This window comes from Mizuhopecten yessoensis, unplaced genomic scaffold, assembly GCF_002113885.1.
Source record: "Mizuhopecten yessoensis strain PY_sf001 unplaced genomic scaffold, ASM211388v2 scaffold716311, whole genome shotgun sequence".
Taxonomy (NCBI): Eukaryota; Metazoa; Mollusca; class Bivalvia; order Pectinida; family Pectinidae; genus Mizuhopecten; species Mizuhopecten yessoensis.
In genome coordinates, this window is record NW_018480053.1 from 120,771 (window position 1) to 192,166 (window position 71,396).

The window sequence follows — 71,396 nt, forward strand, 5'->3', positions numbered from 1 at the left end:
CTAACCCTGTAAAAACTGGACAACTGTATAAACCAGCCCTTATGTGTGATCACTGTTTAAGTCTGTAAACTAACCCTGTATAATCTGGACACCTGTATAAACCAGACCTTAAGTGTGACCACTGTTTAAGTCTGTAAACTGATCCCTGTATAAACTGGACAACTGTATAAACCAGACCTTATGTGTGATGATCCACTGTTAAACAGTCTGTAAACTAACCCTGTATAATCTGGACACCTGTAAAAACCAGCCATTATTTGTGATCACTGTTTAACAGTCTGTAAACTGAACCCTGTACATCCTGAGCACCTGTATAAACTGGGCCTTCAACAACATGCATACAACATACTATATAAACTGAACCCTGTATAATTTGAAACCTGTATAATCTGTACAGAAACATTGGTCCCTGTGGTGTTTTTCTCGACAAGTTTTACATATATATGTTTATTCATCATTTTTATGTGTATTTTTGTACTTATTCAAAAGTTCAGTGATGTTGACCATCTTATGCTTAAACGTTCCTATGGCTGTGTTTCAGTAAACGGTTATGTTTCAAAAAGCAACCTTTAAAATATGTATTTAGTGTCAATAAACTTGCCTAATGCTCAATTCACATACAGACAACACGAAAATTAACTGTGTTTACTGATTTATACAGGTTTGTATCAGATTTTACATGCATTTTGCACCTTACGATGATCCTGGTTTCAGACAGAATGGCATACTACCTCAAGTCATTCTTGTTACAAAATATTCCTTGATCCATTTCTCAACATGTGTTCATATTTATCTAATGGTATGACCTTGACCCCTAGCTCCAAAATAGATAATACTTAACACTAATTAAGCTGTGTGATGATGGTAGTCGTTAGTATAGTTCCTCCATCAGCAGTTTGTCAATACTGAATATGTGTCTAAAGTGCCACACAAATTATCACCAACATTAAATGACTGTTTGTTTCCACTTGACGAGCCAACGTCATAAAGCCAGGGGTACGGTAGGTTAGTGACTTGTGGTACTTTTTAAGACATGTATCAAAGATATCAATCCTTGAAGAATTGATTTCATAATCCTCTTAGTTCATATAATCTTTGGCCCTCAATACAAATTAAATTCCAATGGAATCTTTTGAACATTTAAGTATTGAAAATTCTGTTACGACTTAGCTATATTCTGGTACAGCCAGTCAAATAAGGATCTATCACTTACCATCATGTGTGGTAGGAAACATTTAATAACAGTGTAATTAGCCATGTAATAGAAATACGACTTCTCTCAAAATCTTCAAAAGAAAAGCTGATCTTTAAAAGCTATCAAGATCACAGATCATGATCCAGTAATTATATATATAAGGACCTTGTTCACCCAGCTGTTCAAGGCTCGGTTAGATTTACAAATTAACCTCCTAGATATTTAAACAGTTTCATTCTTATCTTACTTTCCTTTATTAAATATGAAGTTTTCTTGGACTTTTGTATGAAAATCAAAATCTTATCACTAGGCAAAATTCACTGTAGAGAAAAAGAAATACAACAGGAAAATTGTGCTTTTTATATATGATATAGTATAGCTAACAGTGCTTCAATAAGCTGACCACTGCTATGAACAAGACAGTAACTGTAATGAGCTCCTGACTCACACCTGTCGGTGGGGCAATATGTCTACAGAAGTATCCTCTGTGCCTTGATAGGTGACCCTTGACCAACCAGTTTAGTACCTCGAATCTTATCTTAACCACTCATTCAACGCACCGTTTCAGCCTATTGTCAAATTACTTTAATTATGCTCAACAGGTAAATAATAGCAAAGTATCGTTTTTGAAATTCCATCCCTGTACAGTAAGTAGGTCTGCGGAGATAAAATTTCTCCTCCTTTTAGTTTGAGCTGAACTTACCTTACCCTTCAATGATGAGGCCTAGCTGGCCCATTGTATAACAATATTCAAGTATCCGTGCTTTCATCTCAAGATGAAATTTAACAATATGGTAGTACATTGTATGTGGAATGTATTGCAGATAAGTACAAATATAATCCTACAAAATACCTACGCTGACCTGCCTAAGTCTGAGTGGCTCTCTACAATGCAAAAATAAAATCCTTCATTAATTTTAATCTGGCATTTCAAATCAGGCGATCTGGGACTGTATACATGTGTAACTAGAATACTTGTACTACACTTTGTAGAAGTACTGATGTTACTGACCTTGAGGTTATAATTAAAGCATTAATGTTAAGTCAAATTTTTCTAATACAAACTTTAAAAATGCGAAACTAGTTAAGATTGCAAAATCATTCATGTGGTGTTGAGTATTCTTTGTTCACTTTATTATATACAAACTTTGTGGAAAATGTTTACAAAAAAATAAATATGTTTTGGGATTAAAAATTCTCGTCTTAAGATACAGTCACAAATATATAATGCAAACATCTGAGACAATTTCAAAAAAGAGTTAATTTAAAAACATGATGTAAAGTGAAATTAAAGACGCTTACCGTTAATTAACAACAGGAATGTTAGACAATATAATTTCTATTACTGTCTAAACATTCTGTAAAATTGATATAATAAAATTTGATATTAATCCTGGCAAGTTATCAAATCTGGCTAGGTTATACCTGTGTCAATAATGTGGAAGGAAAATAACCTTTTTTTTTTTCGATTTCTACACAGTAATTAAAATGCAAGTTAAAGTCATCTTCCGACTTTTTGATACCGACTTAAGTACCTTCCTGAAAATAGTTATCAGTATCTCTTGTTAGTAACTACATATAGATGATCTGATCCCTCTCAATTAAACTATTTAAGCGGACAAGCGTCTTTTAGAAAATTTAAACAAACATCCCTGTACCTATTCATTGTACACACAGTTCCTTTGAATAAAACTGTTATAATATATGGGCGGATTGATCGAGTGGTTAACACTCGGGCCTTCCATGCAGGCGGCCGGGGTTCGATCCCCAAAGTCGTCGTATGCATGGATAATCAGAGAAACTGCTTTTCTCCTACCCACATAACTCCAACAACCCAGGTGGAGTATAAATTGGTCTGGGGTGGATGTTGCGGTATCTGTGCTGTAGCATTCAAGTGAGGTGGCACTGTAAATGATGCAGTTGGAAGCACGGTCCCACTACAAACAGAACACTTTACATCTCCAGCACACACGCAGGCATATACACATAGGGAGATATTAGCCAGGTGGCATAGGACTAGTAGTTAGTACCTGATAAGGCAGCTCCTGTGAATTCCGTAAAAATTGTATTGATTAATGAATATGCTACAAATGTATAATTGTATTAATTGTATATCTATGTACTGTTAAGCGCTTTAGACTGGCTTTTGTTAGCTAGATAGGGCTCTATATCAAATGTTGTATATTAAATCAAATTAAATAATGCACTTGATTATATAGAAGTAATTTTAAGTCAAATGATGGATCATCAGGCCCAAATATCACAAACACTAATGAAACTACCTAAAGCTGAGATCGTGTGTTAAGCCTTTACACTATAACGTTTTCTGAAGGATCCCTGTCCCACTGCACCGTGGTTTTTCGTATATACAGTAACAATCCGAAGTCTTGGGTTTGAATCCCAGTCGAGCCCAACTGAATATTGCACAAAAAAGAGTGACAGAAAGTACATTCACAGGAGTTGTGTAACGAATACATCTAAAACAACTGTTAACTATAAATATGAAAATCTTAATTTCTTCAATAATAGTTAGATGTCTCATAACTTCCTGCTAATGGTTTAATTTATTGACAATATCGCAATGTTTAATAGCATCATGTGACAAGATGCAACATTCTTTATTAGTGTTCTAGGTTCTGGATGTCTGGTTAAGGTTGTGCATCCTGACAACCGTGCAATATAGCTATGGTGTCCACAGATGATCGATGGGAGCCTTCTATAAACTAAAAGTGCCATCTTACTGAAATTTCCTACTCTGTATGCGGTCGCAATTGACACCCAACTGATCACATATTCAAGGGTTATTAAAGGAGAAAAAAGTATACCAACAATATCACTGGTCATGAGCTTCATTCTTTTCTTTTTTTTAATGATTCGCACTGAGGCTCTATCATATCAGACTTGATAATTAATTTTCTCTAAAGAATACAAATCAAGAGTAATCATCACACATTAGATATCCTATATGTGCACAGTCAAATACAAAAATGTTTGTTACACAGCAACGTACAAGAAGTGATTGCAAACAGGTGCAATAATTAAATTTCTTTGTTGATTTAACTGAAGTTTTTCCATACAAGTGTATGTCCTACTTCAGTAACTATATTTATCAAGCTTTCAAAAATCAAAGAGTTATAAAATATGAGTTACCTGATATGAACATTACCTGAATGACATACATGTATGAGCTGGTAGACACAAATACATTGTACAATTACGAAATAGATTTACACAAGTAACTAGTGAGTAACACTATATTCACCTTGACCTGAATATATCTGAAGAACTCATTAAAATCAATGTATTTGCATATCAAAATTACTGCTTCACTTAAGATGTGATTTAGCTTTGATATTTATGAATATTAATTGACCTATAACCTTTGAATAAAAATCTCTTCCTCCCATACCTTTTGATTTGTTTTAATCATTAAGTGTGCCAAGTAGAAAATGTCAACTACCGGTAGACAAAATCTACCAGGGCAGTAACATCGCAAGTTCAGGGCATGTTTTCAACAAAACGGTCAAGATGTTTTTTCACACAATTATGATACAAATGTCAGGAATTTACAACCAAATTTTCCAAATATTTCTGGATTAATGCACTGACAAGTTGGAATCTACAATAATTGAAAAACTTTCTGAGTGTATCTCATGAAACGAACTCATCTGTATCATTGAATAATCGCCTGTGATCTTAAGTGGAAAATACTGTGAAACTTGAAATACCTGTAAAATTAGCGAGCATTACCTTGTAATCTACCTTAACGCCTGCATACATCAGTAAGTCTCTCCGGGATAGACAGACTAAGATACACATATTTCATAATAACCTTTACATAACTCATTCAATACCGTAGGAATTTTTGCTGAGAGGTAGATCAGCTGTTATCATTGTTAACTTTGCCAGGTAATCTCAATATTTCAAGTATACCTGTAAAATTACCTTTCAACATATTGAAGGTCTAAACAGGTTATCAGACAGAATGTATACAAGTACACAAGCTCTATCTTCAGAGAATTACTTACTTAACATGGTCGCACTGTCAGCTTGAGGAAACGAAGTTCAAAAACTTTCATCAAATGTGATTTTTTTTACTTATTCTTAAATTGTGTTGTAGGAAAATATTCTATGTCAAGTTTCTACATCAACTTATGCGATGTCCTTAAAATCATTGGAATAAGTTCAAACTTTTTTTTCAAGTGTGAAATTTGTGAAAGGGTAGGTTTGTCAAAACATGGAAGTATGAAAAGTGTAATTATGAGGTAGAGTTTTCACTTATACCACCACAAAGAATGTCAAACCAACTGCCACAGGAAACTCAGATTTTATAAACATCGGAAGCTTAAGAAAGTGCAATGAGAGTGTTAAGGAAGCCAACTGACAAAGATGACACTCCTCTGTGTAGATTTATGAGATGTTTTGGAGACAGATTTTATTTACACTGATGTACTAGCTACCTGTACACAACGAGTGATGTTTTTTGTCATCATCAAGCATAACAACAGTCTTCCCATGCATTTAACCGTTAACTTCATAATTTTGAGGTGGTTAAAATTCTTCATTAGACATATTGTAATAAATTCATTATACAATACTATGTACCCACATACTTGCATACATTTCCTTACCTGACAAATATGTAACCCATATTTGCATAAAAAAGTTAGACAGATGAAATACACAACGTCTAAAAACAACCAAATATCAGCAGAAATATTCTATTTTAGAAGTATACCACATACCAACACATTTTCTTACATGGATCTGACGGAAAAAATCTCATGTCATTGCATTACGCGGAGACGTATAGTGTATTATACGTCTCTGCATTACGGAAATATTTTCATAAGTAACCAATGCCGGCATACAACAACATCTTTCCTGACAGTCAAAATATCAAAAACATTCTAAAATATGTGAAGTATGCCTACATATTTCTTTCTTGACACATGACAGACTCATTGATAGAAATGCAATTCCAAAAATGATGCACAAGAAAAAAATCTCATATGCAAAATTGCCAGAAAATTGTGCATAAAAATAGAATGTCCTACCTGATGATGAACAGATTTCCTACACTGCTCCGTGTGTATACTTTCTTACCTGTGTTTATGTACAGGTATATAGGTGTCCGTCTATACTTAACAGGTACATTGTCTCCACGGGAGTCCTGACAGGACAACTTATGACCGGTGTCAGACTCAAACAAATTTACCTATCATTAGATTACAGGTGTATCATTTGTCTGGGGTAAAAAAACTAGTGTCCACTTTGGAATACCTAGACTGCCCGTCCATACATCATCATAACAATATAAAAAGAATGCGTATTTAAATCATACAGTAACCTGAGATATGTGGGACAACTCCAAACACTTTCCTTACCACGTATATTAAATATGTCTTCTGTCATACACTTAAAACCTAGCCAACAGACTCATGTCTCTGATCATAGACAGCCAGGGCTTTAAAACTGTTACATGTAATTAAGTGGACAACAAAAAGGCAACTGGCCAGACCAAGATTCCAACCTGGGACCTCTTAACACTGTGGACAGATACTACAACATCACAAACATTCAATCCACAGACTAGATCTATCGAAAGGGAATTTATCACACTAAATCACCTCAAATGGAATTTTGTTGAAATACAAAGCATTGACCTGAACCAATTGCTTTAACAGTTTTGTCGGTATGATAGAAAACGGTCAAACTGTACGATGGATCATTACATGTATATATAATATAGGTAATTTGGTAACATGACGTGTGTGGTTCACCTCCCAGGTATAGACACCAGTAATACTTCATCCAGGTAGCAAACATTTCATGATATTACCCTATAAAACAAGGAACCAAATCAACAAGCCTGTTCATGCGTGGCAGTAAGAATGTGCTTATATCATGTGTGAATTTTTTATGGCATCAAGTTCACTTGAATGATGGGTCTATATCAGTCACACTAAGGGCTACGTACCAACTGAAGTATGCTGCTTAATTAGATATAGATTAATACAATAAAAACCTGTCTAATTCGACCCCAATTAATTCTCAAACAGGTGTGGCAGCTCTTATGTCATTCTGATTATTCTGAACACCTGTTTATTCTGAACAAACTCAGTGTTACATTATAAAACTCAGAGCATCTGAGGGGAATTAATGGACCACTTGTTCAATTAAAAAGACTTGTTTGCCCTTTTTTATAAACCAAACTTATTTAGGCTACATAGGTTGGAGTAAGTGAAATATAATACTCTATCTTGCTTTCAGAATAATTTTAGAATTGATAACCATTATTGTGCCTGCATAAAATGTTCTTAACTAGTTTTTTAGTTTTGTATTGCTAGGTTGAATTACTAGATAGATATAATATTAATATTTACTCTTTTTTGTTACTATGTATCGGGAGAAAGAGAAATGCATGGCCAGACAAGGATTCAAACTAAGGACCCTCCAAATTCTAGACGGATGCTCCCACCAACTGAGCTACCTGGTTGCCGACAATTGACCCTGTCCAGTTCATTTATAACTACGGCATACATGCTTCTTTAACAGCTACAGCTATATAAAAGCAATTTGCGTTGGAAATATTGCAAGTAACAACAAGAACATTTTAAAAGATCTATAATGCATTTAAGCATGATTTTTGGGGTGAACTTGGGGCCTTATAATGGTCCCCGCCCCTACAAAATTTCTGCTGTATTGTCCCAAATTCAATGAAAAATATATTTATTTTCCTAAAATCATGCTTTTTATGTGTGATATTTTTCCAAAGGTCTCTGCCAAACAGCTTTTGGATAACATTTTAGGCAAAAACATTCTTCCATGCCCACCAAGTGAAAGTTGCTAGACCTAGGTTCTAACTCCCTGTTGCCACAGGAAGGACACAGACACCATTTGTTACAGGAAAGAGACGAGTGTGCTTCCAACGGGGATTGAGCCCCAAATCCCAGACTTCCTATAGCTAGTCAGACGCTCTACCACTGCACTAAAGGGAAATTCCCTCTAGCACGAAGCTTGAAAGCGACCTAGTAATCCTATGAAAAATGAACTTTGCCACATAAGTAAAGAAAATTTCATTAAATATTAAGGAAGTTAAGTCTGTTCGACATTTAAGAAGACCAAACCATAATAATCGGAAAGGGTCAGACCAGGACCCAAACCATGGACCCTGCTGGAACTCCAGAATGACACTTTATCAACTGAGCAACCTATGGGGAGGCATTGGCCGAGTGGTTAAGGCATCTGACTGTCTACTATCACTAGCTCCCTCCACTGGGTCAAGGGTAGACTGGTACCAGCCCCCAAGTTTTTATGAAGAATTTCTCAGCTGCCTTTTACTACTAGCTTATCTCCCCCTAGTTTAGAACTTAGGAATCAGACATCCAAGTGATACAATAAATTTTGAGTTATTTTTTTTCTTAATAATTCAATATTCTACAGACGGGGGCCAGCCTTATATAGGTCAAGGATTCGAGGCCTACGTGGGGCAGTCACTATGCACTGGCTGATGGTTGGCTGTTTTTCTCTAGGTTTTCCAGTTTCCTCCACCACAAAAACATGTCCTTAAATGACCATGGTTGTTAATAGGACTTAAAACACTAAAAAACAAAACCAAATCAAACTGAGTAGCCTTGTCACTGACAATTGACCAAGCAGTTCAAAATACTAGGGTAGATTTGGTACACATCCCCCTACTCTCATTATCAAATTGCTGACAGTCATATCTTAGCATGTGATACGACGACATTTCAGGTGAGTTTGATTCAATTTACTGGTACCTGACATTGTGATCATCTACCTCGCTACAAGTGCATGTGTACAAGATAGCAGGTAGTTATATCATGTGTGTTACTTTATGAAGCTGAGGGCGTGGCTGGCCAGCTTGTATCTCTCGAAATAACACAAGGTGTACTTTTTCACAGGTGATATAATTTGTGTACAAACATCGTTTCAGCCATTTGAGAATGTGATGCTCCAAACTTTGCAGACGCCATATGTCATAAAAATAATCAGACAGCCAATTAAAGTTATTATCCTCAGGCATGGTTTGAAGAAGTTAAAATTAAAAAAATATTACTAACAACTGCATAGTGTCTGTTTTGGAAATGTGTGTTAATTCAATGTAGACGAAAACAAATTATCTCATCACTTTTACCTGTCAAACACAAATTGTATCCCTTTTGATCTTCAATGCAGTGTCCTAACCACCAGATAATAAAACGTTTGTATATTTTCACTGACAATAAAGACAGGATGTTATTAATGTAGTATAGTCATCTCCAGCTACTGTCAGTATACAGAGGGTTGGTGTCTGATACAAGGACAGTAACCTCTGGTTACAGTCAATAAAACGAGGGTTGCTGTCTGATACAAGGACAGTCATCTGTCTACTGTCAATATACAGAGGGGTGGTGTCTGATACAAGTACAGTCACCACTGGTTACAGTCAATAAAACGAGGGTGGGTGTCTGATACAAGGACAGTCATCTGTCTACTGTCAGTACACAGAGGGTTGGTGTCTGATACAAGGACAGTCACCACTGGTTACAGTCAATAAAACGAGTGTTGGTGTCTGATACAAGGACAGTCATCTGTCTACTGTCAATATACAGAGGGTTGGTGTCTGATACAAGGACAGTAACCTCTGCTTACAGTCAATAAAACGAGGGTTGGTGTCTGATACAAGGACAGTCATCTGTCTACTGTCAATATACAGAGGGTTGGTGTCTGATACAAGTACAGTCACCACTGGTTACAGTCAATAAAATGAGGGTGCAGTGTCTGATATCAGTGGGTTTTTCATTTATTTGAGATGGGGCCTTTTTGCTTAGAAAATATACCAATTAGGAACGAAATTTTCAACTCCAAAAGGCCCTAGAAAAAACACTGGATACCAATAGTATAAACATCTATACAAGGCATACAGAAGGTAATTAGTTACCTGATACAAGGACAGTCACTTGTCTTCTGTCAATATACAAAGGATTGGTATCTTGTACAAGGACAGTAACCTCTGCTTACAGTCAATAAACAGAGGGTGCAGTGTCTGGTATATATATACACCAGCACAAGGCATACAGATGTTAAGATATCCGATACAAGAGCAGTCACTTGCCTATTGTCAATATACAGTGGGTTAATTGGTTTCTGATAAATGGAGAGTCACCTATTTACTGTCAATATACAGTGGGTTGTTTTTTGATAAAAGTCAGTCACATGTTTACTGTCAATATACAGTGGGCTGTTTTCTGATAAAAGTCAGTCACATGTTTACTGTCAATATATAGTGGGCTGTTTTCTGATAAAAGACAGTCACCAGTGTACTGTCAATATACAGAAGGTTGTTTTCTGATAACAGTGGGTGAGCTTTTTGTGCCTGATAAGGCCAGTTACCTGTTTACTGTCAATATACAGAGGGCGAGCTATCTGATACAAGGCCAGTTACCTGTTAACTGTCAATATACAGAGGGTGAGATATCTGATACAAGGCCAGTTACCTGTTTACTGTCAATATACAGAGGGTGAGCTATCTGATACCAGGCCAGTTACCTGTTTTCTGTCAATATACAGAGGGTGAGCTATCTGATACGTGGCCAGTTACCTGTTTTCTGTCAATATACAGAGGGCGAGCTATCTGATACAAGGCCAGTTACCTGTTTTCTGTCAATATACAGAGGGTGAGCTATCTGATACAAGGCCAGTTACCTGTTTACTGTCAATACACATATGGTTGGTGTCTGATACAAGGTAAGTCACTTGTCTAGGGTCAATAAACAGAGGGTGAGATATCTGATACAAAAACAGTCACCTGTTTACTGTCAATAAACAGAGGGTGAGCTATCTGATACAAGGACAGTCACCTGTTTACTGTCAATATACAGAGGGTGAGCTATCTGATACCAGGCCAGTTACCTGTTTTCTGTCAATATACAGAAGGTGAGCTATCTGATACAAAGACAGGCGCCTGTTTACTGTCAATACACAGAGGGTTGGTGTCTGGTACAAGTACAGTTACCTGTTAATTGTCAATGTGCAGAGAGAGAGAATACTGATATAAGGATAGTCACCTGTTTGCTGTCAACAAGCTTAAGGACAGTCATCTGTTTGCTGTCAATATACAGAGGGTGAGATATCTGATGCATTGACAGTCACCTGTTTAGGGTGAGATATCTGATACACTGACAGTCACCTGTTTAGGGTGAGATATCTGATACATTGAGTCACCTGTTTAGGGCGAGATATCTGATACATTGACAGTCACATGTTTAGGGTGAGATATTTGATACATTGAATCATCTGTATAGGGTGAGATATCTGATACATTGATAGTCACCTGTTTAGGGTGAGATCTGATACATTGAGTCTCCTGTTTAGGGTGAGATATCTGATACATTGATAGTCACATGTTAACTGTCAATAAACAAGGGTGAGCTAGTTGATACATTGAGTCACCTGTTTAGGGTGATATCTGTTACATTGAGTCACCTGTTTAGGGTGAGATCTGATACTTTGAGTCAACTGTTTAGGGTGAGATATCTGATACATTGTTAGTCACATGTTAACTGTCAATAAACAAGGGTGAGATATTTGATACATTGAGTCACCTGTTTAGAGTGAGATATCTGATACATTGATAGTCACCTGCTTAGGGTGAGATATCAGATACATTGACAGTCACATGTTAACTGTCAATAAACAAGGGTGAGCTAGTTGATACATTGAGTCACCTGTTTAGGGTGAGATCTGATACATTGAGTCACGTGTTTAGGGGGAGATCTGATACATTGAGTCACCTGTTTAGGGTGAGATATGATACATTGATAGTCACATGTTTAGGGTGCGATATCTGATACATTGAGTCACCTGTTTAGGGTTAGATCTGATACATTGAGTCACCTGTTTAGGGCGAGATATCTGATACATTGACAGTCACATTTTTAGGGTGAGATATTTGATACATTGAATCATCGGTTTAGGGTGAGATATCTGATACATTGAGAGTCACCTGTTTAGGGTGAGATCTGATACATTGATAGTCACATGTTTAGGGTTAGATATCTGATACATTGATAGTCACCTGTTTAGGGTGAGATCTGATACATTGAGTCACCTGTTTAGGGTGAGATCTGATACATTGATAGTCACATGTTTAGGGTGAGATATCTGATACATTGAGTCACCTGTTTAGGGGGATATATCTGATTCACTGTTTAGGGTGAGATATCTGATGCATCTAGTAGCCTGTTTAGGGTGAGATATCTGATACACTGATAGTCACCTGTTTAGGGTGAGATCTGATACTTTGAGTCAACTGTTTAGGGTGAGATATCTGATACATTGAGTCACCTGTTTAGGGGGATATATCTGATTCACTGTTTAGGGTGAGATATCTAATACATTGACAGTCACATGTTAACTGTTAATAAACAAGGGTGAGATATTTGATACATTGACAGTCACATGTTAACTGTCAATAAACAAGGGTGAGATATTTGATACATTGAGTCACCTGTTTAGAGTGAGATATCTGATACATTGATAGTCACCTGTTTAGGGTGAGCTATCAGATACATTGACAGTCACATGTTAACTGTCAATAAACAAGGGCGAGATATTTGATACATTGACAGTCACCTGTTTAGGGGGAGATATTTGATACATTGATAGTCACCTGTTTAGGGGGAGATATCTGATGCATCTAGTAGCCTGTTTAGGGTGAGGTATCTGATACACTGATAGTCACCTGTTTAGGGTGAGATCTGATACATTGAGTCACCTGTTTAGGGGGATATATCTCATTCACTGTTTAGGGTGTGATATCTGATACATTGAGTCACTTGTTTAGGGTGATATATCTCATTCACTGTTTAGGGCGTGATATCTGATACATTGATAGTCACCTGTTCAGGGTGAGATATCAGATACATTGACAGTCACATGTTAACTGTTAATAAACAAGGGTGAGATATTCCATACATTGACAGTCGCCTGTTTAGGGTGAGATATTTGATACATTGACAGTCGCCTGTTTAGGGTGAGATATTTGATACATTGATAGTCACCTGATTAGGGTGAGATATCTGATACATTGACAGTCACATGTTAACTGTTAATAAACAAGGGTGAGATATTTGATACATTGAAAGTCACCTGTTTAGGGTGAGATATTTGATACATTGATAGTCACCTGTTTAGGGTGAGATATTGGATACATGGAGTCACCTGTTTAGGGTGAGATGTCTGATACATTAGCAGTCACCTGTTTAGGGTGAGATATCTGATACATTTACAGTCACATGTTAACTGTCAATAAACAAGGGGGAGATATTTGATACATTGAGTCACCTGTTTAGAGTGAGATATCTGATACATTGATAGTCACCTGTTTAGGGTGAGATATCTGATACATTGAGTCACCTGTTTAGGGTGATATATCTCATTCACTGTTTAGGGTGTGATATCTGATACATTGATAGTCACCTGTTTAGGGTGAGATATCTGATACATTGAGTCACCAGTTTAGGGTGAGATATCTGATACATTGATAGTCACCTGTTTAGGGTGAGATATTGGATACATGGAGTCACCTGTTTAGGGTGAGATGTCTGATACATTAGCAGTCACCTGTTTAGGGTGAGATATCTGATACATTGAGTCACCTGTTTAGGGTGAGATCTGATACATTGAGTCACCTGTTTAGGGTGAGATCTGATACATTGAGTCACCTGTTTCGGGTGAGACATCTGATGCACTGACAGTGATCTGTCTTCTGTCAACATCAGGGGTTGCTGTCAGATACTGTCAATATCAGGGGTTGCTGTCAGATACTGTCAATATCAGGGGTTGCTGTCAGATACTGTCAATATCTGCATGGGGTTGCTGTCAGATACTGTCAATATCTGGGGTTGCAGCTGTCAGATAGAGGAGTCTCCTGTCAGTAAGAGGATGTTACTGATACAATGACAGAGTCTGTTTACAGTATCACTACACAACGTTACAACTACCGGGTCATCACTGAAGCCAAACCCAATATTTGCCAAAACAAACAACGCGTTTGAAAATTTACACGTGTTATAAACGTTTCCAATCGACGTGTTAATGAAAACTTTTTTTTTGACTAGTTTAAAGCAAAAATTCACATGCTTTCAATTCAGCAACATTCCTGTCTGGTAAAATACCGTAATGTACAGTAGTATTTAGGAGGGGTTTGAAGAAGTTACCGGGGCAGAGCGAACAGAACCTATTTACGATGTGTCGGCTGCTACCTGTAGTAGGTCGCGATGCACTTACCTGCAGATTTCTTCGGGATAAACGCCCATCAATGATTGTCATCGTTATAAATATTGTTGACATTTATGAATTTAAGTGCAGTGCTAATTAATTAGGGTTGATACTTACCGTGTACAGGTGATGAGGCCGCGGGCTACAGTGACTGCCTTGAGTCTCTGTATGATCCCCGAGATCAGTTTAAGTGAGGCGGGGCGATACATAGCACGTGACCCCCACCTCGGCTAACTTTAATTGGATGTGTCAGGTGAACCATTTAATGATAAACGTACGAGATTCCTATCATTCTTACAACGTTTCATTCACAAAACGAATAACCGAGTTTTGATATCGTTTTATCAAAATTACCCAATGTAGATTGTCTAATTGTGACATTTACTGTGCGCGTACAATTGATTACCAACATATGCTAGTTTATCTCTTGAAAAGTAATGTTCATGTATAATTTTTACAACCATCAACTAAATTAATATCCTTTATTCAGCTGTATCATGCCTAGCATACGTCACAAGCTGGTATAGATAGTTGTGAAAGAGGAGTGAGTAGTAAATGGCTGGTAACCCATTCAATGTGGAGGTACCAAGTTTCGGAGACGACGCATTTAAACGAAATATCTCCTTTTAAATTTGTTTTTTTTTACGAAAGCCTATCAGTGTCACTTATAAAGAGGGGGGGGGGGGGGGGGGGGGGGATACTGGAAGGTCATAATAACGATGATAGAACACGTTATTGCGCGAAAAAAAAGGTTATAATGCAAACAAGCGCGAAAGTAAAAGTACTGTACAACGTGGAAGTGTCACATATAAACGCGTTATTACGACTTTCCAGGATATTTTCCCCCTCGTATAGATCTGATTAAAATACAACTCCTCTCTACCATAGAACGCTAGTATAATGAGGATCAGATTGCCCTCCAAGTGACCCTAATAGGCATACACAAACTAAAAGGAAATACTCATTAGTTCGGAATAGGCTAGACCGGGATTCGAACCTGGAGCCTCCAAACTATACACGATTGTGCTGTTATCACTGACAAGCAACATGTTTTTAGATAAAATAATGACATCGATTATCGTCTTCTGTAAATAGCCTTTCGAAAAGTGGTCGGTCCTTGGATTAAAAATAATAATAACGGGTCCAGAGGCGTATGTAAAATCATAAAATAACCGCGATACGTCTCTTTTGAGTGATCCTAACTTCTTATCAAAAGGAATTATTGGGATGCGTTTTACTAATAATATCTTTTATTCAAATCATTTAGAGCACAGGGACCTGAGAATTCGTTAAAACTATACAAATGTACTTGGACCTAAACTGAGGTGTTCAGACTTAAATTAACATGTTTTAGGGGTTTAGACCAGGTGTCTGTGATTTATATCATAAATGGGATTAAAAAATAAAACGACATTCCATAATAGTGTAACCTTAACACCAATTTACCATATCAAAATAGTATTCAAACTACAATTTTGTATAAGATAAATAAGACACCACAATACTTTTGTTTGGATCGCAGAACTTGTAATGAAGCATAGGGCATCATAAATTTTGGAATAAGACCAGCAGTCTATATACGTAGTTCTCATCTGTTCCGGAGCCCAGACGAAAATACATGGGGCCTGGTCGTTTATGCGGAAAAACCGATTTGCTCTTTTTTAAATGTAACATTTTCGGGTATAAATCCGGGCGGATCTGAAAAACTGTATGCAGGCCTTGCCCTGACACAGCCTTGCAAGGCTGGCCAGAGTTTCCTCTGGCCCTGACACCAGACTTACACATTTTGACAGATCGATGTTTGGTGTCTGGTGTAAGGGCCAGAGGAAACTCGGGCTAGCCTTGCAAGGCTGTGTCAAGGCTCGCCTGAGAGCAGCATCAGATTACTGGGTCCGACCTTACAACCCTGGTATAATCGGTCCAACCGTTTGGATCGCGATAAACGAAAGCGACCTGATTTATAAGGGCTACATTCGCGTATCCCGGTTGAAACGGTACGTGTGGCGGAGAAATTTTCCACGATAAACGTACACACTTGGACCGTTCTATAAGCAGAGCTAAAAATCCACAGTTTCGGAGAATAAAAAACAGTGTTTCAAGAATATTATGACCTTCTTTAATCCGTCCACTGAATTACATAACGTAACTTAAAAACTACATGTGACTTGACATTGTTTTAGAAAGAAATAACGCAACTTGGCGATTGTCAGCATTTTAGTTTCGGTCAGGCACGTCTGGACCCCTCAATCTAAACGTGCCAAATTTTCCTGAGGTCAGCCTCGGTCCAGATCTGTACCTGACGTTTTCTTTACAGGTTGAACCGGTTCAACCGTTTCAACCGGTAACGCGAATGTACCCAAGGTGTAAGATCCACAAGAGGATGTTGCCATTTCCAGATTATGACTTTTAAACAATGAGACAGCATTTTAGAAAGGCCTAGGGTGCCATCAACAACAAAAATGCAGATCATTGCCATTTTACGATGTATTATTTATAGTATGCCAAGTAGAATTAAGAAACGTGTGTGGACTGATGAGAAAAGCAGTTTGAACGAATATACTTATGTCTTCAATAAGATTCGCCAGTTTGGAAATTGTGTACAGCATACAAAAAAAAGACAAATCAAAGAAGCTATCAAAATCAGGAAAACTCAAAACAGGAACAGAGACGAGGGGGACACCAGCTGACAAAACGGGGGAGGGGGTTAGATCTACACACTACCTGTTACCTATTAGGTACAGTGTGTATAAGTTCACTATCGATAGGAGAAACGTCCCGGGTCGAGTGACATAAATAACATACAATTTCGTTTTTGTACAGGTATCACTCAATCATAGCTTGACAAAGGGACCAGACAGCCTTGAAACGTTGCGTCACGTTTATTACGTACATTGTTTGTGTATAAAGTAAAACTTTCATAAAACTATATTTGTGTATCGGCACTCGACTGGGTCGATCGTCGGCGACCAGGCAGTTCAATTGATAATGCAACCGTCTAAAGTTAGAAGTGTTCCGGGTTCGAATCTCGGTCTGACCGTGCATTTTCCCGCTCTTGTTACTAAAAGTAGCGAGCTTGTCAAGCATTGTTTCCAGTATTGGGTGAATGCTTGGCAAAGGGATACCCTGACATGGGTTAAAGAAAGTTCTGTCTTATGAGTCGAAGACTTTGAAAGCCTTTGAACAAGGAGGATGAATGTAGACCTAGTAGAACTGGTGAATTGGCCGAACGTCGGCGACCAACTAGGTAGCTCAATCGATAGAGCGTCCGTCTAGAGTTCAGTGGGTCTCGGTTTCGAATCCCGGTATTATAGCCGTGCATTTCTCCTATTCAACAAAACCTCAAACACGTTTTGTGCAACTTTTAAATATGTCCCCATCCCACCCCTTCCAAATTCATGGATGCGTCCATGCTCTTTAGACAGTTGCCTACATATAGAACTGAGCCATAAAAAGCTAATTTGAAAATTAAGAATAATTAGGTGAATAAAAAAAAGGCAGTTCCTTTTTTATATATATATTCGTAATCTTGTACCACTAAGTCAATTTATGACTCATATAATGACAAGTGCTTGTGGAACTCCGCACGCCTAAAATCGATAAAAACAAAATACTATCGGTTCACTCTTGAAAAAAAAGTTGAAATGGCGGGAATGTTATAATACTAAACAAAAACAAAATCTATAAGGGGTCGTAACTTCAGTGCAGGAAGGATGTGAGAATCTGAGAGTAAATTTTCGGGTTTATGAGTTAGGGCCTAGTGCATGTGTGGTCCTGACGCTGTGATGAACAGAATAGTGAATTAACTCTAAAATGTAATTTCAAATTGGCCAACTCCTCTGTATATGCTTGGATCTAGAACTTAAACAATTTTTGTTTTTATTAAATTAATTCTATTTTATCTTTTGTGTATTTCATTTGGCACCAATGGACTTCCGTGCTATTGGAACATTTGTTCAGTCCTACTGAAAAATACTTTCAATATCTTCCAAATACGAAACGAGTACTTTAACAGTACGATTAAAGGGAGATAACTCCGAAAGATTTTGCATAAATCCAAGATGGCGATGACCAAGAACTTCCGGATTTTCCACAAGCTCGAACCGCCTTACAGTGTTATCGTGGAAAATAGAAACATTGATGACACTTTGATGTTCGAATCGAACGCACTGGCCATATTGTGTAAGTCAGTCAAAATTAGGAGGGTTAGCATAATTTATGGTGCCGCTGTTCTACTTTGTAATTGTCTTCGAGATTCCGATTGACAGTTGACTTCAGAAAGGTTTTTCTCTGATATTTTCTTCTAGGCCTATAGAATGCTATCTACATTGTTCGAAACAGATTCACACTAATCATGCATTATATAATATATAGTCACTATGAGGATTGGGAATTGAGAGGCGATGATATCGTTGTATTCACATATCTTGTTTAGACAACTTTGCCCTCCAACGAGTGTGGTGATAAACTATTGATCAATAAACAGCAAGCGTATTCTAAGCTATTGTAAACCGTGTGGCCATTTAAATTTTGCCATGATAAATACTTTGTGTAGCATTACTGTTCCTGTCAATGAAAGTTCTGAGAAACATCCAAATATATCATTTTTTTTCTTAATGACTTCACGTTGGCTTGCAGGTGGTTGTTTACAATCATACTAAGGTAAATAATATTAGCATTAATTATACCCCAAGGTTATACCCCATGGTTACTTAGGTTTGGGACAACCATTTGATTCTAAAATAAATGAGCGGATGAGTGGGGTGACTGTGGGAGGGTAGGTCTCATTTGAAGTATTAACATTATAATTAGTTTTTCACATTTTCCAATAATAGTCCTACCCCCTTCGCATCCATTCATCATAATCAATTGATTCTACGTATACTTTATTTGAGCCAGAGTTTCATCTTTCCCTGACACCATAGTTAGACGTTTTTTAGACAGATGTCTGGTGTGGGACCAGATATATATCTATCTGTCAAAATGTCTAAATCTCGAGTTTGAAGGCCAGAGGAAACTCCGGTTAATTATACCTTCAGTATTATTTATGGAAAATTTAAATTCACAGGATAAACTTGAAATGACATCACACTAAATCCATACATAAACCAATGAAGTTATGAATTTATGTAATAGAAGTCATTATTTTTGTCTTGCCGCCACGAAGTAATAAGCAGAAGGGAGACTTATTATTTTAAATTGGGTGTTGCTTTTCCGGCGGTGGCATCAACATTATGTTTTTGGTTTTAAGTTAGTTTGACTGACAGTATAAGTGCTAGACCAACCAAACTTGGACCATGGATGCATCTTAGGTAAAGTACATCTCAACCCATGCATCTAATGCTGGATACCGCCTACCTTTCATGGTCCATTGACTTTGTCAGCATCTTCATCAACATTTAGTTTTTGTGTTTAAGTTAGTTTCTCGGAAACTATAAGTGCTACCCCAACCAAATTTGACATGTGCATTGATGGTCAAAGCTGGGCACAGCCAGGCATATCAATCTGAGTGGCTAAGTTTTTAGCTCACCTGGCCCGAAGGGCCAAGTGAGCTTATGGCATGGTACGTCGTCTGGCAACCGTCCGGCGTCAATATTTTACTTTAAACAACTTCTCGATAACCAAAAGGCCCAGGGTACTGATTATTGGGCCTATAGCATGCTGGGATGAAGGGCTACCAAGTTTGTTCAAATGAATGACCTTGACCAACTTTCAAGGTCACAGGGGTCAAATGTCTTAAAATCTTCAAACAACTTCTTCTCAATAACCAAATTGCCCAGGGTACTGATATTGGGCGTGTAGCATGCTTGGATGAAGGGCTACCAAGTTTGTTCAAATGAATGACCTTGACCCACTTTCAATGTTACAGGTGTCAAAGGTCATAACATCTTCAAACGACTTCTTCTCAATAACCAAAAGGCCCAGGGTACTGAAATCGGGCCTGTAGCATGCTGGAATGAAGGGCTACCAAGTTTATTCGAATGAATGACCTTGACCCACTTTCAAGCTCACAGGGGTCAAAGATGTTAAAATCTTCAAATGACTTCTTATCAATAACCAAAAGGCCCAGGGTACTGATATTGGGCAAGTAGCATGCTGGGATGAAGGGCTACCATGTTTGTTCAAATGAATAAACTTGACCCACTTTCAACATAATGTCCTTGATCGACATTCAAGGTCACAGGCGTCATATGGTTAAATCTTTTAATAGATTCTTATGAATCAAACACTGATAATATGCCTGTAGCTGTATTTTAGTCTACTTTTAAAATTACAAGTGTGAGATTAATACATCTGTACTAGGTGAGCGATGCAGGCCCATTGACCTCTTGTTTGTTTCAGTATTGCCTTTGCTACGGGTTAGCCCGGACCTCTGGTTTACTAGTCTTATAACTACTGAGTGAGCTAAAGAGAAATTCTCCCGAACTTATTCGGTAGGAAGCAACTAGTGTTTTACCAGGGTGACATTTATACATGTATATGGATTAAGAAATATACTGATGAAATGAAATTTATTATCATAGCATGAAATAACAAGTGATACATAATGAACTGTTAAGAAGCAGGGTTTAATATGCACATGCTCTCTAAATAGACTGTCGTGATCACAAGGGGATCAACTCATATCCTGTTTGATGTCTTGTTTGTCAGCCAGAAATTACAAAATGATAAATAATGTATATAAGAATTGCAAGTAGTACATCACAAAAATGAACATTTCTAGTAAGAAAACACCACCTTCAGTACCCGACAATGTTAACATTCAAATAGAGCCCTGTGAAACATGTATACTTTCATGTAAACGTGACAATTACATTCGCAACAAACAGAGCTGCATACAGTTAATGATAGAAACAAAGAACGCAGGCAGTATAAAAACTGAAACATTTCAACCGATCAGAAATCTTGTTGGATATCTCTAAATGTATTTTTGCTTGTTTATACAGCTGCTGCTGAAACTGAGACCATAAAAAGACAGTACGTCAAGATCGTTGATGCCTACGGCTGTTTGGGTGTACTCAACCTTAACATTGGTAGGGAGTTTTGTTTGTTTGGGTTTGTGTCGTCACAATGCGGTCAAACTTAATAAGTCTGGAAGTTTGAATTCAAGATCCAGGAGAGTGTCTTGGGAACAGATGTTTACGTTTCTTTATAAAAGGAATTTCAAGTCTGGAAATCTTATCCAACCGTTAAACACAGATAACAAAGTTGTTGCTCAAATTCACAAGACATCAATTGATTCATTGGCCACATTGCCACTTAAAATTATACAGGGGCATTTAAACTCACCTTTAGAGTACTAGTTTGCTAATGAAATTGTTAACAGGTATGTGTTTCCTTTAAGGTCATTTTGCAAAGGTTGCATTCTCATAATTATATATTTTTTTAAATTATCTGCAAAAATCAAGCTTTGTTTTGTTTTATGTCAAATGACATTCGTCAGAACAAAATGTGATATTTGAAAAAACATGACTTAAATTGACATTTATAATTGTGTATACCCCAGTACTGTGGTGCTATGAATTTTACATGTATTTTAAATTCCTTGCAATCTGTTTCAAAACAAGATGCTGCATGTTGTTTAGCTAATAAGATATTAGAACATTTCCTTAAAACTAATAAACTTTCATTAATGTCAAATGCAAATATGTCTACATTAAGCAGAAATAATCCACCCTTGTCTGTCCACTTTTCTAGGTGAGGAAAACATACTGTACCTGGTTTTGGTAACTGGATGTTTGTCTGTCGGAAAGTTACTTGACTCTGAAATATTCCGCATCACAACCACACAGTGTATATCTTTACGGAATGGACAAGGAGATGAAGACCGGGTGGCCGAAGTCAGAAAACTTCTCAACTCGGGAACATTTTACTTTGCCTGGTCATCAGCCGGAGTTCCCTGGGACCTGACCTTGTGTGCTCAAAGGAAGCTACAGGACCACACTACAGATCACAGGTTCTTCTGGTAGGTCTTAGTCACGCAGAGGTGTGTCATTAAATACTGGAAACATATTTGAACTATGCCTCATACAAAATAATGCTAAAGGAACAACATCAAATGTAGTGTTTATTTAATATGTTTCAATCACAACAATGCCAACATGCTGAAGTGTCACCAGAAAAATGAATTATTTTTATTGTCAGACTATTTTCAGCTCTAAGTTTGAGGCTGGAACAATAGCAATTATTACCATGAAGTTCTATTTTGGAAGCGAAAAAAACTATGCAGGACTGTACATACTATTGAGACTCATCATAATATTTTATAAAAGATATTGTTGTCATTAAATCTATTCAATGGGTATCAGTCAGATTCAGTCTGATTATGGGAGACAATCTCACAGCTTCCCTTTAATGCCACTTTACATAGTAATCTTCCTTTGTTGCCATGTTCTTTAACTTTACACTTGCCCATGGCTGTATGTTTTGTTTCAGGAACCGCAGGCTGCATGTCCACTTTCAAAGGTTTGGTGTGGCCTGTGACCAGTGGCTGCTTAAGGCTATTTGTGGAGGTGTAGAAATACGGACAATTTATGCCTCGCACCGTCAAGCCAAAGCGTGCCTCATATCTCGGCTCAGCTGTGAGAGGGCTGGCACACGATTTAATGTCCGTGGAGCAAACGATGATGGACATGTTGCAAATTTTGTGGAAACAGAGCAGGTGAGGTCATTTTGCTGTCAGTCATACCGGTAATCCGATGGTCCAGTGCTAGTGTCTAAACCATGATTGATACATGTTGAAGCAGATACGGATTGAGTTCCTTGAACCCAATTTCATTTTCCTCTAAACAAGCAGCTTAGATATAAGAGTCCTAAAATTAGATAATTGATATAAACCAATATACAACCAAACCTGTATATAGAGATCATCCATGGGAAGTCCAAGAAGTCTTAACACAGGTTGTGTCTTAATAAAGATTCATTTTACAATAACATTACTAATATACAAAAGAAAAGTTAATACAGGTGGTCTTTTAATATAGGTGGTCAAATAAGCAGGTTGGACTGTACATCATTTGTCAATCTAAGTAAAATAAAATCCTTCACTCTCCTTACAATACACAGTGGTATAGGATCAGACAACACACTGTGTAAGAGCTCAAGGTCATGTTCTAAATATAGATGTTTACACAAGCATCCAGATATTGATTGGAAGCCAAAGGTCATCAGATTTAAAACATGACATCATATCCTGTCTTGACTGAACTTACACTAGCATACAGGAACGAGGAAAAGGTTTTGAGTTCAATTGGATTAAAATTTTGAAAAACAGTTCCATCACATTATGAAAAAAAATGGAAATAAAAGAAACTTCAAACTTTCAATTTCTTCTCAAACAAAAATGAACATTCTTTTCATCAAATTAAAAATAACAAACTAACAAAAATAAATTTTCACTTAAAATAATGTTACATCTTACAGATCACAGGGAACTTGAAATGGTACAAATGCTATGTAATAGTGTCAAATTGGCACAAAAGGTGTTAAGGTATTGGTAGCTGTTGTTGAATTATAATTATAATTAACATAAATTTGATCACTTTTCTGAGATTCCTGATATAATACACCTTGATATGTTTTTTTTTACAGGTGATATTTCTAGATGAACATATCTCCTCCTACATACAGACTCGTGGCTCAGTCCCACTCTTCTGGGAACAACCAGGTATACAGGTAGGTTAGCAGAATACCTATTACAAGTAATTGACTTGAAGCCCAGTCCTGTTCTTCTGGGAACAACCAGGTATCCATGTAGGTTAGCATAATACCTCCTACAAGTAACAGACTTGAAGCCTAGTCCCACTCTTCTGGGAACAACCAGGTATACAGTTACTGTAGGTGTATATGTAAAATGCCTTTATATATAGACTTGTGGTTTAGTCCCACTCTTCTGGGAACAACCAGGTATACAGGTAGGTCTGCAGAATAACTGACTTGAAGTCCAGTCCCACTCTTCTGGGAACAATCAGTTTTATAGTTACTGCAGGTGTATATGTAAAGTACCCTTCTACATATGGAGGTATGGTTTAGTCTAACACTTCTGGGAACAACCAGGAATACAGGTAGGGGTATAAAATAACTTTCCTGCTACAGGCTTACAACTAATTTGCCACTTTTGAAACATATTTAAGTGTTTTCTTTATTTTTCACTGTCTTAGGTTGGATCTCACAGAGTCAAAATGTCACGTGGGCACGAGGCCTCAGCTCCAGCATTTGAGCGCCACCTGGCGATGTTAAAGAAGCTGTATGGCGACCAAGTAATTGTGAATCTGCTGGGACAGAAGGAAGGGGAACATATGTTGAGTCAGGCGTTTTATGCACATCACAAAGCCTCCAGCTTTAGTCAAATGATGACGCTTATCATGTTCGATTACCACAGCGAATGCAGGGGAGGCAACTTCAAAAACCTTGAGAGACTCAAATATAACATTGGAAAACATTCAGTCAACTTTGACTTTTTCTATAGTCAGGGATCAGATGTGCAAAAGTAAGTTTATATCAGAAAAATATATTCTGTAATCAGAGATTAAAGGTACAAAATGAAAAATGACGTCAGAAAACTGATCAGTTGTACAAGTGAAAGTTATGGTTAGAAAATATCTAGCTAATTGTTCTTTAAATACTTTAAATATGTTTAATTGCCAATAACAAAATGGAATTATACTCTATGTTGAAAATTTGATCAGTATTGTTAATCTCTTTCTGTTATTTGTGTGTCAATATTTATATAATAACCATGTTTATGTTTTATAGACATGCAAACTGTAACTAGCACTTATTAATTATAAAATTAAATACACTCAAATAACATTGATATTGTCCTTAAACTGCTGTAAGGTCTGAAATGCTTAAACTCTTTTGTGCTGTAAGGTGCAGAATTGTGTCAGACACCAAACAGGGTTTTGAAATAATTATAACATATTGTTTAATTTTAGGCAGCCCTCAATAAAAAAAATGTGATTATTCATATTGGCTTGTTTAAATATCATAGTTTCCAATTTTGCTCAAATAAATCAGCACATTCCAAGTAATCATATATTCACTTCGGTTTAATATGAAATGCCTCAAGCATAAATGTATAGTGACACTAGTCTCTTAGATCTAGTGAATGCTTGTGTTTCAGGTTTCAGAGTGGGACAGTGAGGACCAATCTAGTGAATGCTTGTGTTTCAGGTTTCAGAGTGGGACAGTGAGGACCAATCTAGTGAATGCTTGTGTTTCAGGTTTCAGAGTGGGACAGTGAGGACCAATCTAGTGAATGCTTGTGTTTCAGGTTTCAGAGTGGGACAGTGAGGACCAATCTAGTGAATGCTTGTGTTTCAGGTTTCAGAGTGGGACAGTGAGGACCAATCTAGTGAATGCTTGTGTTTCAGGTTTCAGAGTGGGACAGTGAGGACCAATCTAGTGAATGCTTGTGTTTCAGGTTTCAGAGTGGGACAGTGAGGACCAATCTAGTGAATGCTTGTGTTTCAGGTTTCAGAGTGGGACAGTGAGGACCAATCTAGTGAATGCTTGTGTTTCAGGTTTCAGAGTGGGACAGTGAGGACCAATCTAGTGAATGCTTGTGTTTCAGGTTTCAGAGTGGGACAGTGAGGACCAATCTAGTGAATGCTTGTGTTTCAGGTTTCAGAGTGGGACAGTGAGGACCAATCTAGTGAATGCTTGTGTTTCAGGTTTCAGAGTGGGACAGTGAGGACCAATCTAGTGAATGCTTGTGTTTCAGGTTTCAGAGTGGGACAGTGAGGACCAATCTAGTGAATGCTTGTGTTTCAGGTTTCAGAGTGGGACAGTGAGGACCAATCTAGTGAATGCTTGTGTTTCAGGTTTCAGAGTGGGACAGTGAGGACCAATCTAGTGAATGCTTGTGTTTCAGGTTTCAGAGTGGGACAGTGAGGACCAATCTAGTGAATGCTTGTGTTTCAGGTTTCAGAGTGGGACAGTGAGGACCAATTGTTTAGACTGCCTGGACAGAACCAATGCTGTACAAACCATGCTGGCTCTGGAGGTAGGAATTTCTCCTATAATATTCAATTATAGCCTTTGGCTGAGGTCGATACCTGGATTTATCGACCCGTGAAAAGATATCTTGACCGAGGACGCAGCCCGAGGTCAATATTTATTTTCTCGGGTCGATAAATCCAGGTATTGACCGAAGTTAAAGGCTACAATTGTTTTATTATTTTACAAAACAGTAATGTAAGCAATCTGAAAAAAAACACAACAAAAAAGCTTCGGAAGTGGGAAGGTGTATTGTTTGGAGACACGTCATAATTTTATTTTTAGAAACACCCACTCCTTCAACAAAAATCACGCACTCCAAGTCAATATCGTTTTTTATCGGTGGACACGTGATGCACTCCTGGCCAATCACTTGTCGGGAATAATATGAAAAAATAATAATCTTATTTATTTTTCTCAGAGGTATGATTTAAATGCAACTTTGGTATTTTGTATACATGAAGCAAGTAAAATAAGTCTTCATAAATTATTTTGAAAGCACACGCTACTTGTAACTAGGGTTTGTCACAGTAACGGTCGCCTTAAAAGTCACATAGTACTTGTTACTAGGGTTGGTCATAGAATTTGGGGCCTTGTCAAGAATACACCGTACTTGTTATTAGGGTTGGTCATAGAATTTTTGGGCCTTGTCAAGAATACACCGTACTTGTTACTAGGGTTGGTCATAGAATTTGAAGCCTTGTCAAGCATACACCGGACTTGGAACTAGGGTTGGTCATAGAATTTGGGGCCTTGTCAAGCATACACCATACTTGGAACTAGGGTTGGTCATAGAATTTGAGGCCTTGTCAGGCATACACCGTAATTGGAACTAGGGTTGGTCATAGAATTTGGGGCCTTGTCAAGCATACACCATACTTGGAACTAGGGTTGGTCATAGAATTTGGGTCCTTGTCAAGCACACATAGTACTTGTAGCGAGGGTTGGTCACTGAAACTAATTTGTAACAATCTGGAAAAGGGTGCAGTCAACAAGCATTGGAACTATAGACAGATGCTCTATTAGATAATCTACCCTGTTCACAAATGATCAGCCTAGTCAAAATGATTATGGAATTCTATGTAGTTATGCTAAAAGTATACTTGCAAACCCTCTTCTCTTTAAAACCCTGCAAAACAGAAGACTGTTTATTACTCTGAAGAATGTATTCTGACATTATTTACAGACATATCAATAAAGCATTTTTGTTTACAGATGTTACCAAAGCAACTGGACAGCCTTGGTCTGGCAAACAAACCTCAGATGGTGTCGCGGTTCATAGAGATCTACAAACAGATTTGGCATGTTAGTGGGGACCACATAAGTAGAATCTATGCTGGTACAGGTGCACTCGGTGGAGGCAGGTCAAAGGTAGGTATTCATATATCTGGTTCTCATTGTAAGCTACATACAAGCTAAATTGTATGATTAAACCAATTTTCAGATGAAGAAGCACTCACAGTATTTTTGTGCATATTTCATTTTCTGAACTAATGCTCTAGGTTATATTCATGAATACGTCTTGAATTACTGTTGACAGGTAATATCAAGTGGTTTGAAACCAGTAAAATATGTTTGCTCTTGACACAGTATTCAGACGCTGCTCGGTCAGCCACTCGCACCATACAGAATAATTTTCTGGACAGTAGCAAGCAGGAAGCCATGGATATGCTGCTGATTGGTAGTTCTCTGAGAGGGGAGCTTGCTGATAAAGTACGAGCCCTCCTTACCACCAGGAGTCTGCATGGTATGTAAAATGAATGTGCCAGTGATCGAAGGCAAAGGCAAAGTTTTCTAGGGGAATTACATGTATAACTGACATATGTCAAATATATACTAAATGTTGTACTAATAAAGCCTCAAGAAACACAAAATATTAAAATGGTCATAGTACAAGTTTTAAATGCAAATATTTCAGAGGTTTCTACTGCATTAATTGTTAAGTGAGTTCTCGGTAAGAAAACAATAAAATGTCGCTCTAGAAATCATGATGTTATGTACTAATGAGTGTAAGCCAGATTCAGGAGTATGTGAGTTGAGGAATATAAAAGATCTTTAGTACGGAAAATAATTACAGGGAAAGGTAAATTGTGCAGTATAAGGATACATGTAATTTATTTGGCACTATTGACTGATATCTGTCAATTCAGGTTAATATTTGTAAGAAGAGGATGGTTATTATATACATATATAATATAATATATAACATTATATTTATACAAAACATATGAAATGCTTTTACTTCGTCTGGCAATAGAGTCATGGAAATGATGTTGGTATCTGAGACAATAAAACCTGCTTATCTCAGACTCGGAGCAAATACCACTTTCTCCTAAATACCTTTGATTACCCCATAATGAGGATTATTGAGTGAGGAAAGTGCCCGCAAGTCCATGTTTTGATATTTCAGTGAGAATGCACTTCAAATCTGCCCTTGACTGACTCCAACATCTGGGGACGCTGCCTTCATATTACCTTAGCTGTTAAAAGATGATTAGCCTTGAACATATTCAAACTCTAACAAATAATTTAAGCATGACCTACAATATTGTATTCCTTACAAAACATACCGGGGGGTAAAACACTTTGGTAACTAATCAGTTATGATTTAGAGTTGAGAATCAAATAGCTTTTACTGCATTTTAATGGAGACATAGACTTGACCTTTATTGACCTTTATTGACCTTTATTGACCTTTCCAGGCCCAGCTATGGTACTACAGTCCATGGTAGATCGTCACAAGGAGTTTACTAGTGTCAACAGTCTGCGCATATTTATTGGAACCTGGAACGTGAATGGAGGCAAACATTTCCGTAGCATTGCCTTCAAACACCAGTCTATATCTGACTGGTTACTTGATGCTCCTAAGATTGCTGCTGAGAATCACCCAGGTAGGAATATAGTGATACCTCTCTACTAACACTATTAAAACTACAATATGTAAAGACTTTCTGTCTATAAAGAACACCTGTCTATAAAGATTGCAAGTATGTAAAGACTTCCAGTCTGTAAAGCCTTCTTGTGTATAAAGCCAGACCTCTAAATATGTTCCTGTCTCTAAACTACTACATGTTCTAGTATATAACAACTTATTATTGAACAACCTTGGTATGAAGACCACCTCTCTATAAAGAGCTCTTGTCTGTTAAGACAACCAGTCTATAAAGACCATCTATCTATAAAGATCACATTTCTACTATGGCAATCTACCTATTAGTACAGTCTTAAGAATACTTTTAATGGGGTTTTCAATTTACATGCAGTAACAACCTCTGTCTATTAACATCCCTCTGTAAATAATATCAGGTTACTGCATATTTGTGTAATACGATAGCAGCTTCCTAGCAATAAGTTGATATGTTTTAAATCTTTGATATAGAAAATATGTTTTAGAAGTTTTATGTGGTAAAAATATGTCTCAGAAGCTTGGAATAAGATTTTCTGTTTATTTTTCTGGGTTTTCTTAGAAAAAATGGTGATTTTATGAGATTTATAAAGAAGTTATAAATCTCAAAAACTTTGGAAACAATTTTATATAATGATAAATTGTAAATAAGGGGATGAGGTATTAGCTATGTGATTGCTTAATCTAATGGTTTATAATAAGTGACAACTGACAAAGTCAACATGGATATTTATGAACTGGTGATACGTGTACTTCTCTTATTAAATTCAAATAGAAAATTTACGTTTAGAGCATGTGAAAATTGACGTTAAATCTTAAAAAGTTTCAAAAGTTAATTTAAAATATGAACTTATTTTGAGACAATTTGTTCTTTTCATGTTTTTTTGCAAATCAGAATTGCTGACAGAAGGTGCAGACCTCAGTAAACCTGTGGATATATTTGCTATTGGCTTTGAGGAAATGGTGGATCTAAATGCCAGTAATATAGTAAAAGTGAGGTAAGTTACAGAGTTTTAAAAGTTAAATTTCTTAAACAGGTATTGAACTACTTTATTGGAGTACCGAACATCTCAGTATCAAAATGTCTGTACCCTCTAAGTTTAGTAGACCTTTTACACTCTGGAGTTGGGTGGTTGGTTATGAACATGTTTTCCTATACATTGCTTTGGAATTGATTTCAAACATATTAGTATCTTCTTATGTTATTGTAAACACACAATTGTTTATTAGGACTAGGTCAAATATAGACGATATGGTGATTAAAATAAAATCTATAATAAAAATTATTGTTTTTTTATTTCAGTACTACAAATGCAAGAGAATGGCAGAAAGAACTACAGAAGGTCATTTCACGGGACAACAAATATGTCATACTGACCAGTGTCCAGTTAGTGGGAGTGGTGTTGTACGTCTTCATTAGGCCACATCTGGCACCATGTATCAGGTATGTTATGTTGACCAGCGTCCAGTTAGTGGAAATAGTGTTGTTCATCTGTGTAGACTCCTGTCATTATTTGTCAGAATGAGTTGCTACAGTTCAAGTGCAGTTGTGGTATAGTTGTGACTAGTCATGTGTAGTTGTGGTATAGTCGTGACTAGTCATGTGTAGTTGTGGTATAGTTGTGACTAGTCATGTGTAGTTGTGGTATAGTTGTGACTAGTCATGTGTAGTTGTGGTATAGTTGTGACTAGTCATGTGTAGTTGTGGTATAGTTGTGACTAGTCATGTGTAGTTGTGGTATAGTTGTGACTAGTCATGTGTAGTTGTGGTATAGTTGTGACTAGTCATGTGTAGTTGTGGTATAGTTGTGACTAGTCATGTGTAGTTGTGGTATAGTTGTGACTAGTCATGTGTAGTTACCAGGGGTGTACAATTTTATGTATAAGAGTTTTAGTCTGTAGACATGTTTTAAAAAATTATACTAAAATGTAACTTAATCTACACTTTTATAGAAATATTGAGAATTATCACTCGCACTGACATCTATAAAATTTACCTATCCAGGAATTGGCTAACACAATTGTATACCCCTGGTTACTTATTATCAGACCTCAGTCAAGGGCAAAGAAATTTTCATGTAAGTAGAAATCTATGAATTACTGCAGAACCCAATAACATGGAAAACATTATGTGACATACAAACAAGATATGGGATTATTCCTATCACTGTTACAATACAGACCTGTACAAAATTCTTCGTAACTGTTTATCATTCAGGGATGTGGCAGTGGACCAGGTCAAGACTGGTATGGGGGGTGCGGCCGGTAACAAAGGGGGTGTGGCCATTCGCTTCCTCTATAACAGCACGTCCATGTGTTTTATATGTGCCCATCTGGCTGCTGGTCAGTCACAGATCAACGACCGTAACAACGACTTCCACGAGATCGCCAGGAAGGCTGCGTTCCCTATGGTATGTCAGACTTTGAGATAAAAAAAAGTATGTGACTACCAGCTTATTTAAGTCTAAACTCATTTCTAGGCTTTATTTTTTAAATCACGTTAAAGTAGCAACCGTTGAGGGAAATCGCAAGGGGGTAATATTATTATACAAAGAAATATTTCTTTTGAAGCTTAATTTAGAAGTTTTCTTTAATGCGATTTCTTATTTGTGTATCTCTGAAATTTCTAATTTCATCTTCAAACACATCTTTTAAAAATATTAAGTATTTTATAAGCATTTCAACATTTGTCTCTGTTGTTGATGTATTTGTTATCAAACGTGTAACTGTCGCTTCATTAACACATCAACCATAACTCATTATGGATCAAGCTTTGTTAGCCTAACAAACAGGAGAAGTCAAATTATCTAATTAAAATTTGTGGAATTTACTAACAAAAATCTGATTATTGTTTTTGGGTCCGATATATAATTACTTTGGCTTTAATAATTACAAGCTTAACAAATGATTTTAAAAATCCTAAACAAGCTTGATACATCTGAGTCTAAAGCTGTAAGATTTCCTCAACTTTGAAAACTATTCACTCAACTTTTCATATCTTTTGTAAATACTGGTTACTTTTATCTTGTTAGTATGTAAATATGTCTGTTCATACAATTCATGAATATGCTTCAATACATGAATATTTAACAACTGATGATTCATATAAAAATTCATGCATATGTAATAACAACTAATGGATATATAACACATTCCTAACAAGTGACTTTTCTTCCACATCACCAGGAGCAGTGCATGGTATGGTTTTTACCTCTAAGCACGTTACCATAGAAACAAGCATTTTGATGAATCAGATGATAGAATCAATGTTGTTGACATTCTTGTATGTAACTGAAATGTCCGACTCGTGCTTGCTGCCCCCTTCTAACATGGCCAGTGTATTGTACTAAGGCATCCCTCCATAAATACAATATGAATGTTGAAAATGGACATACAGTGTATTTTATTTTTATTCTTTTCCTTGATATTTTCTTATGGCATTTAAACAGTAATCACAGAAACTGTTTTATTGTATTATTGTGTGTGCTGGAAAATATTTGCAGCCTTCTAGAATGTGAAAAAAATACAATATTGTCCAATATACAGTACTTTGTTTTATTTCTGTAATTTTTTGTTTGTTTCGTAATTGGAATGTTTATTTTCAAATGTATTTATTTATACAGTCTTCAGTATCGTAGCATATTAATTCTATATTTTCCAATACCTGTGTGAGTATGTTGTCAATACAGCTGTATCCCATATACATGTAACTCTATATAATATTGGATGGTTCTAGCCAAATCTGTGATACTAAGGCTGAGACAGCTGTAAGACATTGACGACCACATTACTGTACAGTAATGATGCTACTGTTTACTACTCAGAGGATGTCTTTCAAAATGAGCACCAAAAGAATTCTGCATTTTTTGATATAAATAAGATTATTAAAGTCTATTAAATTAATAATAAAAACAACCCTTTAAGGATATGTTATTTATCGGGATATTAAAGAATAAAGAAGAATTACCCCTTCTGTATGTATGCTTAGTCTTCATGTGACCTCAGAAGGAGATCAATTCATCAACATCACATTTCATAATCAGATTATAAGGATTGATCTTTATAACCTTATGTGACCATTTCCTGTCATGGTCAATCATCCTGCATACCTTTGAATATCCAGACAACGGCCCATGTACCTGAATCAAGAAACAATGGCATTACCTCTACTTCATTGCAATCAAAGAAACAATGGCATTACCTCTACTCCCCTGTCATCAAAGAAACAATGGCATTACCTCTACTCCCCTGTCATCAAAGAAACAATGGCATTACCTCTACTCCCCTGTCATCAAAGAAACAATGGCATTACCTCTACTCCCCTGCCATCAAAGAAACAATGGCATTACCTCAACTCCCCTGCCATCAAAGAAACAATGGCAGTACCTCTACTCCCCTGTCATAAAAGAACCAATGGCATTACCTCTACTCCCTGCTCATAAAAGAAACAATGGCATTACATCTACTTCCCTGTCATCAAAGAAACAATAGTGTTACCTCTATTTCCCTGCCATCAAAGAAACAATGGTGTTACCTCTATTTCCCTGCCATCAGATAAACAATGGTGTTACCTCTACTTCATTGCAATCAAAGAAACAATGGCATTACCTCTACTTCATTGCAATCAAAGAAACAATGGCATTACATCTACTCCCCTGCCACCAAAGAAACAATGGCATTACAATTACCTCCCTGTCATCAAAGAAACAATGGCATTACCTCAACTCTTCTGTCATCAAAGAAACAATTGCATTACCTCTACTCCCCTGCCATCAAAGAAACAATGGCATTACTTTTACTCCCCTGCCATAAAAGAAACAATGGCATTACCTCAACTCCCCTGTCATAAAAGAAACAATGGCATTACCTCTATTTCCCTGTCATAAAAGAAACAATGGCATTACCTCTATTTCCCTGTCATAAAAGAAACAATGGCATTACTTCTACTCCCCTGCCATTAAAGAAACAATGGCATTACCTTAACTCCCCTGTCATAAAAGAAACAATGGCATTACCTCTATTTCCCTGTCATAAAAGAAACAATGGCATTACCTCTATTTCCCTGTCATCAAAGAAAGAATGGCATTACCTCAACTTCCCTGTCATAAAAGAAACAATGGCATTACCTCAACTCCCCTGTTATCAAAGAAACAATGGAATTACCTCAGCTTCCCTGTCATCATAGAAACAATGGCATTACCGCTACTCCCCTGTCCTCAAAGAAACAATGGCATTACATCTAATCCCCTGCCATCAAAGGAAGGTGTGCACATCATTAAGGTTCATGGTTACTACTTTAACCCTAAAACTGCCCGTCTTCTATAGATAGTAATTATCATATATTTTACATATATGTTCAGCTATTTCTATTATATCCTGAATCTTGCATCACTGACCCAGGAAATCATCCAGGCTTTACTTAGGACAGATATTCATTTTCATCTGCAATAAAATGTATCTAGTTTGATATCATAGTATGCTGTCCAAGCTGACACAGGTGTTCAGAGGTGTCATGACATCAGTACACTGTCCACGCTGACACAAGTGTTCAGTGGTGTCATGACATCAGTACACTGTTCATGCTGACACAGGTGTTCAGTGGTATCATGACATCAGTTCACTGTCCACGCTGACACAGGTGTTCAGTGGTGTCATGACATCAGTTCACTGTCCACGCTGACACAGGTGTTCAGTGGTGTCATGACGTCGGTTCACTGTCCACGCTGACACAAGTGTTCAGTGGTGTCATGACATCAGTACACTGTCCACGCTGACACAGGTGTTCAGTGGTGTCATGACATCAGTACACTGTCCACACTGACACAGGTGTTCAGTGGTGTCATGACATCAGTACACTGTCCACACTGACACAGGTGTTCAGTGGTGTCATGACATCAGTACACTGTCCACACTGACACAGGTGTTCAGTGGTGTCATGACATCAGTACACTGTCCACACTGACACAGGTGTTCAGTGGTGTCATGACATCAGTACACTGTCCACACTGACACAGGTGTTCAGTGGTGTCATGACATCAGTACACTGTCCACACTGACACAGGTGTTCAGTGGTGTCATGACATCAGTACACTGTCCACACTGACACAGGTGTTCAGTGGTGTCATGACATCAGTACACTGTCCACACTGACACAGGTGTTCAGTGGTGTCATGACATCAGTACACTGTCCACACTGACACAGGTGTTCAGTGGTGTCATGACATCAGTACACTGTCCACACTGACACAGGTGTTCAGTGGTGTCATGACATCAGTACACTGTCCACACTGACACAGGTGTTCAGTGGTGTCATGACATCAGTACACTGACCACACTGACACAGGTATGCAGTTGTGTTAACATTGTTATACCCCCTGCAAAGAAGTTATTACATTTCTTTTATCATTCTTGCATTCTTATTACCTTTAATAATATCACCTGCAAGCATTAGCATTTCAATGCTGAAGTAACATCTTTTAGGTTTTGAGTTAATAGCATATTTATTGTGTATTTTAAAATATGCATTTCATTAAATTCAGTCAGGCAACCACCATACAAAGGTAAAAGAGTTTCAAATTAACCTGCTTTCCTACAAAAGTAACTACAGTGAGTGCGTCGAATGCCTTTCCCATTCCTGCCCATCTTTTTCTAGCATCAGTGCTTATTTGATAAAGACAGATTCACATACAATACATGTACCTGGGTATAGAGAAATGATGTTTTAGGAAAACATTATATGATGATAATATCATATTGATCAACAGTAGATTCCTGTAGAATCCAATGTACTTACCATATTTGACCAAAAGAACACCCCATCCTTCATAAACTCACCTTTCCTTTTTGAATTTCATGTGCAGGCATCCCATCCCTTAATCACTATTTACCAAATTACTTCAGAAAGGTGTTTCCATGAATGTTTTTTGAGAATTATGGAAGAGGAGTCTGCAATCTTTTCGATTTTCTCAAATTCCTTTATGCACAGGGCAGTTATTTTGTGAAATTTGGTATAAGGAATTGTGATACCAGTAGCAATACCTGTCACCAGTCCCTGGATGTTTCAAAATGTTTTCAATCACTTCAACTGATTGTTATCATTATGAGGCAAAAACTGCTTCATCACCTCATCGCTCTTGACTTTTCCACCACAGCCATTTTGACAGGGTTGCTGCCTGTCAGTATACCCTGCCCGCCATGCATCTTCCTCATCTCCAATGCCAATCAGTCCAAACAGTCGGTATACCCTGCCCTCCATCTTCATCATCCCCAATGCCAATCAGTCCAAACAGTCAGTATACACTGCCCTCCATCTTCCTCATCTCCAATGCCAATCAGTCCAAACAGTCAGTATACCCTGCCCACCATCTTCCTCATCTCCATTGACAATCAGTCCAAACAGTCAGTATACCCTGCCCACCATCGTCCTCATCCCCAATGCCAGTGTCATTGACCTCAGCTGACATCCTCAGCAGATCACTTTAACAAACCTGCGAATACCCTGCTGACCACTTCCTCAAACAAGCACCACATATTCTGTTTATGTGTATTTCATTTCAACAAATTTTTGACAAAGTTGATACAAGTCAATTGGATGGAATAACAGGCAAAGCCTATATAAATTCTCTCCAGCGGTGGCTAAATTAATGGATTCTATTATTTTTATTTGATTAAGTTAATACATCAATTTTGAAATGAAAATTATAAAAAAATAAAAAAATAAAGGGATGTTACTCCTTCTTAATTAACATAACTGAAATACAAATACATTCACACTTCTCACATCACACACAAAACACTTCCACAGGTATTATTTATTTTTATAACATTTTACAATTGTATATAAGCTATATAGCTATCAAATCACACAGATATTGGCAGACATTGACCAAAAGTCCATGTGCAAATATATGCACAGGTCACAGTCGCCAAAACTGTTAAGGTATTGTAGTTTAATATGAAAATAGATAGCTAGTCTATGTGTAATTCAATGTATAAGATGGAAACTGTAAAACAAGACAGATTGAACAAATCTTACAACAAACAACAACAAACAAACATGCTCAACTTAAAACTCCTATGTCCGTAGAAGAATAACATTTATAGAAAAGTAGGTAAAGTTACTTATTTGTGGAGTATAATTGGAATAGGAATAGTAAAGTATAAAAGTATAAAGTATAAGGTCATGGCTGGTTAGATCATATAGAGATTAAAACGCCTAGATTTACCAATAAATAACTGTACATCATTAAGTAACTGTCTGTTTGTTAGTCCATCACAATCAGGACAGCCTTGTAGAAAAATGTTTGTATCAATATGGTTATGATTTCCATAATTATCAACAGAAGTAAATAAAGTAAGTCTGAGATCATTATACAATGGACATTCAAGAAAGTAATGGAAAACTGTTTCATATTCAAAAGAGCAAGCACAAGAGGGACAGTCAGTTAAATGGTCATTGAATAAATCAAAATTTAAATTGCTACATAAGTTTCTAAGTTGACAAAGAATAATGTTGGCCCGTCTATCACCTTCAGTTTTAAAAATTAAGGTTGATTCATTATCGATAATAATATCTTTATTTAGTTTGTGTTTAAAGGTTGCAAGAGTTGGGGAGTTTAAGAGATCATTATCAGTAGTGTTAGTTGTGCGGCACATTAGAGGGAGGAAACTGTCAAAATAATTGTTAGTTCTGCATATTGGTGGATTAAACAGTCTTGTTTGTCTGAGGAAATAGGGATTATTGTTTTGATTGTTAATGAAAGGATTTAAGACATCTTGTAAGTATTGAGGTGACAGCCCATGCATTATTTTATACATCATTATGTGTTTGTGTTTATTTCTTCTTGTTGACAGAGTTTCCCAACCAAGTTCATTATAAAGTTTATTATGAGATGTTCCAGATCGAAGTCCAGTAATGATTCTGGCTGCTTCTAATTGAATAGATTCTAGAAGTTCTTTAGATTGTTGAGTGCAATTATCCCATACTATGTCTGCATATTCCAAAATTGGCCTGATAAATGCTATATAAATTTTAATTAATGATTTACGATTGACTTTAGTTTTAATGTAACGAAGAATATTTAATCTACTATAAGCTTTTTCATATATATTCAGAATGTGTTGATTCCAAGATGCATCATCTTTTAAAGTCAGTCCTAAGTGTGTATGTGCTGTTGAGTCAGTGATTTGGCTGTTTTGGAAAGTTATTGGAGGGTGATGTTTGTTATGTTTTCTAGAAAATATTACAGATTTAGTTTTGGTAGGGTTGAACTTGATGTCCCATATACCTGCCCATTCACCAATGTTAGAGAGATCATTTGTCAGAACTTGTGCTGCATGTGCTGGGTTTTCATCTATAATTACATATAAGGAGGTGTCATCTGCAAAAAGCTTAATATTAGTTGAAACATTGTCAGTGATGTCATTAATATAAAGGAGAAATAGTAAAGGTCCCAGAACAGATCCCTGAGGTACCCCTGCATTTATACCCTTAAACTGTGAGTGATAACCTTCAGTGGTGACTCTTTGCAATCTATCAGAGAGATAATTTTCAAACCATAAAAGTAAATTTCCATCAATTCCATACGTTTTAAGTTTATGTAAGAGACCTTTATGCCACACCCTATCAAAAGCTTTGCTAATATCACAAAAAATAAATCTGAGCTCCTTCCCCTGGTCCATATTGCTAACAATTTCATTATAAATAAATAGTAGTTGATTAACAGTAGAATCACCTGGTATAAAGCCAGACTGGTGCTTAGTTAAGATAGAATTTTCTATTAGATAGTTGTAAAGATTTTTGAAGACAATTTTTTCCATTATTTTACTGAAACATGAGGTTATTGAGATTGGTCTATAATTTAAAACATCATTTGATGAACCCTTCCCTTTATATATAGCATTTATATTTGCTTGTTTCCATCTATTTGGTAATATTCCTGATTCAAGTGTTTTATTAAATAAAAGACAGAGGGGTAATGCAAGAGAGTTACTCAATTTTTTTACAACTTTAGGGATTACACCATCAGGGCCAGGGGGTTTATTTACATTAAGAATATTAATTTGGTCAGATACATCTTGTTCAGTGATATGAATGTTAGTTAGTGAGTATGGAGTATAGGGCTGTGCTGTCTGAGGTAATTCAAGGTCAGGGGATGACGAAGAGATATTAGTAAAGTGATTGTTAAGGATTTCTGCTTTGTCAAGAGGATGGTGAATGAATTGGTCATCATGTTCAAGAGGAGGAATAGAAGAGGATTTATTGGAGAAATTAGTAATAGATTTTGCAATTTTCCACCATTTGTCTGGGGAGACCATGTTTTCATTAAGACAATTTTCAAGTTTTTGGATATAATTTGCTTTTGCCTCACGAATCAAGTCAATAGTTTCATTCCTGAGTATACGAAATCTTTCCCAGTAGTGCGGATTATTTGTTACTTTGGCCTTTCTATGAATTCTATTACGTTGTCTCATTTTCAGCCTAATAATGTTATTCATCCATGGCTTATCATTTGGGCGTACAGTAATAACTTTGGTAGGGATGAAACTATTGACTTGTTCTATGATTGAATTAATTATGAATGAGTTAAATGCATCAGAGTCCAGATTTAATGACAAATTCAACCAATCAATATTAAGAAGAGCATTATTCATACTTTCAAAATCAGCTTCATCATATTTCAAGATAGTTTTCTTATAATTCACTTGTTTAAATACAGTAAAAGAGATTTGGGCATGAACTGATGAATGGTCACTACAGAATGGTGGTGATACATAAGTATTTTTAATTAAGTTTAGGTTGTTAGTAAAGATGACATCAATAGAAGTGGCACTAGCAGGTGTTATTCGTGTAGGTTCCTTAATAAGACTAGTTAAGTTGTGCTTTATAAGGAGTCTTGATAAATGATCATTAAGCGGTACATTAAGCATATTAATATTAATATCACCTGTAAGTATAATATCCAATGAAGTATCAGAAGCTCTTGTTAAGGTATCATCAAGTTTATCCCAGTATTCAATATTACTATCTGGTCTATATATACACCCGAGAAGAAATTTATGAGTATTAATTAAAACTTCTAACCAGAGTAATTCAACATCATCCCTTTCCAAGTCCAGCCTTCTTTTTGTTACAACAGTATTTTTATGATACACTATAACCCCACCCCCCGGACCAGTAGTTCTATCTTTTCTATGAGGAATTGGATTAAAGGGTTGTACTTGAATGTCAAAATCAGATATCAGGGGATTTAGGTGAGATTCAGTTATACATAAAATATCATTATTTTCAAACTCGGCTTCAATAAGTGGGGTTTTATTTCTGAGAGATCGCACATTGAGATGAACCAGATTCAGATTATGTTTAGGTCCAGGATTACTTTCGATGTCACAACAACAGGATAACACTATAAAATGCGAAACAAGAAAGTAAGACATATTGATAAAATAGGTAAACATGTCAATTAAGTGTAAATAAGAGTAATGAAAGCCATGACATAACTCCATACAAATATGTATGCGCTTAGAAAACTGCCAGTGATCAACCGTTACCATAGTCCAGAAAACCTGGAAATCTAATATATTACCCATTGTCAATGTAGAAAAAGCGGGCAGAGTGGGCTCGGTCGATCATCCAGCTGTTAAAAATTTCTTCAGGCGGGACATATGAACAGTAGTTGAGCAAGAATGTGAGATAACAATAAAACAGACAGGACAATACAACTTCCATACACACACTCACAACAATAACACACAAACACATGTTTATGTGTATCTACTCTTAATGCCACATGTAATAATGATAATAATAATTGGAGGTTCTTATATACCGCTTTATCACAACCTAGTTTGTAGGTCATCTCAAAGCGGTTCACAAATTATGTTTAACATGTTTAGGATGCTATTGTTTTAAGATAATTTTGTAGACGTTATATAGGGAATTATAAAGATGAATTTCAAAGGGAGTAAATCATTTACCATTAAATGATATGGAATCATGTTTCATTTTTCATTTTTTGTGAAACTCATAATAAAAATTTTGAAGCCAACCGAACTGGTGCATGTTGCAGAAAATTGGTTATGGTAAATAAGGCATGTTTCCTGAATGTGTGCAGAGTTGATAGCCAGATAGTCAGGTATTAATGTTGTGATAGTGATACTAACCCTGATGTATACATATCTGTGGTAGAATTTAACATTTACAAATATTTTTTCAAATTCTTATTTTGGGTAATGTTCATCATGTATTTTCCCCTGTGACAAACAAGACTTTGAAAACAGTTAGATGATGGTGCAGGTCAATTGAAATCTACATTGATTAAAAGATATACATTTTTCAATGTTATATAAAATTTCAAAGTTTTATTTATCTATAAAAAATACCCATTGCAATAAAACCTGTGTAATTAAACAGTCTGTGAAAGGCAACATATCTGTCAGATTATTCAGGATTTTAGAATATACAGGTTTCTTTTGAAATGTTTTATAAGGAATGGGATTACAGTATATTGAAATTGGTTTGGATAAGACAGGATATCAGAATATGTGTATTCATATTTTGACAAACTAAGTAAAAAAAAGATCTGAATCACTTAAACTCTTTAAGTACCTGATATTGTTCGTTGTCTGAAACTGAGGAATTATAAAATACACTGTTTCATTGATGTCATATAGTATTCTAAGGACCAGAGGCTGGTTTTGTTGACGCCATATTTACTCATTTACCTCCTATATATACTATTTACTAAAGTTGTCATTAATTTTGATTTTAATAAACAGGAAAGCGTTTTGTGATTAGACTTTAATTAGTGTAGACATTTCTTGAAAAACACAAGTTAGATATTGTAAACAGCCTCATAAGAATACTAATAGCTAGATCATTATTCCAGGTTTTGTATTGGAAACAAAAAGATTGTTCAGGCTATCCAGTTATATTGTGTGATGTTATTGTAACTGTCTGAATCTGATTACTGTTGTTTGCAGGGTAAGACCATTTCCTCACATGACTATCTGTTTTGGTGTGGGGACTTCAACTACAGAATAGACCTGGCCAACGAAGAGGTGAAAAAACTTATAGTGGATCACAACTGGGGTGCCCTCGTGGAGTTTGATCAGCTCAACATACAGAGGAAGGAGGGAAAGGTAAGCTAGGGAGGTGATTGTTGGTGCCCTAATGAGGTATGATCAATCAATAGAGCAAGGAGGGCAAGGTAAGCTAGGGAGGTGATTGTGGGTGTACTCATGGAGTTTGATCAATCAATAGAGCAAGGAGGGCAAGGAAAGCTAGGGAGGTGATTGTGGGTGTCCTCATGGAGTTTGATCAATCAATAGAGGAAGGAGGGCAAGGTAAGCTAGGGAGGTGATTGTTGGTGTCCTCATGGAGTTTGATCAATCAATAGAGCAAGGAGGGCAAGGTAAGCAGGGGAGGTGATTGTGGGTGCCCTCATGGAGTTTGATCAATCAATAGAGCAAGGAGGGCAAGGTCAGCTAGGGAGGTGATTGTGGGTGTCCTCATGGAGATTGATCAATCAATAGAGCAAGGAGGGCAAGGTAAGCTAGTGAGGTGATTGTGGGTGTCCTCATGGAGTTTGGTCAATCAATAGAGCAAGGAGGGCAAGGTAAGCTAGTGAGGTGATTGTGGGTGTCCTCATGGAGTTCGATCAATCAATAGAGCAAGGTGGGCAAGGTAAGCTAGGGAGGTGATTGTTGGTGTCCTCATGGAGTTTGATCAATCAATAGAGGAAGGAGGGCAAGGGAAGCTAGGGAGGAGATTGTGGGTGCCCTCATGGAGTTTGATCAATCAATAGAGGAAGGAGGGCAAGGTAAGCTAGGGAGGGGATTGTGGGTGTCCTCATGGAGTTTGATCAATCAATAGAGCAAGGAGGGCAAGGTAAGCAGGGGAGGTGATTGTGGGTGCCCTCATGGAGTTTGATCAATCAATAGAGCAAGGACGGCAAGGTAAGCTAGTGAGGCGATTGTGGGTGTCCTCATGGAGTTTGATCAATCAATAGAGGAAGGAGGGCAAGGTAAGCTAGGGAGGTGATTGTGGGTGTCCTCATGGAGATTGATCAATCAATAGAGCAAGGAGGGCAAGGTAAGCTAGTGAGGTGATTGTGGGTGTCCTCATGGAGTTTGGTCAATCAATAGAGCAAGGAGGGCAAGGTAAGCTAGTGAGGTGATTGTGGGTGTCCTCATGGAGTTCGATCAATCAATAGAGCAAGGTGGGCAAGGTAAGCTAGGGAGGTGATTGTTGGTGCCCTCATGGAGATTGATCAATCAATAGAGCAAGGAGGGCAAGGTAAGCTAGGGAGGGGATTGTGGGTGTCCTCATGGAGTTTGATCAATCAATAGAGCAAGGACGGCAAGGTAAGCTAGTGAGGCGATTGTGGGTGTCCTCATGGAGTTTGATCAATCAATAGAGGAAGGAGGGCAAGGGAAGCTAGGGAGGAGATTGTGGGTGCCCTCATGGAGTTTGATCAATCAATAGAGGAAGGAGGGCAAGGGAAGCTAGGGAGGAGATTGTGGGTGCCCTCATGGAGTTTGATCAATCAATAGAGCAAGGAGGGCAAGGTCAGCTAGTGAGGTGATTGTGGGTGTCCTCATGGAGTTCGATCAATCAATAGAGCAAGGTGGGCAAGGTAAGCTAGGGAGGTGATTGTGGGTGCCCTCATGGAGATTGATCAATCAATAGAGCAAGGAGGGCAAGGTAAGCAGGGGAGGTGATTGTGGGTGCCCTCATGGAGTTTGATCAATCAATAGAGCAAGGAGGGCAAGGTCAGCTATGGAGGTGATTGTGGGTGTCCTCATGGAGTTGGATCAATCGATAGAGCAAGGAGGGCAAGGTAAGCTAGGGAGGTGATTGTGGGTGTCCTCATGGAGATTGATCAATCAATAGAGCAAGGAGGGCAAGGTAAGCAGGGGAGGTGATTTTGGGTGCCCTCATGGAGTTTTATCAATCAACAGAGTAAGGAGGGCAAGGTAAGCTATGGATGTGATTGTGGGTGCCTTCAAGGAATTTGATCAGTTCAACATACAGAGCAAGGAGGGCAAGGTAAGCATGGAAGGTGCTTCTGGGTACCTTCAAGGAGTCTTATCAATCATTAGAGGAGGGCAAGGTAAGCTATGGAGGTAATTGTGGTTGCCCTCATGAGGTTTGATCAGTACAACATACAGAGGAAAGAGGGCAAGGTATGAAGAGAAGGTGACAGTGGACTATATTTCAGTGAAGCTTAAAGTAAGTCCTAACTTGATATAACAGGGAATGGATGTCCTATAAGATATAAGTTTTTGGAAGGGAGATGTGATCCATAAGTTGTGGAGGAGGTTGAAGGACAAGAAAGGACACATACTTCGATGGAAAAGTTATAACAAACATTTTGTGTACATAAAACCTGCATTAATTTTGTTGCAGGCATTTGCAGGTTTCCATGAGGGTCGAACAGATTTTGCACCTACATACAAGTATGACCTGTTTTGTGACGACTATGACACAAGTGATAAGCACAGGACACCTGCATGGACTGACCGCGTCTTGTGGCGTCGCAAACCCCTCATCCGACACAATGCCCAGTGTAAGTTAGATTATATTGTGTCACAAACCCCTCATACAACACAATGTCCAGTGTAAGTTAGAAAATATTGTGTCACAAAACCTTTATACAACACAATTTGTCACAAAGTCCTCATACAACACAATGCCCAGTGTAAGTTAGATTATATTGTGTCACAAACCCCTCATACAACACAATGTCCAGTGTAAGTTAGATAATATTGTGTCACAAAACCTTTATACAACACAATTTGTCACAAATTCCTCATACAACACAATGCCCAGTGTAAGTAAGATTGTGTTGTGTCACAAATCCCTCATCCGACACAATGCCCAGTGTAAGTTAGATTTTATTGTGTCACAAACCCCTCATACAACACAATGTCCAGTGTAAGTTAGATTATATTGTGTCACAAAACCTTTATACAACACAATTTGTCACAAATTCCTCATACGACACAATGCCCAGTGTAAGTTAGATTATATTGTGTCACAAATCCTTTATCCAACACAATTTTGTCACAAACCCCTCATGACATGATGTCCAGTGTAAGTTAGATTGTGTTGTGTCACAAATCCTTTATACAACACAATGTCTAGTGTAAGTTAGATTGTGTTGTGTCACAAAACCTTTATACAAAACAAAGTGTCACGAACCCATCAAATGACACAATGTCTATTGTAAGTTGGATAACGTTGTGTCACAAATCCTTTAAACAACACAATGTCTAGTGTAAGATAGATTGTGTTGTGCCACAAATCCTTTATACAACACAATGTCTAGTGTAAGTTAGATTATGTTGTGTCACAAATCCTTTAAACAACACAACGTCTAGTGTAAGATAGATTGTGTTGTGTCACAAATCCTTTATACAACACATTGTGTCACAAACCCCTCATATGACACAATGTCTATTGTAAGTTAGATTGTGTTGTGTCACACACCCCTCATATGACACAATGTCTATTGTAAGTTGGATAACGTTGTGTCACAAATCCTTTAAACAACACAATGTCTAGTGTAAGTTAGATTGTGTTGTGTCACAAAACCTTTATACAACACAATGTGTCACAAACCCATCATATGACACAATGTCTAGTGTAAGTTAGATTGTGTTGTGTCACAAATCCTTTATACAACACAATATCTAGTGTAAGTTAGATAGTGTTGTGTCACAAATCCTTTATACAACACAATGTCTAGTGTAAGTTAGATTATGTTGTGTCACAAATCCTTTAAACAACACAATGTGTCACAAACCCCTCATATGACACAATGTCTATTGTAAGTTGGATAACGTTGTGTCACAAATCCTTTGAACAACACAATGTCTAGTGTAAGATAGATTGTGTTGTGTCACAAATCCTTTATACAACACAATGTGTCACAAACCCCTCATATGACACAATGTCTATTGTAAGTTGGATAACGTTGTGTCAAAAAATCCTTTAAACAACACAATGTCTAGTGTAAGATAGATTGTGTTGTGTCACAAACCCCTCATACGACACAATGTCTAGTGTAAGTTAGATTGTGTTTTGTCACAAACCCCTCAAATGACACAATGTCTAGTGGAGGTTAGATTGTGTTGTGTCACAAATCCTTATACAACACAATGTCTAGTGGAAGTTAGATTGTGTTTTGTAACAAACCCCTCAAATGACACAATGTCTAGTGGAAGTTAGATTGTGTTGTGTTACAACACAATGTCCAGTGTAAGTTAGATAATATTGTGTCTCAAACCCCTCATACAACACAATGTCTAGTGGAGGGTAGATTGTGTTGTGTCACAAAGCCTTATACAACACAATGTCGAGTGTAAGTTAGATTGTGCTGTGTCACAAATCCTTATACAACACAATGTCTAGTGTAAGTTAGATTGTGTTGTGTCACAAACCCCTCATACGATATAATGTCCAGTGTAGATTGTGTGCAAGTCCCTATTATGACACAATGCATAGTGTAAGCTAGATCAGGAGGCATCGCAAAAATCTAATATGACACAAGGCCTTGTGTCAGTTAGAAGTCTTGGGGTTATCACCTGAGGTTTTGACATTTTGACAGGCCTGCACAGATGCAATTTTGATAATGCTGAATATTAATGCCTTGGTGAGAACTCCAGGCCCCAGAAGAAGTGTTTATTTGGTCCACATTTGGAAATTTGGAATGAAGTCTGTAAACCTGAGGTCAGACTTATCATAAACACAAAGTAATGGGTTATATTATGCATAATTGGCATTATACTGCCACAATTTATCCAACCATTTTTTGGCAGTATAAAGGGATTTGGTAATGGACCAGGAGACCATTGAAATCAAATATGTTCGCCGTTTGTGAGGCAGCAGATCAGATAAGGAGTATCTTATTGAAATAATACTGTCATATATTTTTGATTGTTTCTTGTTTCTGATTGGTTATGTATTTATATAACAGTGTTGGAGTCAGAGGAAAGCTGGAATCAGGGGAGATTACTCTTGTACGACAGGGCAGAACTACGCACCTCAGACCACAGGTGAGGGGTCATTATTATTCTTTAGTCATTCGCAAAACCTCTTGCAGGTTCAGGGAAATAATAGGCTTCCTGTAACCACTCCATGTTGTAACAGGTGTCTGATGTGGGATCCCCTGCAGAATCAGGGGTTTCTTACTGTGTCTTCTACCTCTACCTATAGGTATTGTAGAAATTTTCATTTTATAAATGTCTGAATTGTCATTTAAGTTTTTGTCTAAGGTAGTAATTTGATAGATTCACAAAGCAATTTTGAAAGAAAATTTGATGTCACGACATGATTTTCCCCCAATAAGTCTGATAATATGATGAAAAGACCAGAACAGTTTCTTATTGGAAAACTAATATTTGTTGGAGTTCTTGGTGTTAAATGCTTTAATAGTAACATTTTAAGTTGTTAGATGTATTTGAGAGGCTGTACAACAGAAAGGTAAATTATTTACATCTATGGAGCAGATTCAATTCAGTGAAATGTTGGTTCAGAGAAGCATGTACTAAATTCCTTTGTTGTTCCTCAGACCAGTGTTGGCACTGCTGGATATAGACGTCCTGGAGGTCAAAGAAGAGAAGAAGGCCGAGACATTCCGAGAGGTCATCAGTCAACAGGGACCATCAGACGGTACAGTCATTGTGTCGACTGCGGACGGCGAGTTTGACGATGACATGGTAGACGCAATTGTGGAGACATTTACTGAACTAGGGGACATAATTCTGGTGCGGTTTGTGGAAGAAGACATGTGGCTTATCTTCAGACACGGACAGAGTGCTTTAGCTGCCCTCGGTTATAACCAGCAACAGGTACTTCTCATATCTCTTAAATGTGATTTCATAGGATGGTGACTGTAGCATAAAAAAGATACTTTTCTACAACTGTATCAAACATTCTCTGTAGATAACACTACCCTATATAGCTGTAAATATTGTACATTTTATCATACATTGTATCTTGACCATATGTAAGATGAGCTTCATGCTCAATATGTTATCAAGAATAAATAAAGCCTTTATTATAGTTAAATGATAACCAAAAGAAACACTTGGTGCACCTAGCTGATGTCCTTAAGTATAATTAAAATAAAGTTCAGCTTTCATTAACATGATAACCAACCATCACTCTTTAACCTGTTTTTTTCTATACTTAACAGATAGGGGGGAAACCAGTCACATGTAGACTGAAAACTACAGACTGGAAATCCCAGATAGAACAGGAAATGGCTCTTTGTTCGTCCAACAGTGAAGCCCTCTTTAACACCACAACCAACAGTCTTCTTGGTGAAGACTTCTGTCTACCTGCAATGGACTTTGACTCAGAGGGTATGTTTCACTCAAAGTTTGTAATTTGTTTTTGAGTGATTCCTGAGTTGATATCAGTTGATGATAACTTGGGTGTAAATTTGATTCATGTATAAATTTTAATTGTGGTTAAATTTGACTCATTATCATGATTATACTTTGATATTTTTAGCATTGAATTTTGTTTTTGTTAGGTCTTCAGATTGGTAATGTTTTTAAAAGTTTCAAACTAACACTCTCAATAAAAGCACAATAAAAACACACTGATAGCTACCTTGAGCCTTTTGTACACCTTATTATGTGGCCAGCTCATGGCTCATGCTGCCTCAAACTACAATCTTTCACTGTTTTGTATAGTTCTTAACATAAGGTAAAGAAAGAGCTGTTTTCTGAAAACTAACATGTGTACTGGCGAAGAAGAGTTCCTAACTTGAAACTGTTTTTTCAAACATTTCTGTTGTATGCAGCTTTAAATCATCTTTTTTTGTGACATTCTTTAACTATTCTACTCTAAATTTTAATCTGAATAATATATAAAGGATATACATGTATAATCATAGACAATATAAAAAAAATGTCATTTAATGTGTTACTGAGCACAGAGTGAATATATTTTAGATGAATAGAATCTAGACTAATGATATTGGATATGTTACCAAGTTGTCTTATGATATCATTGAATGGCTCAATTAACAGTATTATTGTATATTCTCACTGTTCGAATATCTGTAAATATCCTTATTTTCATAAAATGTAGTTAGATGTTTGTAAGAAATTGGAACATTCTTTTAACTTTTTTTCTTCCATAGTCGAGTATACTGAACAAGATTTCAGAGATTCCCTTCCCCAATGTCTTGTATTATGGTCAAGATTTTAGGTACTCCCTTCAATGTTGTCTTGTACACTGGACAAGTTTTCAGAGTCTAGTGTTCCCCCAAGTTTAATAAATTGACAAGTAATCAGTAAACAAACAGATGCTCTAATTTTTCAGGAAAACAGAAATACATTGAAGTAATTTAATGTTAAATATTAAAGGAAATGACCTATTGTATTGAAAAAAAAGGTTAAATATTCAGATTTTCACATAAAAAAAGAATTTTCAGATTCTATGGAGTTTTCTGAAAATGGCATGGAAAAAAAGAGCTCATAAAAGAACAACATTGTCTATCTTCAATCTTAAAAAGTATTTGATGTGGTTTCTTTATTTAATTTAACTCGCATTAAAATCAATAAATTTCATTTTAACCCAGGAATATTTAGTGTATTTATTTTATTGTTGGAACTGTATTACTGCTTTCCTGCTGTATTCTACATATGTGCTGTTATTTCTTGATTGTCTCTGCATGGACAGATGATGACGATGATGAGGATCCGACCAAGGAAGTGCCCCTCGCTGTCCCAATCATACCCACTCTGTCGGGAGCTATCACTCCCTCAGGATCTGGTAAGGAAGTCCCCCTCGCTGTCCCAATCATACTCACACTGTCGGGAGCTAACACTCCCACAGGATCTGGTAAGGAAGTGCCCCTCACTGTCCCAATCATACCCACACTGTCGGGAGCTATCACTCCCACAGGATCTGGTAAGGAAGTCCCCCTCGCTGTCCCAATCATACTCACACTGTCGGGAGCTAACACTCCCACAGGATCTGGTAAGGAAGTGCCCCTCACTGTCCCAATCATACCCACACTGTCCGGAGCTAACACTCCAACAGGATCTGGTAAGGAAGTGTCCCTCGCTGTCCCAATCATACCCACAGGATCTGGTAAGGAAGTGGCCCTAGCTGTCCCAATCATACCCACAGGATCTGGTAAGGAAGTGCCCCGCGCTGTCCCAATCATACCCACAGGATCTGGGAAGGAAGTGCCCCTAGCTGTCCCAATCATACCCACAGGATCTGGTAAGGAAGTGCCCCTCGCTGTCCCAATCATACCCACACTGTCGGGAGCTATCACTCCCACAGGATCTGGTAATATTCTCCCTTCTACTTTGAGTCATGTAGATTTCTTTACAATTGAAAAAAGGAATAATATCAACTCAAGAAATTGTATGCATGATACCTTTTATCCTCTGAGCCTTTGTCATGTTATAAGCCACTCTAACTAACATGTACCTTTACTTGTACAGTTGAACTGACCAGGAAGTGTTTGAGGAACTGTGAGCATGGTTTCATGAATCCAACCTCATTCTCAGATTTGAGATTTGTTGTTTTTTGCTAGGTATAATATCTGGATACAAATGTTTACCTTTTTTCCATTTGAATTTTCAAATTTAATTATTTTTTTACATCATTACAGCTTTGTAGCAGTAAATTGTCTATAGTTAACACAGGGGCCGGGTAGTTCTGAGCTGATTAGGGTAGCTTGAATATTCAAAATGAGGATTTCAGAAAATATCTGAAAATTTACAAACATTTTGTCTGTAAATCATTGTTCTGAACCTCTATGGATGTATCTTTAGTTACTTATTTCTATGTTTTTGAATATTTACTAGACTGGGTTAGAAATGTGTGTGAAGTTGCTGTTGAGTTAATAATGTCTAAAATTGTATTACAGAAATTTCATCTTTAATATGTTCAAAAACATTGAAATTCAAAAGGAAAAGATGTCTGGAGATTCAAAATGACAATTTGATGATGAAATAGATATTTGTAAGTTTCATGATACATGTACATATGTATTCACAAAAAAAATCATTTTGTGTTACTGATTAGTACAACTGATCAGGATTTGAAGAGTTGCCCTAGTGCCTGTCCATCCTGCTATTTCAACCTTTGTACACAGATATGATGTTGTTCTGAACCCTTAGGTAGGATCAGTCCCGCCCTGTCAGATGATGGCCTGCTGGATGCACCAGCCCGTCCCCCAGCCCTGGAGAGACCTAAGCCTATGGGAGGGACTGCACGCCCCACTGAACCGAGCAACCTCATAGTACCAGAGAGTGAAATCAAAATTCGAGGGCCCCACTCACCCGAAGTAAATATATATTAACATCTTGTATCAGTCTATCTCGGTGTTTTTAGCTGAAAATCTTATCTTTATCATGTCAGTCAATGTAATGATAAAAATACATTTTTTTCTGGTGAAGATTTCACTATGACTAAGTCGATCAGTCTTACAGTAAAATTTATAGTGAAGATATCACTGAGTATTGCATCTCAAACATAGGGATAGAAAATGATTTACTTGGGAAGTTTTATCATAATCATGCTGGAATTAAAGGATTGGTTTAAGTTAGTGGGTGCTTTCCACTGCACAACTAATCTTGTACCTGTATTGATGAATGATAGAAGGAATGAAATAATATCAAACATTATTTGCAGACAAAGAAAAAAGTTCCACCACAGAGGCCCTCAGCCCCACCGACCAAGCCACCTCCCCCAAAGCGACCGGCTGGGGGCTTCCCAAAACCTGGATCTTCTACGTCGGCAACAGTAGCTAACAACACCACAACCACCAGTAAGAAACAGTCTTCATATTTTTTACTCCTTATATTGAATGCATTAGCTTTTTGATGATTGAAAATGTGACCTCATAATAGAGCAACAAGCCCTGTCATTCATTATGGTAAGATATAGAAGTGATGTGCAGAGATCTAGAGCTGGTGTGGTGAGGTCTAGAGCCGATGAGCCAAGATCTAGAGCCGCTGTGCTGAGATCTAGTGCCAGTGTGCAGAGATCTAGAACCAATAAGTTGAGATCTAGGGCCAGTGTGCTGAGGTCTAGAGCCAGTGTGGTGAGTTCTAAAGTGAGTGAGCTGAGATCTAGAGCCAGTGTGCTGAGGTCTAGAGCCAGTGTGGTGAGTTCAAGAGTCGTTGTGCTGAGATCTAGAGCCGTTGTGCTGAGGTCTAGAGCCTGTGTGCTGAGGTCTAGAGCCACTGTCCTGAGATCTAGAGCCAGTGTGGTGAGGTCAAGAGCTGATGAGCCAAGATCTAGAGCCGTTGTGCTGAGATCTAAAGCCAGATGGCTGAGGTCTAAAGCCAGATGGCTGAGATCTAGAGCCAATATGCTGAGATCTAGAGCCTGTGTGCTGAGATCTAGAGCTGGTGTGGTGAGGTTTAGAGCCAGAATGGTGAGGTCTAGAGCTGGTGTGCTTAGATCTAGAGCCGTTGTGCTGATATCTAGAGCCAGTGTGCCGAGATCAAGAGCTAGTGTGCCAAGATCTAGAGCTTGTGTGCCAAAATCTAGAGCCAGTGTGCCGTGATCTAGAGCCAGTGTGCTGAGATCTAGAACCAGTGTGCCGAGATCTAGAGCCGTTGTGGTGTGAGTCTGTGTGGTGAGATCTATAGTTGGTGTGGTGAGATCTAGAGCCAATAAGCCGAGATCTAGCGCCAGAGTGCTAAGGTCTGTAGCCAGTGTGCTGAGATCTAGCACCAGTGTGCAGAGATCTAGAGCCAGTGTGCTGAGATCTAGAGCCAATGAGCTGAGATCTAGAGCCTGTGTGCTGAGGTCTAGAACCAGTGTGGTGAGGTCTAGAGCTGGTGTGCTGTGATCTAGAGCCAATGTGCTGAGATCTAGAGTATTTGTGCTGAGATCTAGAGCTGGTGTGACGAGGTCTAGAGCTGGTGAGCTGAGATCTAGAGCCTGGGTGCTGAGGTCTAGAACCAGTGTGGTGAGGTCTAGAGCTGGTGTGCTGAGATCTAGAGCTGGTGTGCTAAGGTCTAGCGCCAGTGAGCTGAGATCTAGCGCCGGTGTGCTGAGGTCTAGAACCAGTGTGCTAAGGTCTATAGCCAGTGTGCTGAGATCTAGCACCAGTGTGCAGAGATCTAGAGCTGGTGTGCTGAGATCTAGAGCTGAGCTGGTGTGCTTATATCTAGAGCCAGTGAGCTGAGATCTAGAGCCAATGAGCTGAGATCTAGAGCCTGTGTGCTGAGGTCTAGAACCAGTGTGGTGAGGTCTAGAGCTGGTGTGCTGAGATCTAGAGCCGCTGTGCTGTGATCTAGAGCCAATGTGCTGAGATCTAGAGTATGTGTGCTGAGATCTAGAGCTGTTGTGACGAGGTCTAGAGCCAGTGAGCTGAGATCTAGAGCCTGGGTGCTGAGGTCTAGAACCAGTGTGCTGAGATCTAGAGCCTGTTTGCTGACTGAGGTTTAGAGCTGGTGTGCTGGTATACCTATTACCTAGGCATCAGGGCTCAACATGTGTGGGACCTCTAAAGAAAGTCTTAAAATAATGATATAGAATGTGGTGAAAGTGTTTATTGTCTGCATCAATTCAGTGTTATCGAATGTATGTGAAATAGTTTAGATAAAGAGCAGTTTGAGAGATACTTGTTAGAAGTGACATTACTGTTCTATGGGAAAAAAGTGGAAACATTGCGTGCCAGTAATCAACAGGAGCACTCTTGAACAGCCTTGATCTTCTTTTAATTTTTGCACGATTTACTTCCCCAGTTATTGCATATAATTTTAGCCCACCATCATCAGATGGTGGGATATTCAAATCACCCTGCATCCATGGTCCGTCGTCCGTCCGTCATTCTGTCCGTCCTTAAACAATTATTGTTAGCGCTATTTCTCAGAAAGTACTGGGGAGATCTTTCTCGAATTTCACATGAAGATTCCCCAAGGTCCCTTGTTATGCATATCGTATTTTGGGACTAAACACAAAACCAAGATGGCTGACAGCCAGCAATTTTGAATTTGAGAGTTCAAGTGTTTTAGCACTATTTCTCAAATAGTCCTTTAGGGATCTTACTCAAATTTCACATGAAGGTTCCCCATGGTTCTAAGTTACGAATAACGAATGTTGGGACTGAAAGGAAAACCAAGATGGCTGACATCTTGAATTTAAGAATGAAAGCCTTGTTCGCGTTATTTTTCAGAATGTACAGGAGGGCTCTTTCTCATGAAGGTTTCCCCATGATTCGTAGTTCAGTATTTCAAATTTTGGGGATGATTGGAACACCAAGATGGCCGGCAGGTGGTCGTATTGAATATTGCTCAAAAAGAATTCAAGATATCTTTCTCAAATTTCACATTAGGGTTCCTCTTAGTTCATAGTTATGCATATCAAATTTTTGGACTGATCTGAAAACCAAGGTGCGGGCAGGCAGTCATCTTATTACAGTTTAAGTTTGTCATCTCTATTTCTCAGAATATATTGGAGGAATCTTTCTCAAATTTGATATGTCAGTTCTCCTTGATCTGTAGTTGTACATGTTAACTTTTGAAGTTGATCAAAAGACTGATTAAGATGGCGAACAGGCAAATTGATCAAACAGATCAGAGAAAAGAAGAGAAAAGATCAAACTGACATAGAACTGATGAAGACAGTACGATGGTGGGTGCCAAGATCCCTCTATGATCTCTTTTTAAATACAAAGTCTGACAAATTATAACAACCGATCTCATGAAATACTTTTGGACTATGTTACAGACCAGTCCCCTAAAAGATCTCATCCTGTCCGACAGCCACTGGGATCACGGACCATCAATAAAATAAAATCTAATAAGAAAGACGCCAAGGTAGGATCAGATACAATTTGTTTTGCATGGTAGAATTTAGGAATACTACAATGCGGTAAAAAGTGAACAAAGCAAATAATCCAAAAAAAGTTCTATCTACTCTATTTTTGCATATAGTTTTATTTCGCCAACTGTCCCAGTAGATTTTATCAGGACACTTGAATTTGAAATTGAGAAGATGTTATTTCAGTATTGATAGTTAATGTTTATAGAACTGATAGAAATGTGATGCTTCGCGAATTAACAAAAGGTAAATTCTGGTAAACCAGTTCTAATAAGTGAAAATTTTCCTTCTGAATCCTCAGATATCTCAGATTGGTCTTCCCACCAACGTTCAGCACCATACTCATGCCTCCAATGTGGGGGAGGCTGAGGCATTGATAGAACAGCTGATGGCGGGTGGTGATCCAACCCTCCTACCCTCCCCAATAAAACCAGGTAAACTTCACATTGATTACTACTACCTTGTCATAAGGTCTAGAAATCTATGTAATTTTTAATGAATTTATCTACTCCATTTGGAGCCCATCAGCCCATACTTGATCAAGCCCTTGTTTTGCAGATAATGTAACAAAACACCATTGCCTACCATTTTACTAACCACCATCATATTTCAAGGTTCACTTTCTCTTTTCCTTAATGATGAAACAAATCCCTTGATAAAATAAATCCATTGCTGGTGCAGTAACAGTACAAGGAGAGTTTGCTGTACTTGTGTCTTGTTGATGTTTCAGGTGGTCAGATACAACCCACACCTCCCATACCCCGCAGTAGGACGAGTGAAACAGACCTTAACAAAAATCCTTACCCCACTGCCTCTGCATCATTGGACCCTCCCAAACCTGTCCCCAGAGCACGAAGTTCCGGCAACATTGCTGCCAATGACATGCTAAACAGGCCGCCACAGAAAGGAGATAGTCCAGTCTTTGAGGCTTTAAACGGTCAGACTGATCAGCCACAGACACGTTCCCGCCCTGTCCCTCGTCAGAGTTGTGTCGTAGCGGATGGGGACATCACTGTCCCTGTGGAGAGGACAGCACCACCACCTATCCTACCAACCAGGCAGCAGAATGGCGGTCAACCAGCTTCTGTGGGACAAAATCCTTTCAGCAGCTCTTCTGGCTTTTCCTTGCTTGACAAACCATTATCACCAGAAAAAACCCAGGGGTCTGAGGTCGACCCATTTGATACAAGTAACATTCCGTCACAATTTCGACAAAACCAGACACCACTTTTCCCCCAGCAACAGTACAGTACCCCACCTACAGGAGAGTTTGTGATGCAAGGAAAGACAACTCATTCCCCAGACCCATTTCAAACAGATTTCAATGCCGAGTCTCCACCATGTCCGGAATTTCAACCTCCATCTATGCCACCTCCAGATTTGGGGTATCCACCCCCTCCCCCACAAGAAGCCCCTCCACCACCCCCAAGAGAAGACTCTTTTGCTGACAATTCCTTTGACAACAGTGGGCAATATGAGGATGTTGACTTTGATGCCCCTCCCCCCAGTAGTTTACCCCCAGGGTTGCCCCCACCCCCACCCCCTAGACCAGCTGTTGACATAGCCCCTCCCACAAGTTTACCCCCTATCCCTTCTAGACCCCCAGTGATAGCTGAACCAGGAAACTTGCCTCCAGTTCCAGCCCGCCCCTCTTTAACCCCTACAGCTCCACCCCCTAACCTACCCCCTGTACCCAGCAGACCAAACCTTCCCCCGGTCCCCCCTCAAATTTGACTTGAGCTAAAAATTAGATTCAGAAAAAGTTCATACTTGTTCGTTTCTGTTTCTTTGCATTGTCAGTATTTAAAACAGCTAGATGGTATTCATCATGACATATGTTTGTGGATTTTTGTATATTCTATAAGTTTGAAGAAAAAGTTTTCCATGATATATGTAAATGGAGGACTGAAAAATTCTTTATCAACAAAGTGGAGTTTAGTACTTGCATGAAGTTTTCAGTTAATCCCATTTGTCAAGAGGAATTTTGTCATCCTCCGTAAATACATATGGAAGTGTCTATCGATTTATGCACAACAGTCACATGGACAGTGACCGGAAAATGTTTTTATTTTTATTTTGCCCTTTTGAACAAGATGGGAATTTTAGTGCAATTTTAATTGACCAATGTTAGCAAGAGTAGGTTTTCGTGTAAAAGTTGTGTTGATATATGTTGATGTGAGATTTGTTATGAGAGAATCTGATCCTGTTATGTAGGGTTGTATTGAATCATTCCAACAGGTGTCAGTTACAATCTGCTTCAGCCAGAAAACTTACTTTCCGTATAGTTTACTCCTGTTCAACACTGCATTACTTACAGATAATTGATGTATGGATTTGGAAAGCAAAGTGTCCATAATAACAAGGTTTCATGGTCTTCTTTTTCTTTTTTAAGTTTTCATTGAAATTTGTACTATTTGTTTGTGGTTATGCTAGTCCATAGATTATATGATTGTGGAATGAGATAGGTGTGTAACATTGTCCATATCATTATCTGTATAACCATGTAGTGTGAGGTGTCAGGTATTTGTGTCAGGCTTGGCTAGTCAATTTACTTCATTGTCTGGAGATAAAATATACCTGGATAACTTCTGGTGATGGATACAGTGCTTAAATTTTCTAACATTTTGGCATTTTTGTTAGGTGAGGTAAATCAAATCTTACCATATTTTACCGGCAATAAGCCCCCCCCCCCTTCCCTAAGAAAAAAGATATGGGCCAAAAGGGTGGGGGGGGGGGGGGGTAATTGCGAGCAACCCCCCCTGTTCACATAATTTCAACATGGTCCGCCATCTTGGATTTTATCTCACCTCTACTGTTGAGTGTCCATTAAATATTTCAACATAAAAAAGTTCATGTTGTACAAATAGGTTTTGAAGGGTTTGACATGGTTGATGTGGAAATACTTCGGTGTAACATAATATGTAACTTTCCAATTAACGGCTTTGTGCCCTACGCAAACAGGAAAAATAACGGCAGACCGAGGCGCACGTGTCGTCTGCAGGTGAGGCCGAATTGGACATTGACATTGATACGTTTTGAGTCGATTTATTGCTTCAATATTTTTATCGATTTAATCATAAACTAGACTCTGAATAGTTTGAATAAAACTTGAAACTTGAATACGGCTTTGAACTCAACATGTCAGCCTCAAAGTGTCACAGCGATGCTATTGTGATTTCAGCGTGGGGTTTGTTGTGTCTAGAACCAAGAGTGTCTAATCAGTGATCACAAGTTGTTGTTAAAATTGAACCGTACCTGTGGTCTAATTAACCAATTGTCATTTTATAATTGCGTTGTTGTTTTTATCAGTATTGTAAAATTTGAAAGGTGTTACACGACCTAAATCTACCTGTTGATGCAGATTTTAAAGAAACAACACAGACACAAGTAAATGTTTTTTAACTTTCGGTTTGTTTTTTCTCCAAACGACTTCACATTTTTCACCTGCAAAAAGATAGGAGTCCAACAATTGGTTATAATCAAAACATCCTTTTTTTAAAGGGGGCTTAATTTGATCCTTTACAAAATTGTATATTTCATCATAAAGATAAAATTAATCTTGTTTGAAGTTGGAGCCGTAGACATAATTTGTGACAAAATTACAGCAAAAACTGTCTAATCTGACATCATCTGGTATCTACTGTGAAACCTGTCTAATCCGACACTGGTGTATCTACTGTGAAACTTGTCTAATATGACACCCTAGAGTATCTACTGTGAAACCTGTCTAAGCTGACACCCTCTGGTACATACTGTGAAACCTGACTAAACTGACACCCTCTGGTATATATACTGTGAAACCTGACTAATCTGACACCCTCTGGTATCTACTGTGAAACCTGTCTAATCGTAGAGTCTTAATAAATAAGTGAACCCTTGTTGACACCTCAAGTCCGGTCAGGTATTTTTTTATTCTCGGATATACGTACATGTTAACTTATTTATTGAGTTATCATGAAATAAATGCATGTTTTTAAAACCTAGACACATTCCAATGCTGTTATTGTTTGTAGTGCTGGTTTACTGTTTGTAATAGACAGGGTATTGTCTGTAGTATACAGATACCCTTACCAGTTTGACATTTTAACGTGATTTTTGAATTGCTTGATTTTGTATCAAAATATTTTTATGTGCTGTAAACTATTTTGTATCAAAATATTGTTATCTATGCTGTTTTGGTTATTTATTTGTGTTTTGTAGGGTAAATGGTTCTGGTCATGCCTTTGTTAACCGGTGACTGCATTGGTACTCTGTTGTTGACCTTTCTAAATACATAGTGAAATTATGTTGTCACATATTGAGATTATCAATTGTATCAATCACCAAAGTCTTATATGGAAAAAAATGAAAATGTGAACAATGATGCTAACAAACGTTACCAATTATTTAGATCCCACTACCCATATATATATATATATATATGTAACAGGACATTATTTCAGATCCCACTACCCATATACAGGACATTATTTCAGATCCCACTACCCATATATATATATATATATGTAACAGGACATTATTTCAAATCCCAATACCCATATATATATATATATATATGTAACAGAACATTATTTTTTCAATGCCATCGTTAGGAGTCGAACCAAGGACATCTGGTTAACTAGTCTAACGCTGTAGCCATTGAGCTAAAGAGAAATTCTCCTTAGTCCAGTGGGTAGTACCCACCAGTATTTTACCAGGGTGACATATATATTATCAATTATAAGTGACAGCTCCCCTCAAAATATATTCATTTCTGGTAGTTAAGCCATGCATAACTCCCACAAAGTTTGGTTGATTAAAGGGCATTACACATTGTACAGAAAACACTTAAATTACCAACCCCCGGGGACATGAAAAATTACCAACCCCCGGGGACATGAAAAATTACTTAACCATTGCAGAAATGTTATCATAGAGTTTGATGTTTCTGATGCAATTTCTTGCCACATATTTAAGCAAGAATCCTAAATTAACATGGTCATGATGAACTTATTTGACTGTCACGAAGTTTTCAAATAACTTGAACTGTAGTTTCTATACCTTTGTAATTTGGTATTCAATCAAATGGGAAATGAAAACATTAAAGGTAAAGATATATATATTTTTTGTAAGTCTGTCAAAAATTCATTTGCACTCAAAGCATTCTTTATGATGCAATACTAACAGTTATAAAAAATTGAAGGACCATGGTGAGCTTATGCCATACCGCAGCGTCCGTCGTCCGTCCGTCTGTCGTCAACTTTTCCTTTAAAACGCTACTAGTCACGAACGGCCAAGTAGATTTTGACTAAATTTGGTCTGGAGCATCCTTAGGCCAAGGGGACTCAATTTTGTTTAAATGGTGGGTGTGGCACCCCTTGGGGCAGATGGGTGGGCCGAATAGGGGAAATAGGTAAAACCTTCAAAATCATTCTCCTACCGTAGGGATTAAGGAATTTTATCCTTATTAAGTCTGGAGCATCCTTGGGCCATTAAGTCTGGAGCATCCTTGAGCCATTAAGTCTGGAGCATCCTTGGGCCATTAAGTCTGGAGCATCCTTGAGCCATTAAGTCTGGAGCATCCTTGGGCCATTAAGTCTGGAGCATCCTTGAGCCATTAAGTCTGGAGCATCCTTGGGCCATTAAGTCTGGAGCATCCTTGAGCCATTAAGTCTGGAGCATCCTTGGGCCATTAAGTCTGGAGCATCCTTGAGCCATTAAGTCTGGAGCATCCTTGGGCCATTAAGTCTGGAGCATCCTTGAGCCATTAAGTCTGGAGCATCCTTGGGCCATTAAGTCTGGAGCATCCTTGAGCCATTAAGTCTGGAGCATCCTTGGGCCATTAAGTCTGGAGCATCCTTGAGCCATTAAGTCTGGAGCATCCTTGGGCCATTAAGTCTGGAGCATCCTTGGGCCATTAAGTCTGGAGCATCCTTGGGCCATTAAGTCTGGAGCATCCTTGGGCCATTAAGTCTGGAGCATCCTTGGGCCATTAAGTCTGGAGCATCCTTGGGCCAAGGGAACTCAGTTTTGTATAAACTGTGGGTTTGGTCCCCCATGGGCCTGAGGGGCGGGGCCCAATAGGGAAACATAGCAAATAATTCTTTAAAATCATTCTACTTCTGTAGGTATGACAGGATTTGGTCCATATTTGGTGTTGAGCATCCTTGGGTTAAGGGAAACCAATTTTGTATAAACGGTGGGTCTGGCCCTTTTGGGGGCTGAGGGGTGGGGTCCAATAGCGGAAACATAGCAAATTATTCTTTAAAATCCTTCTTCTTCTGTAGGAATGAAAAGATTTGGTCCTTATTTGGTGTAAAGCATCCTTGGGTAAAGGGGAACCAATTTTGTATAAACGGTGGGTGTGGCCCCCCCTGGGACCTGAGGGGCTTGGCCCTATAGGGGAAATAGAGGTAAAACCTTTAAAATCCTTCTTCTACCATAGGGATTAAGGGATTTTATCCTTATTTAGTCTGGAGCATCCTTGGGCCAAGGGGACACAATTTTGTATAAGCAGTGGGTGTGGTCTCCCAGGGGGCAGAAGGGCGGGTCCAATAGGAGAAATAGAGGTAAAACCTTTAAAATCCTTCTTCGACCATCGTGATTAAGGGATTTTATCCTTATTTAGTCTGGAGCATCCTTTGGCCAAGGCGACTCAATTTTGTATAAACGGTGGATATGACCCCCCTAGGGGCATAGGGGTGGGGCTCTGTTTGAAATTTGTTATATCTCAAGTACAAAAACAGCCATAAAATGCACTTTTTGTCGAGTAATCAGATAAATTATGATGAAAGGAAGTGATGACAAAAGGTATATGGGTCACTTACAATGGATTGGGCAATGTTTAAGTCAAATATGTTCTATATATGTTAATAGATTGTACGATTATTTCTACCTAGATTTCTACTTAATTTAATAATTATTTCTATGTTATAATTTAACATAAAATATTTCTACATAATTTGATACAGATGTTCATTGAAATCTAGTCACAACTCTTCTGTAAGTTGTTGATCATTTATTGTTATATACAAGTATGTTATAAATTGTACAGCTTTATGATTTGGTGCCATTTCGCCAATGTTATTAACGTCCTCCCTGTTAACTATCTGTCTCTACCTGGAGCACCTACATACATACAGCAGGAGCTGGAGAATGGGCCTTTTACATTCAAATGTTGCTTGAAATATCTTGAGCTTCTTTATGTTATCAATACTGCAACGCACAAAACATTTTTGAGTGTTTATTTTCATGATTAATCTGTTGCAAAAATTATGCAAAAAATTTAATTTGGAAAAGAAATAACAGCCTTTCCTTAAAATACTTCTAAATATTAATTTAAACATTCATGGAATCAAAGGTTTCTTGCAAATTGATTTAACACAGAGTGTTTTGTCACACGTTCCTGAAGTAACACTGATGTTGTAGGAACCTTTGGATGAGGTCTTAAATTGCCTACAGTGTTCTCCATTTGACTATGTACAGGTTGGTTCCAGCTAGGTTTAAATTATCTGCTGTCCACAGTCAAAAGAACTATGCATAGGTGTCCATCACCCTGGATTGTGCGGGTAGTAACCGAAAGTCCATAAAAATTTGACGATTTGGTACACCTCCTGTAATGGGTTTCAATTTAACTCCCGATTTTGGAATATTACTCCTCAAAAAAATCTGAATTCACCTTACCATGCAGAACACTGTTATAAAGATTAAGTACTGTCAGCTTAAATTAAAGGTGAAAATTCAATGTCATCAAATTTTAAAAAAAAAAGCTTCCTTAAAATGTCTGTTAAAATTTTATTTTAGAATCAATATTCAGTAAAAGGCAATGGGGACATTCAATGTGTTAAATTCAATTGTATAGAAAGAATGGCAACACCTATATCAGTGGCACAGCCTGATTTCCTGTTACATTGTACGAGATAATTAAAAGTATAAATGGCACTTAACATCAGTACATATTCATTTCCTTTGGTTTTAGTAAACATGTAAAGTGTGGATACCCACTAATTACATAACCTGTTCCAGACCTTAAGACTAAGTGATTTTTCTACTAACTGGAGTCTTCAGTGTTATCTTATCACCCCTTTTGACTTACCTGTACTGTGAACAATGAACATCCTGTTTCAACTATTACCACGGAATTAGATTATCTAAGTCTGTGCTATTACCAATCACCACTGTAGTGCTCTGACCTCTGGTGCCATAACTCTGTCCCTGTCACCAGATCTGTTGGGGGAGGGTTATATATGTCTGTGAATCAATTTCCTTCTCAGTTGACACCCAACTTACAAACAACATCCAAGTGTTTACAAAATGAAAGAACAATTTCTGTTTAATTATTACCTTAACTGTAAAGTGCATACAGTACTTGCTTCTATTTCTACAACTACCTTAACTTATTAAACACATTTTCTTGGTACATGGTAACATTACAAATTTCACAAAAATGAGGTTTCCTCATCAAGCTCTATCAATTTAAAACTTAAAAGCTAAGAAATTCAGAATATCCCTTGCTAAAAGCCTGTATAAGTGTTTTAATGTCATTTATGTTTCCCACAGATGTCCTTGTATGATACACACAATATTACAGGCTGTGTTGCAACTTATAATTGTAGATATTGGTTGTGTTCTCCTAGTATACCAAAGTCATTTAACAGAAAGTGACACAATTTGAATGAAGATATCTTTTGATTTCAATTTGTATTTTCAATAACTATATCAAGTCTTCAATATTTAATTAAATTTCTCCACAGTCACTTCGATAAGCCAAATAGAAAATACTCAGAAGTTCAATCATGCCAGAGTTATGATTTGTTGTACATATTTCTTGATCTTTATGTAAATGTTCACAGTTTACTCACACCATTATGGGAGAGATTAGTTTACTTCATTTTAACAGTTACTAGGCACTGCTTGAGATAGGGCCTGTTTGCATTTAATTTGTGAATTTTAGTGAATGAAAAATATAAACTTGTGCATATTTTCATTATAATCTGAACTTCTTTGATAGAAGACAAATAGGACATTTTCTGATTTATTGCTTAGTGCTAATAATAGTTCTCGAGGAAGATAAGTCAAATCAAAGACATAGTGTGCTACATAGTGTATATCCCTAACTTTGACACAGATTACAGGTATAATTTGTAGGTTAGCAAACATCCCAAAAGGGAATAGCTCTTAACACAGGTATATTGTTACTGGCCCTTAACACATGTATATTGTGATTGGCTCTTAACACAGCTATATTGTTACTGGCCCTTAAGACAGGTATATTGATACTGGCCCTTAACACAGGGATATTGATACTGGCCCTTAACACAGGTATATGGTGATTGGCTCTTAACACAGGTATATTGTTACTGGCCCTTAAGACAGGTATATTGATACTGGCCCTTAAGACAGGTATATTGATACTGGCCCTCAACACAGGTATATTGATACTGGCCCTCAACACAGGTATATTGATACTGGCCCTCAACACAGGTATATTGATACTGGCCCTTAAGACAGGTATATTGATACTGGCCCTCAACACAGGTATATTGATACTGGCCCTCAACACAGGTATATTGATACTGGCCCTTAAGACAGGTATATTGATACTGGCCCTTAAGACAGGTATATTGATACTGGCCCTCAACACAGGTATATTGATACTGGCCCTCAACACAGGTATATTGATACTGGCCCTTAACGCAGGTATATTGTTACTGGCCCTTAACACATGTATATTGTGATTGGCTCTTAACACAGCTATATTGATACTGGCCCTTAACCCAGGTATATTGATACTGGCCCTTAACGCAGGTATATTGTTACTGGCCCTTAAGACAGGTATATTGATACTGGCCCTTAACACAGGGATATTGATACTGGCCCTTAACCCAGGTATATTGATACTGGCCCTCAACACAGGTATATTGATACTGGCCCTCAACACAGGTATATTGATACTGGCCCTCAACACAGGTATATTGATACTGGCCCTCAACACAGGTATATTGATACTGGCCCTCAACACAGGTATATTGATACTGGCCCTTAACGCAGGTATATTGTTACTGGCCCTTAACACAGGTATATTGTGATTGGCCCTTAACACAGGTATATTGTTATTGGCTCTTAACACAGGTATATTGATACTGGCCCTTAACACAGGTATATTGATACTGGCCCTTAACACAGGTATATTGATACTGGCCCTTAACACAGGTATATTGTTACTGGCCCTTAACACAGGTATATTGAGATTGGCTCTTAACACAGGTATATTGATACTGGCCCTTAACACAGGTATATTGTGATTGGCCCTTAACACAGGTATATTGTTATTGGCTCTTAACACAGGTATATTGATACTGGCCCTTAACACAGGTATATTGATACTGGCCCTTAACACAGGTATATTGATACTGGCCCTTAACACAGGTATATTGATACTGGCCCTTAACACAGGTATATTGATACTGGCCCTTAACACAGGTATATTGATACTGGCCCTTAACACAGGTATATTGATACTGGCCCTTAACACAGGTATATTGATACTGGCCCTTAACACAGGTATATTGATACTGGCCCTTAACACAGGTATATTGATACTGGCCCTTAACACAGGTATATTGATACTGGCCCTTAACACAATCAAAGTAAATAGGCTGTCATTACATAGTAATAAATAACAAGGTGCTCTATTAAGTTACATTTGATTGATAAATAGTTTAGTGGCACTGCTGTACAATCCTGTGATCATGTGTTTTCACTTAAAGCTGCTTATTTAATTGTCTGGTCTTATATAATAATCTTAGTTTCTAGATGTGTACTCTGGAAAACTCTACTTTTAGATTGTAAAATATTGCTGTGAATATCATAGAGAAAGATTGTAAAATATTGCTATGAATATCATAGAGCAGATTTGTACACATAATTCACTTTGTGAAATGAATTTAGTTAAAGGTAATTTGTGCTGTTGATAGAATGTTTACAATATGACTAAGTAGTGCTGTTGATAGAATATTTACGATATAACTAAGTAAATGTACAATTATAGAAATGACATGTTATAAATCGTGGTCCTGTGAGTGAACAACACCCCCTTCTCCCTATGGTGACAGTGGGTATAAATCATGGTCCTGTGAGTGAACAACACCCCCTTCTCTCATGGTGACTGGGGGTATAAATCATGGTCATGTGGGTGAACAACGCCCCTGTGGGTGAACAACACCCCCTTCTCTCATGGTGACTGGGGGTATAAATCATGGTCATGTGGGTGAACAACCCCCCCTTCTCTCATAGTGACTGTGGGTATAAATCATGGTCCTGTGAGTGAACAACGCCCCCTTCTCCCTATGGTGACTGTGGGTATAAATCATTGTCCTGTTAGTGAACAACACCCCCTTATCCCGATGGTGACTGGGGGGATAAATCATGGTCCTGTGAGTGAACAACACCCCCTTATCCCTATGGTGACTGTGGGTATAAATCATTGTCCTGTTAGTGAACAACACCCCCTTATCCCTATGGTGACTGTGGGTATAAATCATTGTCCTGTTAGTGAACAACACCCCCTTATCCCTATGGTGACTGTGGGTATAAATCGTGATCCTGTTAGTGAACCACCCCCCCTTCCCTCATGGTGACTGTGGGTATAAATTATGGTCCTGTGGATGAACAACACCCCCTTCTCTCATGGTGACTGGGGGTATAAATCATGGTTTTGTGGATGAACAACACCCCCTTCTCTCATGGAGACTGTGGGTATAAATCATGGTCCTGTGGAAATGACATGTTATAAATCGTGGTCCTGTGAGTGAACAACACCCCCTTCCCCCTATGGTGACTGTGGGGATAAATCATGGTCCTGTGAGTGAACAACACCCCCTTCCCCCTATGGTGACTGTGGGTATAAATCATGGTCATTTGGGTGAACAACACCCCTTTCTCTCATAGTGACTTGGGTGAACAACATCCCCTTCTCCCTATGGTGACTGGGGGTATAAATCGTGATCCTGTGAGTGAACAAAACCCTCTTCCCTCATGGTGACTGTGGGTATAAATCATGGTACTGTGGGTGAACAACACCCCCTTCTCACATGGCGACTGTGGGTATAAATCATGGTCATGTGGGTGAACAACAACCCTTTCTCTCATAGTGACTGTAAGTATAAATCGTGCTCCTGTGAGTGACCAACCCCCCCTTCTCCCTATGGTGACTGGGTATAAATCGTGATCCTGTGAGTGAACAAAACCCTCTTCCCTCATGGTGACTGTGGGTATAAATTATGGTCCTGTGGATGAACAACACCCCCTTCTCTCATGGTGACTGTAGGTATAAATCATGGTCCTGTGGGTGAACAACACCCCCTTCTCTCATAGTGACTGTGGGTATAAATCATGGTCCTGTTAGTGAACAACACCCCCTTCTCCCTATGGTGTCTGGGTATAAATCATGGTCCTGTGAGTGAACAACGCCCCCTTCTCCCTATGGTGACTGTGGGTATAAAGCATGGTCCTGTGAGTGAACAACACCCCCTTATCCCTATGGTGACTGTGGGTATAAATCGTGATCCTGTTAGTGAACCACCCCCCCTTCCCTCATGGTGACTGTGGGTATAAATCATGGTACTGTGGGTGAACAACACCCCCTTCTCACATGGCGACTGTGGGTATAAATCATGGTCATGTGGGGGAACAGCACCCCTTTCTCTCATAGTGACTGTAAGTATAAATCGTGCTCCTGTGAGTGACCAACCCCCCCTTCTCCCTATGGTGACTGGGTATAAATAATGGTCCTGTGAGTGAACAACACCCCCTTCCCCCTATGGTGACTGTGGGGATAAATCATGGTCCTGTGAGTGAACAACACGCCCTTCCCCCTATGGTGACTGTGGGTATAAATCATGGTTTTGTGGATGAACAACACCCCCTTCTCTCATGGAGACTGTGGGTATAAATCATGGTCCTGTGGGTGAACAACACCCCCTTCTCACATGGTGACTGTGGGTATAAATCATGGTCATGTGGGTGAACAACACCCCTTTCTCTCATAGTGACTGTAAGTATAAATCGTGGTCCTGTGAGTGAACAACACCCCCTTCTCCCTATGGTGACTGTGGTTATAAATCGTGATCCTGTGAGTGAACAAAACCCTCTTACCTCATGGTGACTGTGGGTATAAATCATGGTCCTGTCGGTGAACAACATCCCCTTCTCCCTATGGTGACTGTGGGTATAAATCGTGATCCTGTGAGTGAACAAAACCCTCTTCCCTCATGGTGACTGTGGGTATAAATCATGGTCCTGTGGATGAACAACACCCCCTCCTCTCATGGTGACTGTGGGTATAAATCATGGTCCTGTGGGTGAACAACCCCCCCTTCTCTCATGGTGACTGTGGGTATAAATCATGGTCATGTGGGTGAACAACACCCCCTTCTCTCATAGTGACTGTGGGTATAAATCATGGTCCTGTGAGTGAACCACACCCCCTTCTCCCTATGGTGACTGTGGGTATAAATCATGGCCCTGTGAGTGAACAACTCCCCCTTCTCCCTATGGTGACTGTGGGTATAAATCGCGATCCTGTGAGTGAACAACACCCCTTTCTCCCTGTGGTGACTGTGGGTATAAATCGTGGTCCTGTGAGTGAACAACACCCCCTTCTCCCTATGGTGACTGTGGGTATAAATCATGGTCCTGTGGATGAACAACACCCCCTCCTCTCATGGTGACTGTGGGTATAAATCATGGTCCTTTGGATGAACAACACCCCCTTCTCTCATGGTGACTGTGGGTATAAATCATGGTCCTTTGGATGAACAACACCCCCTTCTCTCATGGTGACTGTGGGTATAAATCATGGTCCTTTGGATGAACAACACCCCCTTCTCTCATGGTGACTGTGGGTATAAATCATGGTCATGTGGGTGAACAACACCCCCTTCTCTCATAGTGACTGTGGGTATAAATCATGGTCCTGCGAGTGAACAATACCCCCTTCTCCCTATGGTGACTGGGTATAAATCATGGTCCTGTGAGTGAAAAACACCCCCTTCTCCCTATGGTGACTGTGGGTAAAAATCATGGTCCTGTGAGTGAACAACACCCCCTTATCCCTATGGGGACTGTGGGTATAAATCGTGATCCTGTGAGTGAACAACTCCCCTTTCTCCCTATGGTGACTGTGGGTATAAATCGTGGTCCTGTGAGTGAACAACACCCCCTTCTCCCTATGGTGACTGTGGGTATAAATCGTGATCCTGTGAGTGAACAACACCCCCTTCTCCCTATGGTGACTGTGGGTATAAATCATGGCCCTGTGAGTGAACAACACCCCCTTCTCCCTATGGTGACTGTGGGTAAAAATCATGGTCCTGTGAGTGAACAACACCCCCTTCCCTCATGGTGACTGTGGGGATAAATCATGGTCCTGTGAGTGAACAACACCCCCTTCTCCCTATGGTGACTGTGGGTATAAATCGTGGTCCTGTGAGTGAACAACACCCCCATTTCTCATGGTGACTGTGCAGTGATATCCAGTTGAATTTCTTCTTAATCAGATTTTCAGATTATCAAGGTAACAACAAAATGTAGTACTATTTTGACAATTGGAATTATTTATGGTCCAACCTATTTGAATATCTCCTTTATACAGAATTTCAGATTTGTCAAGGTATGATATTGAAAGATGGAATTGTATATTGTCGTATCTAGCTCAATGTCTGGTTAATACATTTTTTCCCCCAGATGACTAAGGTATGATTTTGACCATTTGAATTGTATATTTGTCAAATCTAATTGAATGATTAGTTTATACAGGGTTATGGATTTAGGATTGTATTTAGGTAAGTTATACCAAACACAAACTTGCACATTTTATTAGATTTAATGTTCCTGTTGACCTTTGATGTTGAATATAGAATCTTGATTTATATTTAGCATTCTTCATCAATTATTATGATATCTTCCTGGTAATCCTTTGTGGTCACTCATATATGAAAGGCAGGTGTTAACTTCTTGTCCCATTTATGGTTACCTTATCACAGTCACAGGTATCTACCAGGTAGTTACATCCCAATAGTCTACACACACATCTGTTAAAGTATCTAGTTACATGTCTGTTCAATGATATCTAGTTATATACATGTACTTGTTAAATAATAAAATAAATAATATATATACAGTTATCAGTCAACCTGTTGATGGTTAAATGAACAGTTTGGTTTTATACATTGAGATTAAATAGGCATTGTGTATCCCATTATAGTATCTAATAGTGTGTCATACAGTACATCATAATATGGTATATCCATTACATTTTTAATGCAGTTTACTGTACATTGTAATGTGGTATATCTGTACATTGTAATATGGTATATCTGTACATTGTAATGTGGTATATCTGTACATTGCAATGTGGTATATCGGAACATTGTAATAAGGTATATCTGTACATTACAATACAACATATTTGTACATTGGTATATCAGTACTTTGTAATTAGTATATATGTATATCTGTACATTGCAATACAATATATCTGTACATTGTAATACAGTATATCTGTACTTCTTAATTAGTATGTATATCTACAATGTAATATGGTGTATCTGTACATAATAATGTGGTTTATCTACATTGTATTAGGGTATACATGTACAATATATCTGTACATTATAATACAAAGATAATTGATGACTAGTAAATGTTTCTCAAATCTGTGTTTTGTGATGTAAAATGTGTTGATGTAACGTACAGTAAACGTGATAGCGATCATTGTAAACTTGTTATTGTTACTTAGTGATAAATCCCAGGATACTGTGATATGTAAGGTAGATAGGTATACAAGATCACTCCTGACTGTTACAGTCAGTCCTAGTCACAAGTGGTGTTATACTTAATAAAGTAATGATGATCACAAAATGACTTCAGGATACCTGTACCACTTCAAAAACCGGTTATTATGCATTGGAATGTCCCCCACCCCCCTTTTCCTCCTAACATCTCATTCTGGCAATCCAGATAAGAGGCTGTTAGCATCTTTTTTAGGTCACCTGAGACAAAGTCTCAAGTGACCTATTGCGATCGCCTTTTGTCCGTCGTCGTCCGTCGTCCGTCCGTAAACAATTTACATTTTCGACTTCTTCTCCAAAACCCCTGAACCAATTTCAATGAAATTTTGCAGGGACCTTCCATGGACAAAGGTCAACAAAAAT

At 38.1% G+C, this 71,396-nt stretch overlaps 1 protein-coding gene across 2 annotated transcripts; it reads left to right on the forward strand.

The window, feature by feature from the left end:
* Nucleotides 1-18,540: 18,540 nt before the first annotated feature.
* On the forward strand, nucleotides 18,541-59,637 carry LOC110442910 (synaptojanin-1-like). Of its 2 annotated transcripts, XM_021486790.1 has the most exons (26): nucleotides 18,541-18,661; nucleotides 21,427-21,513; nucleotides 22,178-22,445; nucleotides 22,916-23,141; nucleotides 24,071-24,154; nucleotides 24,640-24,968; nucleotides 26,405-26,486; nucleotides 27,695-27,850; nucleotides 28,070-28,226; nucleotides 29,182-29,370; nucleotides 30,280-30,382; nucleotides 30,688-30,828; nucleotides 31,603-31,795; nucleotides 32,571-32,582; nucleotides 42,366-42,524; nucleotides 44,794-44,953; nucleotides 47,366-47,444; nucleotides 47,960-48,239; nucleotides 48,587-48,755; nucleotides 48,929-48,940; nucleotides 50,086-50,178; nucleotides 51,543-51,709; nucleotides 52,057-52,192; nucleotides 55,111-55,199; nucleotides 55,505-55,637; nucleotides 55,934-59,637. In XM_021486790.1, exons 1-26 carry the CDS (start codon nucleotides 18,541-18,543, stop codon nucleotides 56,935-56,937), a joined length of 4,629 nt encoding a protein of 1,542 aa, XP_021342465.1. In that variant the 3' UTR covers nucleotides 56,938-59,637. The 2 variants fall into 2 exon arrangements, with proteins under 2 accessions (XP_021342465.1, XP_021342466.1); XM_021486791.1 differs by lacking the exon at nucleotides 50,086-50,178.
* Nucleotides 59,638-71,396: the final 11,759 nt, after the last annotated feature.

Excerpts from the sequence above, each read along its gene's own strand:
- LOC110442910 (XM_021486790.1), top strand. The coding sequence starts at position 18,541 with ATGGCGATGACCAAGAACTTCCGGATTTTCCACAAGCTCGAACCGCCT. Across the intron at positions 21,514-22,177 it reads TGTACTCAACCTTAACATTG|GTGAGGAAAACATACTGTAC; the intron begins GTAGGGAGTTTT and ends CCACTTTTCTAG. Across the intron at positions 48,240-48,586 it reads TCGGTTATAACCAGCAACAG|ATAGGGGGGAAACCAGTCAC; the intron begins GTACTTCTCATA and ends TATACTTAACAG.